This window comes from Oreochromis niloticus, linkage group LG2, assembly GCF_001858045.2.
Source record: "Oreochromis niloticus isolate F11D_XX linkage group LG2, O_niloticus_UMD_NMBU, whole genome shotgun sequence".
Classification (NCBI taxonomy): domain Eukaryota; kingdom Metazoa; phylum Chordata; class Actinopteri; order Cichliformes; family Cichlidae; genus Oreochromis; species Oreochromis niloticus.
In genome coordinates, this window is record NC_031966.2 from 15,570,581 (window position 1) to 15,640,099 (window position 69,519).

Genomic DNA, 69,519 nt, shown 5'->3' on the forward strand with positions numbered 1-69,519 from the left:
CTCTGTTGTCCTACTGTGAGAAAGCTGAAGGCTCTGCCTCCCATACTACTTTTAAATATCTTAGGAACCACAAGTACACCAGCAGTCTAAGAGCGAATTGCTGTATTGGGGTGATATGGTACTATAAGGTCATTAAGATAAGATTAGGGCCTGATTATTCTAGACCTTGTGTGTGAGGAGAGGGATTTTTAAATTCAGTTCTGGATTTAATAGGGAGCCAATGAAGAGAAGCCAGCATAGGAGAAATATGCTTTCTCTTTCTAGTCCCTGTTAGTACTCGCTTTTCACAGAGTTTTTAGAGCATCCTGATAAAAATGAATTGCAATAGTCCAGCCTTGAAGTAACAAATGCATTAACTAGTATTTCAGCATCACTCTAAGACAGAATGTGCACTTGATGTGTCCTACATATTTGTTTATTATGCACATTGAAGGACATATCCAGGTCAAAAGCTACCAATAACCTCAGCTTTATCTGAATTTAAAAGCAGAAAATTAGGCGTCATCAAGATCTTTATGTCTTGAAGACGTTCCTGCAGTACACTGCAGTTCAACTAATTGGTGTGTGTTATCTGGCTTCATGAATAGATGCATTTGGGTGCTATCTGTGTAGCAGTGAATATATATGCTGTCACGATATGGGTGATTGGCTGGAAATTCCCACCAGGTTCCTGAGTTTCCTTGGCAGGGCTGTAATCTCTTCAGCAGTTCCACTCACCTGAAGCTGATCTGAGGCAATCAGGCTAGAGAGATTTAAACTCTATGCTGACGTTCCATCACTGCCAGTTTGTCAACTACTCCAAGTTGGTAATCAGCTCTCCATGCTCCATGTTCTCGTTGTGATGTGCTTTACTTACCTTGTTTTCTTGTACCATAGCTCTCCTGGACTCTCCACGACTCTTACATTTGGCTTCAGGCACTCATGGCACTGTTACATTCTATGTCCCACTGTTTCCAGCTACTATCAAGTTCAACCAGTGCTAGATCAATAAACATTGTTAAACACTCTGCCGCCTCCGCTTTGGGTTTCTGCGTTTGGGTTCAGTTCTGGTAACAGCCTTTTCGGCCATTGTGATGTATGTTATGTCTTCAACTGATACTGAGTCTATTAGATAGATGTGATTCAAACCACTGCAGTGCAGAACCTTTAATATCTACAGCATGCTATAATTGCTGTAGTAAAATATTATCGTCAACAGGATGAGCACTGTGGCAGGCCATAAGAAGGCCATTTGTAACGTTCACAAATTCTGTTTCGTTACTGTGATGAGCTCAGAAACTTGACTGAAACTCTTCAAATAAACCATCCCTCGGCAGATGATCAGTTAGCTACCCTTTCAAGAATTTTTGAGATAAGAGGAAAGGTTTGGGATTGGCCTATAACTGGCTACGACCACAGTGTCAAGTAATGACATTTAAGTAAACTTTTAACTACTGCCATATTGAAGGCCTGTAGAACATAGCTGATAAATAGAGACTGACGCAATGATCAGTGGTATGACTTCCTTTTGCAGTCTGGGGATGTGGTCTAAAAGACTGATCGTTTGGAGGAAGTTAACTCAGAAATTCAGAAACTCAACTGGAGAAAAAGCAAATATCCTAAAGCCTGCTCTTTCAGTCCACTCACTCTCTCTCTCACTCTGGGTAGTTTCCACATTTTAATCATCATGTTTTATTTTTACATACATTCAAAATCCATGTATTACTTATACCTGACATTTTCACACCTCAGTACATGTTTAGTTAAATAAAATAGGAATTTGAATTCCGTTGTTGTCACTGTTTGGAGGAGGCAGACTGAGTGAAGAATGAGTGGAGGACCCAAGTACGGACACTGACGAGGAGACGGAATTAACTTTAAGGAAAAATGAGCCTTTATTGGGGGTTGATACTTGAGCATACAAAAATAAAGCACACAGGCTGAGACCAAACTAAGACAACTATGAATAAACTGTGACAAGACTAGAGAGACTATGAAAGCTATGAACACTGATAATACTATGAAACATGAAGGGACACTATGAAGTCTAAAACTAGACATGGGGGAGGGAACACAGACGACACCACACTGAACACAGGAAGATGGAGGGCTTAAATACACACACAAGGTGACCAGGGGAAGTGGAGACACATGAGGAAACAGCTGACTAGACTGAACATAATGACGCCACAGTGGAAGTGAAAACTAAGTACATAGAACATGGAAACAAGACTTCCAAAATAAACAGGAAACATTACGAGACGCAGACATGACAGAAATTTGACAACAAGCACCCCAGAGACATGAAACATGACAGGTAGACATGAAGCAGGGAGACTTAGAACAGGGGAGAAGACAAAAAGATCTACAAAGCAAAGAACTAACACAGCAACCTAGACATCGTAGCACTTAATAAGGTAAACTAAACTGAAACTAGAACACAAGTGGAAAACAAAATACAATAAAACTCAAATACTGGGTCACATGACCCAGTCCCGTGACAGTTGTGTGTTAACTCTTCTTTGTCTGCTGCCAGACTGAGCCAAACTATTTACACTTGTATATAACTACAGGGTTTTTATCCTGTATTAATCAAAAACCCCAAACTTTTTAATGTCCCTTTTTTATTCTTATGAAACAAGTTATGTATATTAAAAGGAGATGCCACATCCTCATATTCATCGTGTTTTTTATGTTTTGTTGCTTTGCTGGTCTAAGACAGTCAGCAGGCATATTTTTTATTGTATAATTTTGTTTTGTTCCATACAGTAATAAATAAATAAAGTGTCATAGTTTCATTATTTATGTAACCTGTAGTGTCTCATGTCTCATTTCCTGAGATTAGAGGACTACCATTCTGCTCTGAAGTGGTAAGGCCCACCAACCAGCATGCTTACAGTGAACTTTAATCATCAAAGCATGAGTTTAGCTAATTGATCTCCTTTTGCTCCAAAGAAGAACTTTAATATCACACGCCACGTTTATTTCTCACTCTTTATTTCAGTTTCATTCAAAGTTTCATCTTGTATGTATTTCGGCCATAAAGCAATTGATTTGCACTATGGAAATATTTTTAGTCAATATGTGGTGCAGGTTTTGAATTATCCCAAAAGTTTATAAATTAAAATCAAACTAACATCCACACATAGCTTGAAAGGGTAAAAAGGAACAAACTTTATTCATTTCATATACAAAAGCTAAGTTACAAGAGTTAAAACAGGATTCTTGAAAATACTGAAATTATACCAAAAACCACCCAAAACAAAACAAAAACCAAAGACAAACACCACACCGAAAAGTTTTTTTTCAGTATTTTACTTCATTACATATTTGTTTTTGAGTGGGAGTCCAGTAGCGTCAGTAACCTCAGTAGATAACTGCACTGACAACAAAGTCTCAAAGCACTCAGTATTATACAAAATTTAATCCAGTGATTCATGTTCTTGGACAAGAGTTGGCAGTTAAACTCAGTCATGTAAACGATGAATTTTACACCTTCATTTATACTGCTTTAATATTAAGCTTTGCTTTATTTGAGTGGATTTAGAAAAAAATAAAACAAAAGCTGCTTAGAGAAAGATCATAACATGTTATGTATGTGAAGTTATTTCTTGAGACCGAAGTTAATGGTTAGCTTACTGAATGTATGAAAAAATTACAGTTACATGGATTGCCATGAGACAACGCCAGCATAGAGGGAAATAAAATGTAGGTTTGCGATAATGTTATACTTTCTTTGCACAATTGATAGCAAGATTATTAATTAATTCACATATAAGGGACAAAAAAAGTTGGGCTGGGCTGTGTGACTGAGACAGAGAGCTGCAGGAAGCAAACAGCCGCACTGTAGATAAAAGTTGAGAAAAGTGCCAATAAGGTTTGCTTACACGCATTCTGATCCCCGCAAAAACAAAAGTAAAGCATTATAGATCTATTGTACTGCTTTGCTCAATGAGAGGAGTGCTGATTTTTTTTATACAGATAGACAACTCAGGCTTTGCTGTTGTTTCAGATGCTCAAACAAAACATATAAAAAATGACTAAAACAAAGTTAATCTTTTTGGGGAACAAACCTTCTAATAGGGTATTTACATCTTACATGTGTGCAGTATTGTAGCTACATCCGAAAGCAACTGTCCAGTTGAGTTTGTCAGTCATAGCGAATGCAAAGAGGATCTGCTGTTGGGCAATGACCAACCTAACTTTGTTTGATTGATCATTATTTATTTAGTTGTGGCTCTCTGCTTTTTTTAAGTCTGGATACGAAATTTAAATCCAAAATCTGTAATGTGGGTATAAGGATGGTTTTGCTTGCATGGTTGGTATGTAAATATGGAAAGTGTAAGGTCAACTTTAGGGTGTGAGATGAGGTATAAGACGAAGGGGGAAAAAAAACTGTCAGTTGTTGTTCATTGGTGTTTGAGGGTGTGAGGATAATCATAGTCTCCTAAATCTTTGTTTAAATGATTGGTAAAACTATCTGCTCAAACTTTTTTGTGGTTATCCTATGTGGATTGTACATCATAAAGAAACTAAAACACAATTTTGTTTTGAATACAACTGCTTCCATGTATATATAATTCAGGTTTTCAAATACAGATTATGTTACTGTTCCTGGAGAATTATCTTTGAAAACAAACAGTACAGCCTAGATTCACTGTAAAGGGCTTGTAAAATATTACAGGAAGTGCATTTTCTGTGTTTCAGCCAATGACTGCGATTTCCACTTTCTAAACCTTGATCATCTTTGTCTAAATCTTCTTTTGAGTGGGAAGACATCAGTTGTGCAAGAGAAGGTTGTGGTACCACAATGATCGGAAGACTGGTTCCTTTGATTCTTCTAAGTACATTGTGTGAGTTGACTTTTTCTGTACTGTGGGATGTAGCATTGTAAATCATATAAGACAAATTGTATAAGGCTCTGTAATATTTTAAACTGTATGATGATTATACATATTTTTAAGTATTTTGCCCTGTCATGTTCTAACTGCTACTGTTGGTTTCTTTTCTTCAGCTTTGATTGAAATGAGTGAGATTCCTCAGCAGATGTCTTTACATGTGGCTAAACTTGGAGATAATGTGAATCTGACATGTATGGTGTATAAAGATGATGCAGAGATATCTTACTGGTATAAGTTGAATTTTGGATACATGCTTGAAACAGTTGCTATAGGAACTTATGGAAAAATATCCCTCAGTGGACAATTTAACAACTCAAGATTCAGTGCCACAAAAGTAGGTCATGTGCATTCTCTTATCATAAGAAATGTATGCAAAGAAGATGAAGCAACTTACCTCTGTCATGCAGGATCGGTATATGAAATGGAATTTATAAATGGCACAATTCTGGCAGTGACTGGTAAAGTATATTCATTTTAGTGTTTTCTTTTTATATCTGTGTCAAAATCAAAACAAACATAGACATGTATTTTTGTGAATCACACAGATCCTAAAACTCAATATAAATCTGTTACTGTGAAACAAACTCCAGACATGGAGTCAGTCAACCTGGGTGATACAATGACTCTGCAGTGTTCACTCCTCTCCAAGAACAAGAATGACACAGATCAGTGTCCAGGGGAAGACAAAGTGCACTGGTTCAAAGGTGGATCAGAATCCCACCCAGACGTCATTTACCACGGCAATGTCAGAAATAAAGAGGATGGGAGATGTGACTACAGTCTGTCCAAAACTATAACAAACTCATCTGATGCTGGGACCTACTACTGTGCTGTTGTCACATGCAGCGAGATCCTGTTTGGTGAAGGAACAAAAGTGGTGACAAGTATGTTTTTAAAGTCTTATTTAAAATATTATTATTCATAGTGATCATTGTTGCCTGTATTTCTGTGAATATATACTAGAAGTCTTCACATGCTAGCTTCAGGCCTCTAAAAAGTGACTCTACCTAGATCAGCTTGAAATACATTATATAAACATACAATGTTCTTAAAGCTTACAGCCCGCAGTGGTTGGAGACCGGTGACCATTTTACAGCCTATTTGTATTTGTCATATTGCAGGTGCCATTTGGCTGCCTTTGTTGCCTTTGCTGTCTTTGTTCTTTTTTTGTTCTTTCATGTGTTTTCTACTCATTTCCTGCAGTGTTCTCTGTCACGTAAAGGCCTCTGCATTTTAGCTGTCCATATTGTTATATGCATTTAGTTTAGATGGTTTTGTTGTAACTATGTCAAGCTAGAGATCACAAACACTTAGAATGCAATACAATCTCAAAATACAATGCTTCATAAGAAAATGCCACATAAAGAATACAGACAAATTAGTAATAGTTTTTTTTTTTTTTAACCCTATCAAAGATCTGCGAAACCATACTTGGAATAAAAAATAATGTGTTGATGTTCAGTAGAGGATTGCACTATGAAGCAAGCTGAACATAGCCAGGCCTCCTTTGTGATAGCTGGATTTGAGAAAACCTAAAATCTAGTCAGAGATAACAAGTATCATGTTCAGCTTTTTCTGTTAACCTAGATTTAACGTCTGCACAATTACACAAAGGGGACACAATTAAATAAAAAAAAAAAAGATGAAGTGAGCACTACCTACTCCAATCAGAACATTATTAGAGGAATGGGGGAAAAAGGAATGTAGTACTTAACAAATGTAACTGATAATTTTCTTTTACCTGAGCTCTATTAGCTCTAATTGCAGCTATGTAAAAACACTTAGAATCATTAAGACAAAACATAAAAAAAATAAGTCATATATGTCACACATGCAGTACGACTTTAACTTTACAGTTTCATATGGTGGTGTTATTATGATACGGCCTAACAAGTGACATGTGTATAAAATCTTTTCCTTCAGTCGATAATCCTTATTGCTCGTAAAGCTTACTTTAACTAAAAATAATTAGCTAAAATATTGGACTTTCAGCTTTCAAAATGAAACTAATATAACCTGCTACAGACAAGATTGTGTGTTCATCGCATGTTACCGTGGTGATAAAGTCAAGTCCAAAGACACCTCTCTTTCTGATGCTGAAAAGTCTTACTTTCAGCTCAACATAATTCATTATCCATGAATCTTGGATTGCAATACACTCTGTTGTGAAGTTAAAAAAAGTGCAGCTGAGGTTGATGAGAAAAAACATTTGTCTGCAGGCTTCTCCATAAAAGTACAAGGAGAGAATGATTTTATTTATTCATTGTTATTAACATGGTAATGAGTAAAATATTAGTAATTAATATAAATCAATAAAAGCCATCTGCATGAAATTTAATTGGGACTAACAGTGAGTCATGTAGATGTGCGCTATTACACAATTACATAAACGGGATGTAAAGTGTCTGCTGGGATGTTTTCTCGTTCCAGATGAGTTCCCGCTCAGTGCTGTGCTTGTGACACTGCTGATCTTCTCTGTGCTTGTAAATTTTGGTCTGATTCTCTCCAGAAAACAGAAGCCAACTTGTGAACAGTCCAAAGGTACAGTGATGCATGACATTTGCATTGCACCACGTGTGTGTATATACATTAATAGTATAACATTAGTATACAGTAATAGTTACCTTGCTAGTAGTGGCTGCCTTTAGAACTGCCTTAATGTTTCACATCAGAAATTCAACACAGTTTTGGACTCAACAAGGCTTTGCTACTGAACTGTAACCTAAGTTTCCTGATCTTAGCTGATAGGAGAAATTTACTAACAAATCACATGATAAAGCATTAAGAAATAATAATAAAACCAGGACATAGCTATGTATTAAACAAAATATCTTAAAATAGAGTTGGTTCTTTGTAGGAAAGCTGTAACTTGGAACAAAATCTAACAGACTATAATGCCACCATGTTGAATTGCAGTCCTGTACTCTGCACCCAGTAATGCATGGCGTGATACATTTCCGTCAGAATTAGAATTATTATCAACTGCATGGATTGATCAGACCTGCTGTGTGAGTCCTTACATACCTGTGTCACCAAACTTTAAGTGGCGACTTTCTGGATGAGTCAAAAAAGTAGATGACTCAAAAGTTAAGCACAAGTGCTTTCAAACTGCTTTCATTAGCATGACAATGACTCCACTAGACTTAAGCAGTCATTTCAGCAGACAGATTTTAATCTAATAGTCTATTTCAGAAGTGGTAAAGCAAGAGTTTAACAGTATGAATCTTCAGGTCAATAAGGAATTGAAAATGATTTATTGATATCTAGAATTCAGTTAAACTATTTGGCGATTAGACTCTGATGCCCCATTGCAGCAGAATGAAACGCTGGTGGTGGAGATGAAAATGGAAACTTGGATGGAACCTGAGTAACATGAGAGGGCAGAGATAGGGAGGAGGTGGGTTGCACAAAGGTGTTTGAAAGGGAGAATGACAGATTAACAGTGAGATTTAATGTACGCGGAGTGGAGGCTGAATGGCCTGAAGAAGGCGGGCAGAAAGATGATTGGACCAGACCAGTGATGTCAGCATTGGAACAATGGTAGTGTGGGAAAGTGGAAGCGATGTAAAGCATAAATTAACCAGCAAATACCCAGGAAGCAAACATACGTGTGACTACATAGCTTTCTTATAAGTTTCATTTAGGAAAGACTAAACTCTCAAATGAATGTTTCCATGAATGAAGTTGTTTTTAGAGCAAATGGATGCCCTATCCAGTATTACTATAGTCTTGATAATTAGGTTCTTGGATCTGACCTAAAAGGATTTAAAAAAATAAATCACTCTTAATGTCTTCTTTTTATGAACAGGAGGAGAAACCGTATCCACTCAGCCTCCAATCAATGAACAGGATAGATCAACTGCAGATCAACTGAGTAATGTGGTACATATTGTAAATATTGCAAAAAGCATGACTAATCGATGATCATAATGTTAGCATCCTACACTGGACAGATGCCATGGGTGACAAAGGCTACGTTCACACTGCAGGTCTTAATGCTCATTTCCGATTTTTTGATCAAAAAAATCAGAATTGAGCATTTTTTTGTCTGGTTGTTCACACTACAAATAAAATGTGACAGCAAACGCGCTCCAGTGTGAACCGTTCACAGCCCTCAAAGCGGCCACAAAAGAAGACGTCACACACAACGCACTCTGTTGAGACCCAGACCAAACAGTATTGTTTGACTGATGGCCCTTAATATAAAGACTTGTTTCGTTTCCCAATTTTGCTTTAAGTTATTTTGTTATTTTATTATTTACATATGGCCTAATGATTATCCTTATTGCTGTGTGCTTCAAAGGATAGTTGCAGATTTCTATCAGAATCTGCAGATTATACAGTACAAATAAAATGTTCACGTTTCTCCAACGTTGTCTTCCCAACAGTTTCACTGACATCTACACGGGATGGCCAGGAAGCATTCATGATGACTTCTCCGGCGCTGATAATTGGCGTCTGTCTTGTGTCAGTGACGTAAAAGACGGGTTTAATGCGACATGACCATTCAAACAGCAGTCACTTTCTAAAACATCAGATATGTATCAGATTCAGTACCACATACGAAAGTGACCTAGATGAGATTTGAAAATATTGGATTTGTGCCGTTCAAACTGTCATACCATCATCGGATATGGGTCGCATAAGGTCAAAAAAGTCGGATTTGATGCGCTTTTGCCTGCAGTGTGAACGTAGCCAAAGTCAATGCAGATTCTTAGGGCTGAAACACACAGATCAGTAAGCAAGTATTTTCTATGAGAAACATACTGAGATACAGGCAAAACTACAGGGTAGTAATCAATTTTACCTGACATTCCTTCAAAAAGTTGTTAAAAGTAAACTGTGGGAGATTTAGTAAAGTTTAGACATGAAAAGAGTTTGATTGGGCCTCAGTATCACACTTCACTTTCAACTTCAAACTATGACTATGTTCTGTGTGTTTAATATAAATTGTAAAACTGTTTTAAAATGGTTATTAAATTCCAATTCTGTTTTCTATCTTCTAATTTCTGTTAATAATCTGCAGGAGGGTGAAGAAGTAGGAGTAAACTATGCGGCGCTGGACTTCTCCTCAAGAAAAGTTAAAAAATGGAAGAATAAGCGGGAGCTACCACATAACAGCATATATTCTGGCATGATAGACTACCAGTAGAAGGCTCTCCTCAACAAGAATGAATATTTAACAGTTTTCTTGCTAATATATTATTGTTAGTAGCACTGCAAAATGGATTAGGCTAGAGATGGGACATGTGTTTTGTAATGCTGGCTATTTAAATCAAAAATATATATGTTAAGATTATGTGGATCTTTATATTATGTACTATCAGATTTGAGTTGAGTAACATATCAAACTGAAATAAATATCAATCATAATTTAGTGTCATTAAAGACTGAATATTATATCTCCTTTATGTTTTATGAGACTCTTTAAAATATACATAAAATTCACAAGAACATGACATTCCACAAGAAGATATGCTTTAGATTAAAACCAAGACTTGGCTAGATGGTGTGACTACTTTTAGGGTGTTACTTACGGGAATTCTGCAGAATGATGGTGGCAAATGCTAAACGTTCTCTTTTCAAATATATTTCCCCTGTTATTTCCCCTGTTATCCGTAACATCAATCGCATCTGCCCTTTCCTCACTCCTCATGCCGCTGCCATTCTCGTCCATAATCTTGTCATCTCTCGGATTGATTACTGTAATTCATTATTATTTGGTCTCACACAAAAATCTATTAACAAGCTCCAACGTGTCCAGAACTCTGCTGCCCGTATTATTACTAGGACTTCTTCTACCCACCACATCTCCCCAATCCTGAAGCAGCTACACTGGCTCCCGGTTAAATTTCGCATCCATTTTAAAATAATCCTTTATACATTTAAGGCTATTCATTCTCTCTCTCTCCACCATACCTTTCTGATTTAGTACAGATGAACCTCCCATCCCAGTGCCTCAGATCTTCATCTTCTCTTTCTCTCTCTGTTCCTTCCGCTCGTCTGATTACAATGGGGAGCAGGGCTTTTAGTTGCTCTGCCCCTCGACTTTGGAATTCCTTACCCCCTGACCTCAGAAATATTAGTTCATTCCCTCTTTTTAAGTCCACTCTCAAAACTCATCTGTTTAAAATTGCTTATGTCTAAACCTCTGTAACTTTTATCTGTTATTCTTATTTCTGTGTATATTTCCAGTTTTTGTTTTTATTCATTGTACAGTGTCCTTGGGTGCTTTGAAAGGCGCTATTTTTAAATAAAATGTATTATTATTATTATTATTATTACACTGTACCTTGACACTGATTATGAAGTGATACTAAATTTAATTTTGACGTATCCTTAATAGGGATTGTAGCTTCAATGTAAGATGTAAAACATGACAGCTTATTAAGATAATGTAAAGTTTGTTGTTTCAAAACATAAACAGCAATCAGATTTTGCAGACTGATGATTGCTTGGTCTTTATTTAATATTTTGGCAGGTATCTCATTTTCAGACTCTGTACTGAAAGCTATCTGTACTGAACAGATAGCTTTGTTAGCACTATCTAGTGCATGTTGGTTGCAAGGCAAGCAAGCAGATAGCATTGCCCAATATGTGCATTTTATCAAACTGTTGATGGCGTTGTAACCTTTTTAAATCTGCCCTCTGAAATAGCTTACAACACATTTATAAAATGATAAAATAAACAATAACTGAAATGAAGTAACATGTGAATCCCATACACTCGAACTGGCTGAACATTGGAAACCATCATGATATCATGAGTCCAAGGTTTAGGCTCAATGCTAAGAGAAAGAGGCCACTCAGTTTGTAATTGCAACTGAATATTTCTTGTGTGTTGTTGCTTTCTTCATGGAAATAAATTCATGAGGTTGAATTTTATTCTGACTGCATCAGTTGACTGAAGTTTTCTAATAGTGGTTTTTAGTGCTGTCAATAGATTAAAAAAACATTAACTAATTAATCTCACAATTTTCTGTAATTAATCACGATTAATCGCAATTACTTGATCAATAGCCTGGCTGCAAATACATTTTTTCAACTTTATATTTAAGGTTGTAACAGACATTTATGCAATATAATGAAGTAAATGGAGAATAAACACAAAGAATGTATGCTTAAATTCAAAGAGAATTTGAATAGTTTTCTTCAGTCTTTTAGCACAGGTTCTCTCCTGCGAAATGCAACTTTTAAAAAAAACTATATGCTAATAGGTAAGTATACACTAATATATAATAAATATTAGTGCTCTTAAACAATTACAATTTTTAATCAGATTCATCACAGGGTTACTGTGGATTAATTTTGATTAATCACGATTAAATATCATTCATTTTTAATCTATATTAATCGCATTTCGTTTTGCATGAGCAAACAGACTCGGAAAAAAAGGGGAAAATATACACACGTAACACGTTTATTGAACATCTTGAACATTCATGTTAACAAAAACTAAACATTTATCCACTCTCTCTCTGTCACTCTTGGGGAGGCACTATGTAAAGGGCGTGTTCTCAATGATAATAATAGGTCTGCAGTTTGTTGCACTCCACTTGGCATTGTGTCAGTCAATATGTCCGAGGTAGACTTACTGAGCCTCTGATGCTCCGTGAGTGGTTTGTCGCAAGCTGGGTGACGCATTAGCCAAAGTGCTAGCAGCATCCCTGGCTAACGTATGCTTTCCGTCAATGTGATATTTCAAGCTGGAAGTGCTTCGGTGAAAAGAAAATTCCTTCTTGCACAATGTGCATAATACTTTATGTCGGTCGACTGTTCCGTCTTGTTTTTTTTTTAATACTCAAATTTCCAATCAAAAGGGCCAATGTGCGTTTATCATCTTCCAAATTGAGTTGATTGGTACAGCTGCCCGTCACTACCAGATCTACTGCGCATTTGCGCATGTGCAAAGGTAACTCTACTTGGACAAACTACCCGAAATGCATTGACAGAAACATTTCAGGGATTGTGAGTCATTCTGCATTCCAGATGCGTTAAATTAATCGTGATGATGGCTTAATCGGCGTTAACGTGTTAATTTTGACAGCACTAGTGGTTTTCATTGTTTTTTTTCAGTCTGTTTCCCCAGGCATGTCTCTATCTGTTTGGTACCTCTGTGCCTTGCCTCTGTAGTCAGTTATGTCTCTGTTTATTGTCTGTTTGCTTTTGTCAAGTCTGTATGTCTCACGCTGTGTTAGTTTCCTGTTTTAGTTTGAAAGTCTCTTGTCCTGCATGTGCTACGTTTAGTTTTGCTTCCCCTGTCATTAGCCTGACTTCGTTTAACCGTGATTGGTTTTTCCCAGCTAAGTTCCATCTCTGTAATTGCCTCATGTGTGTATTTAAGTACTCAGTTTCTCCCTGTTTTTTGTCATGTCATTCAATCAAGGGATGCTGTGTGTCAGGTAGAGAGTGGACCCAAATGCAGAAATTTGCAAACAAACATGAACTCAAAAGGTAGCACTAGCAAACATGACAAAACATAAAGCACAGTTAATTGAAGTAGGCTGACTGAAATGCTAACATTGACTGATAGAGCGCATGCAACATGAAGGATATGACGACGACATGACAAAGATCTGAGGAAACTCAGGATAAACTTAACTTAACAGCTGAGTGAAGATCCAGGACAGTGACAGAAGGTGAAATAAACGCTTAGATGTGTACTTATTCTGAAAGAACACTTGTGCAAAGTAATTAAACATCCCAACACCAGCCCTTAAAATAGCCCAGCCACCCACCCACACACACACACACACACACACACACACACACAAATACAACCTGATGCCTGTAGTATGAACTAAAGTGTCACAGGCACTAAATGTAATCTTTTTCTAACTGTGAAAACCAAGGCAACCATCTTTCACAGATAAAAAACTACCTATGTCACAAGTACAACAAATACTGACAGCACAAACTGTATTAGTGATGAAGCTAATTTTTGACAAAGACTGAAACTAACAATACCAAAAAGTTACAAACATAGATTCTGTAACAGGATGTCAGGTTTATTTTTAAGGACATACTCAATATTGTCATCAACATCAACATTTAGGAGTAGACACTAGTCTCAGTAAACTCCCTCTTCCTTCTTCCTCTGGTTTTTCGTTCAGAGAAATTCAGTGCAGCGTAGTTTATATCAGCTTCAGTCTGTGTTATAATAAGAATACACAAACATAGTTTAGATTGTGATGAGGAACTCTTTAGACATATTTGAACTAAACAGCAGTAATTTCTGTTACTTACTGATTGGAACAAATTGTCGGTTTGGACTTCTGTTATAGCGCTTTCGTATCCTTAAAATATACATTGTAACAATAAATTATAATAGTGAAATGAACTAAATGTGACATTACCTTCTGAATTTGTTGTCACAAAAATCTCACTCATAGACATACATGATTCATATTAAACAAATTCATGTACACAAAGAAAAGGCAGTCACTGTGGAGAGGAAGTGTCGTAAAGATTCAATAACAATTAGTTAACAAATAATTACTTTATAGTTTTATAGGAAAACTCATTTAAGGATTTTGTTTATAAAATGCATGACTCTTTAACTTCAGATAACACTTACCTTTACTTTTCTTACATACGCTTCGTCTGCAGATGAGAAAAACGTTTCCAATGACTGAAATGGCCAAACAGGTTATTAATATTGCCATTTGAATAAATACGAGTTGTGTTGTTCGCTCTACAACAAAAGAACACAAAAATTACATTCTTAAAAAGTCTTGTAACTTATCTTGATATTAATGTGGTTTATTATAAATTGTAGCAAATAAAACAAAATCATACTAAGTTCAACTGTAGTTCCGTTTCCCAATAATATCTCCCCACATGTGGCCACAGCACAGTAGTAAGTCCCAGCATCAGAGGAGCTGACATTCTTAGAGAAATGATAAACACATCTTTTCTGATAGTCAGATCTTTTCTCACATTGATCAGTTCTATTTTCATGAGTGTAGAGGATGTTTGGATGAGATTTATTAGATCCAGCTCTGAACCAGAAAACATTATGATCTCCTGGACAAGACTTGTTCTCTGAATCAGAGAGAACTGAACACTGTAGATTTGCTGTGTCTCCTGGACGCACTGGATTTGATTCTATCGGCTGCTGTACAACAATATAGTTTGATGTCCTTTCAGTGTTTCCTGCATAATATAAAATGTATTACAAAGACATTCTTCAAAAAAAATACTCTGAAACATTAAAAAGTTTGTAAAAGTTGGTCTGTTTATTACCTTTTACTAACAAATATGTCCCACTCCATTCAAGATTATGCCATGCTGTCATTCCACAATGATAAATTCCCTCATCCTCTTGGACCGTCTCCAAAATAGTCAGTTTGCTAAAATTGTTTGCATTGTTTGCAGAAAATCTTGATTTCAAAGATGCAGAATCATACACAGGTTCTCTATCTCGATATAGTGTCACAATTAATTTAAGAGTTTCCCCGACACTCTGCCTGTACCAGTATACTTTACTGCTGATGTCTTTGGATATATCACATTTTAAGGTTGCTGGTTCACCAAGCTGAACCATTTTCATTGGAACCAGAGAATCTGAGTTACAACAAAATGAAGAAAAACAAAATTTTGTTTTAGATGAATATCTTAAAAATATTATTAACATAATTATTGATAAATCCTGACAAATCTATTCAACATAAATGATCAGGTTTAAGATTTATGGACAGAAGAAATTAGCACTTACTTCCATGATGAAGAAGAAGTAATATCATCCATAACACCATCATCTTGACACTGCTCCTTCTCGGGGTTTTTCAGTAAGTTAAGTTGGTGAAAGGAGCATGTTGGGTTGGGCCATAAAAGAAATCTGATTGGTTAACACGGAAGAGACTCAAAAGTAAACTTCCTGTCACTCTGGTCTCATTTTGAGCTTTTTAAAAACACATCTTCTCTTTTCATCTTCTGTTGCAAGGTTTCACGTTGTTCACTTTTAATGTTTGACTGTCTCTGTTTGATTTTAATTTTAAATCTTAAGCACAGAAACAGCAAATGGCAATTCTGCTCTTGGTTGCGATATGCACTGCAAGAAATACCTCAAATACATCAAACTCTGCACTTCAGAGGAAATTTGAAAGCAGAATGTTTCATTGCTAAGAGGTCATAACATCTTGTTTTTCAGAAGACGTGAACAGCAACCTGAAACAATGCTGCATGGTTTTACTTCTTCAGAAAACAGAACAAATGAGTATTTTACTATTTATTCATATAGGAAACTACCTAGAAGCAGATATTTCACCAAAAGTCACCCACATTAACCACATGTCCAGAATAAGAGTAACATTTTAGTTGTGACTGTCAGTGGACTGAAAGTAGCTATTACTCTAACAGAGCAATCAAAGTGCTTTTTTACTGCAAGCCAATCCAAGCCATCCAATCATACACACATTCATACAAGTTCTTTTCTCAACACCTCAGCAGCATGACGGACATTTATGGACACATTCACATTGGGACAAACCAGGGGGGCAGTATCTTCATGAAAAATACTTCAACATGCAAAATAGATTAGCTGGGGAATGAATTACTAAGCTTTTGATTGGTAGAAGAATCACTTTTTTCCTGAGCCGCAGCCACCCCAATCTGAGGATTGTCTCATTCAAAATAAGCAGACTTTATTATTTCAGGAGAGGGTAGTAATAAGGAAATGTTGCAGAAATATATAAAGCATAAGTCCCAGCATATATCATGGCTGAGCACTGGGGGTCGGTGTGCATCTGCGAGGAGACTCACAAGAGACTGAGATGCTTATAAAGCTGACTCTGACTTTCCTCCCACCACTGTGAAATTACTTATGCTATAGGATCATTATTATATGCATGCATTTATTATGTGGAAACACAGGCAGCAGAAGCAAGTATAGGAACAAATTATCCTGCAGTTGATCATCTCAGCACATAGGTTTTCTTCACCTTAGGCAGTGTAGAAGATTCAGACTTTAATGTCAAGAAACTTTTATGAAACAATTATGAAAAGGATTCAGATCATTAGAAGGGGACAGTCAACTCCTACGCTGTCGAGTTTGAAAATAAAACAAAATCAATGTCATCAGTGTCTTGGGACAACATTTTCACATTAGTAGATATGAGAAATCACTTGGTTGACCAGATGTTTTAAGTTGAACCAGTTATTTTGTAAAATACACCCACTTGATATGAAACTGTATATTTTAATCTGGTCCAATCGTTTTTTTAAATGTATTAAAAAGTGATTGAGCATCTTTGCCTCTTTGCACTTGGCTACAAACAGCCCCAGTGTGAGCTGGAGGTCACTGCTTGATGAAGACATAAGAAGCCACATCATCTGCAAAAACAAAAACCTTCAGAAATTATGTCCTTAAAATAATGAAAACAGAGGGCGAGCTGTAAATGATCTGGCCTGAAAACTGTCTTGATATCACACATTCTCAATGCACCCAACCCAGGCCAAGTACTATGAAGTCATGTTTAATGAAAGAGTACAGATGGCAGTCAGAACCCACACCCACACCCAAAGGTTATAGCAGTTAACACAGCCGATCACATGGCAGGTTATCTCAGCTGTATTGAAATTCAGACAAAGTATCATGAAAATGATTTAAATTGCTTTGAATATGGGATGGTTATTGATGCCACATGTGCTGGTTTGTGTTTTGAAGAAACTGCTGATCTACTAGAATTTTTCCTGCACAACCATGCCTAATATGTAGTGAGAAGCAGTTCTGTGGGAAACAATGCCTTCCTGATGCCACATTGAAATAGATGGGGTACAGCAACAGAATACCACGGTAGGTGCCATTCCTGTCAGGTAAGAACAAGAAAGAGTTTCACAGAATCATCAAAATCTGATGATAACAGATTCGAAAACATTGCCCAGTCAGAGTAATCTCAATTTCCACTTCAACATTCAGCTGGCAGTCTTAATTTGCTGTAAATAACACAAGAGTATTGCTCTATTCTGCCTTGTTTCAACAATCCAGCCTGTTGGTAGTATGTTGATGTGGGTTGGATTGGATTACTTATATTATATATTATCATGCATTTTAAAACTACATGAATGTACTATTGCTGTGTGATTTATTACTATTACTGAAAGTTACTCACCATACCAATACCTACTAGATTTTTAAATCTTAATATAAAATGAGTAACAGCACTTTTTGCAGCGATCTCATATAGAAAACTATTCCGCGCGTATATAAAACAAGTCCGTGGCTCCGAACCGTAGTAAAGGGACCTCTGGCTAATACGTCGGGTTCCGTGTCGGGCTCGTAGCTGAAAACTATAGTTTTTTACTTTGCTGTCAGTGTCCACAGAGACAGAGAGAGGCGTTGAAAGGCTGCTCCAAATTAGTGTTTCGGAGGACAAAACGAACACAGTGTACAGTCGAGTCTTAATAGCTTACTTACAACTGGGCTCGTCAGGAACTCTTTTTGGCTGCAGTGGTTATTATTGTATTTACATACTTCTCCCATTCCTGGTCAGTGACAACTCTTACTTTATGACTCTTCTTTTTCTCCCTCCCTCACGCTCACAGACACATAATGGGTATGGCAGTCCATTCTTCCTGCAGCACAGACTACACTGGCTACATTCTTTAGGGCTATGCCTGTAACACTCTGCCTATTGCCTTCATATTAAATCATTTTTTCAATAATAATTTAAAAAAAATATTTCTTCACGTCATTATGCGGGCCGCAAGTAGAGGTGACATGGGCCGCGAGATTGAGACCCAGGCATTAGAGCCTCTTATTGCCTGTTTTGTTTGGGTTTCCAGAGGGCATAGCCTAACATATAAAACAGGAAAAGACCGCCATGTAATCCATTTATTTCAACAAAGTAACTGTATTCTGAATACCACTTTTTTAAATGGTAACTGTAACGGAATACAGTCCCCAACACTGGCTATGTCATAATGAATTATTGCATTTGACCCACTACTGGTTAGGTGTATGTAATAAAGTATTTGTTGAGTGTATGCAAATATTTTCTTATGTTTTTATATTTTGTCAAATGTTTCTCAAACACAGTCTCAGAATTTTAAATTTGCACATAAAAGAGCTTTAACCTGTTTTTCCTTCTCTTGTTTGAAGTCACAAAATAGCAGAAACAACTAGATACCATTGACCAAACATATAAAGCATTGGAGGAATTAAAGTAACATTTATTAATTCAAAATTTCAAAAAGACAAGGGCTACATATAGTTTCAAATTTTGCCCTCAGATATGCAATAAATCTAAGTTACAAGCTTTGAGAGCCCAAATGGTGGAGCAAACAAATTGCCAACAGTTAAGATGTAATGGAAACAAAACTAAACAAAATGCTAAAGTCTCAAATATAAGGTCAGTAACAGAATATGACGTTCCTTTTAAAATTCAGGAAATGCTCAACATTGTCATGAAGTTCAACATTTAACTTGAGAGTAGACGCTGTCCTCAGCAAACTCTCTCTTCTGTCTTCCTCTTGTTTTTCTTTCAGAGAAATTCATTGAGGCGTAGTTTAGTTCTTCATCAGCTTCACCCTGCTTTATAATTAAAACCATGAGCAAAAACTGCAATAAAGAACTAGTAAAACAATATTTTAATTAACAATATTTCTTATTACTTACAGCTTGGTGCAATTTCTCATTTTGTGCTCCTGATATAGCACTTTCTGTTCCTGTAAATATGACAGTATGTCAAAAATGCATTTATGTGGGATTCGTTTCTGAATTTGTCTGACATGTAAATATAGAATATATATTTATTTTCCATTTTCCAAATGCAATGAGATCATTTTTGCCTTTAGGAAAGACTTTAGCTTCTATAACACTTACCTTTATATGGTTTCCATAATCTTTGGTAGAAGATGAGGAAAACATTTCCAATGACAGAAATGGACAAGAACACTAATAAGGTCATTTGGATAGATATTGATTGTGTTGTTTGTTCTGGAAAATAAAAACAAATAAATCTTCTTAAAAAGTCTTATGCCTCATTTTGGAATAACATGTTATTGCGTATTAATTCCAGTACTTAATTCATAATCATACCAAGTTCCACTGAAGTTCCATTTCCAAATAATATCTCCCCACATGTGGCCACAGCGCAGTAGTAAGTCCCAGCATCTAAAGCACTGATATTTTCAGAGAAGTGATAAACACAGTTTTTCTGAGTCTCTGATCTTTTCTCACATTCATTTTTTCTGTTTCCATCAGAGTAGATGATGTTTGGGTGAGATTTTTGTGATCCTGCTCTGAACCAAAAGACATTATAATCTCCTGGACATGCCTCAGTCTGAGACTCAGAGAGGACTGAACACTCAAGAGTCACTGTGTCTCCTATACGGACCGGTTTTGATTCTGTCGGCTGCTGGACAACAGAGTAGTTTGATGTCCTCTGAATGTTTCCTTTATAATAAAAACACAAACATTCTTCAAAGCATGCTCAGAAAATATTTGATAAATTAGGGTGCAAAATTACCTTTTACTAACAGGTATGTCCCACTCCATTCAGCATTAATCCACTCTGTGATTCCACAGTGATAGATTCCCTCATCCTCTTGGATTGTCTTCAGAATGATCAAGTTGCTAAAATTGTTATCATTATTTAAGTTAAATCTTGAATTTGAAAATTCAGGACCATATTCCGGTGGTGTATTTTTATACAGTGCCAATATCAATTTAAGAGTTTCTCCAACGTTCTGCTTGTACCAGTAGATTGCTTTACTGCTCAGCTCTTTCGGTAAAGCACATGTTAAGGTTGCCGGTTCACCAAGTTGAACTATGTTCACTGGCACCAGAGAGTCTGAGTTAAAACAAAACACAGAAAAACAAAATTTTGCTTTAAGATGTTTAAATTGTTATCATTTCAAAAATATTATTGTTATTATCTATAAATCTACACATATATACTTTACAATAAAAACATATATCAGATTTATGAACAGAAAAAAGTAGCCCTTACATCCTTGATGAAGAAATAGCCATGTCATCCATAACCCCACCATCTTGATACTACTGCTTTTTAGGAACCTCATTGCTATTTCTGTGAGTGAAGGAAGTGAGATGAGTGACTGGGTAAGACCATCTATGCATATGATAGCTCTGATTGGTTAAAACATAATAGATTCAAAAGTACACTTCCTGTCACATTGATGTCAACCAGAGGTTTTTCTTTTTCATCTTCTATTGCAGTTGTTCAGATTGTTCAGTTTTCATATTTATATTCAAGTTTGTGATTGTAAGTCATGTTCTCAAACAATAAGCATGAATACATGGATAATAATTCTTGGTACGTACGACAAGATATACCTCAGATATGTAACACTTCGTAACACTTTGTATTTTTTAGTAAATTTGCAATGTTTCTTTGGTGGGAAGGTCATGAAATTTCTACCTTGGAAGAATTGAAGAGCAGACTGAACTAACAGAATAATAAGTGCAAGATTTTATTTGTGATTTTTTTTTTGATAATCAAAATATGCAGGCTCTTTTTCTATTAGTTAACTCTAGGTACACCCTTATTCAGAGATCATGGGTATCATGATGGTAGTTATGAAATCCAATTTTTTGTCAAAAGGTTTTCTTTTTCATCCCCGGCTCAAACTACCATCAGGTTCCTTACCTCCAATTTTTTCTGGGGGAGTACTGAGGTGTATCTTTAAGACTGACTAAGGCTCACCACAGTCCATTTGTTTGTCTTCTCCATTATTTCTCCACTTCCAAACAAGAGTTGCTCCACCTGAGACAGCAACTCTTCAGAACTTCAGAAGGAGGAAGTCTGTGCTACAGCCCATCAGCATCAACGGGGAGTGCGTGGAAAGGGTGTCCAGTCTCAAGTTTCTGGGTGTGCACATAGACATAGACCTCCAATGGAGCTCAAATACCTTGGGGATTGTAAAGAACACCCAACAGCTTCTCCACTTTCTGAGAATCCTGAGAAAAATGGACCTGAAGTGGGGGCTGCTGATTGTCTTCTACTGTTGCTCCATTGAAAGTGTGCTGACATACTGCATCTGTGTATGGTTCTCCAGCTGCACCATGGCACACAAACTTCAGAGGGTCATTAATATGGCCCAAAATATCATCGGACATCCTCTTCCCTCCCTCAAGGACCTGTACAGCACTCACTGTCTCAAGAGGGCACGCAGCATCCTGCAGGATTGCACACACCCAGGACACCGGGTGTTAAGCTGCTGCTGTCTGGCATGAGATTCAGTTTGCTGAGGTCGTGGACAAACAGACTCAAGGACAGCTTTTACAGGGCAATAGCCCTAATCAATGCTAATAGACACCAAAGCACTCCTCAAAGACAAGAGGAGGGCCTTCCGAGCAGGCAATAGAGAGGAGGTGAGAATGTTTCTATGGTGTTATTAAAGGGAAAGATCAGAGAGGCTAAAGAAAATTACAAGAGAAAGCTGGAGCAAAAACTCCCACAGAAGAGCATGAGAGTGGTGTGGAGTACGTAGTTGGGTGCCTTGACACCCCTCCCCCACCGATTACTTTTACTCACGACCAGATGCAAAGACAAATGATAAGACTCCACTCAGGCAAGTCTGCTGAACCGGACAGGATGAGTCCCCTGTCCTCAAGGCCTGTACAGCCCAGCCGTATGGAGTCTTTAATAAACTGTTCATGTTGAGCCTGAGTCTGCAGAGGGTCCCATTGCGGTGGACGACATCATGCCTCGTTCCTGTACCAAAGATGCCATGTCCCAGTGGCTCCAGGGTGTCAAGCCTGTGTCACTGACTTTCCACTTCATGAAGACCCTGGAAAGAGTCATCCTTGACCAGCTTCCAACCTATTGTCAGGCCACATCAGGATCCCCTTCAGTTCGATTACCAGCTTACTAGAGCTGAGGACGCCATCGTCTGCCTGCTCAGTCGTGTCTATGCCCATCTGGACCAGCCAGCGAGCACAGTGAGGGTCATGTTTTCAATAACATTAGGCCGGGTGATAAGCCCACAGCAATGCAGGTGGATGCCTCTCTGATGTCCTGGGTTGTTGATTACCTCACAGGAAGACCACAACATGTGCGTCTTCAACATTGTGTGTCTGACAAGGTTATCAGCAACACAGGCGCACCACAAGGGACTGTCCTCTCCCCTTTTCCTCTTCAACCTCTACACCACAGACTTCAGCCACTGCACAGAGACCTGCCATCCTCAGAAGTTTTCTGATGGCTCTGTGGTGGTTGGATGCACCAGTGAGGGTGATAAGATGGAGTACCTGGCTGCGGTTGAGGCTGCGGTTGAGGCCAAGCAAAATCATCCGCAGCTCAACGTGACAAAGACCAAAGAATTGGACTTTAAGAGGACCAAACCTGTGACCCCTGTTTCAATCCAGGGAGTCGATGTGGACACTGTGGTGGACTACAAATACCTCGGAATCAGGGGTGGATCTAGAGAAATTTTCTTAGGGTGGCATGAGGGTGGCAAAGAAATCAAATGGGGTGGCAAAATCAAAGCCTTTTTTTCCCCCAAACACATGCGGGTGGTTACATATGGTTAAAATGATTCAAATGCAGTAAGTATACACGTTTTTCATATAAATATAGTCTATAACTTAATTATTGTCTGTAGCCCACATAATTACACACTTTAGTTACATAAAACATGTGAGTTTTGATTTTGTGTACTGTATAGCCTGTATGATCAATAAATATGTAGCCCAATAAGTATAAAATCCAGAAAGCTACACAACATGGGGCGGTTCATTTACAAACACAAGTCTAACTTCAGTTTCACACTGTTTTTTGTTAGAAAACAATCACATTGTTTGATGCTTAAATTACACAAAATGTCAGAAATCTGCACTGTCATGAACAAAAATGTAAACCCTAATTTTTCATGATTTGTTGGATTAACCCACTGAGGTCTGAAATACAACCGGCCATTTTTGACTCCTTTTGAGTTTACGTTTGTATTTCACCCTCAAATTGTTTCATTTGATTTTTTTCCCCCTTGCCTTGTTTGGTATCATTATTTTCAGCTCAACTGAATTTAGTTGGTTTTTTCACTGACATACTGCATTAGTATTACTGATCTGAAATCACACAAAGAACTTAAAATCCTAGTTGTATTTTTTACTGTAAAAAAACCCCACAGACATGTTGAGTAAATTTTTATAACTTGAAATGCAAATATAAATTGTACTTTTGTAAACATATACAACTATTTATCTAAAAATGCAGCCAATACACCTGCCGTTTTTTTCATTTTGTACAACCATTTAAAAATATTACTAAAACTAAAATGAGAGAACAGTCAGGTTTCGCAATAAGATGCCCCACAAATGATGTGTGCCAGTAAAAAAAAAAAACGTTTGTCCACCAAAAGACAGAGGAGAACAGCACAGGGATAAACCTGCAGGCCTGACAACAGCAGGTGTATCACTCCGCTGGCTTTCTACTTAGTGACAGTGTTTACGTTACAAATGTGCCTTTGTGACATTCATTAGTGCCCTCACTGACACACAAAACAAAACGACTACACAACAGAACAACTACACAAGACAACACAACACACTAAGTATACACTCCACACTAAACGTCACAAATCTCCCACATCTAAAAACTTTCTCTCTCTCTCTCTCTCCCACTCACTCGCTCTGTCTCGCTGCCGTTACCGTCACTCCCAAAACTCTCCCCTCTTCCTAAACAACCAAATCCCACGTGTTGACTTTTTTTTTTAACTGGTCGACATGGTACATTTTTCCACCGATAGGAAAGAGGTGGCTTTTTTTCTTTCTTTACTGTTTTCGCGCTGTCCTTAGAAAACGCTTGAAACATACACACACACAAAAATGTGACGACAGTATTTAGAAAAAAGCGTGGCTTATATATATTATCATAACTCTGGATTTACTGGCCTGTAATTAAAATTTAAAAACTTTGAAGTCAGAACTTTCAATGTGGGCTGAAATAGAGACTCAGCGTGGCTGCAGCTTGTTGCTGTGTCAGCTTAAAATAGTCATGTGATTTGGAGGTGCAACGTGTCCGTGGACCACAGAGGGTTAATAACACTCACCTTCCTTCCATTTCCAGAGTGTAACATCCAACCAAATGTGTAAAATCCGAAATTCCCATGGTGTTGTTCAAAATGTGCTCTGGCACAATCATAAGCATCGCTTGCTACTGAAAACAAGAAAAAAGCCGGTCCTGCTATGGGCTGAACCATTTGTTAATGGTGGAGGGGGGGAACACTATGCAATATAAGTTTTAGCATTTATATTCACTGTTGACTGTAACTACGCTCAAACTGTTAATGCTATCTTATTTTAATAAACAACACTGTCATATGCAAAACTGGGGTGGCACTTGGGGTGGCAAGGGATCATTTTAGGGTGGCACTTGCCACCCCATGCCACCCTTCTAGATCCGCCCCTGCTCGGAATACACATGACAATGCCCAATGTTTTTTTATGAGTCTGTTGTGACTAGTCCCATCCTCTATGCTGTTGCATGCTGGGGTAGCAGGTTGAGGGTCGCAGATGCCAACAGACTCAATAAACTGATCTCTAAGGCCAGTAATGTTGTGGGGACGGAGTTGGACTCCCCTAAAGAGGTGGATGTAGTCAGAAAAAAGAACAATGCTGGACAATACCTCCCACCCACTCCATTATGTGCTGGCAGGTCACAGGAGCACGTTCAGTGAGAGACTGAGATTAACCAAATGCACCACTAATCTCCCTGTACAACTCCTCCATCTAATGCACAGTACACAGTGCAATAGTTACACATTTTTGCACATGCTCTGTAGTAAAATCAACAAAGTTTTACAGTTGTCAACCATATATATTTCACCTCTGTAATATTCTGGATATTTATGATTGAACTTTTTGTATATATTAGAGTTATTTCTTATATTCCTTAACTTTGTAATATATTGTGTTTTATAATTTGATCTAATCCAGTCTGTTAGAGCTATTGTCTTGGAGCAACTGTAACCACTTAATTTCCTTTGGGATTAATAAAGTATTCTGATTCTGATGATGATATACATTGTGAATAAACATGCTCTCAGTGGGGACACTGAAGAGAGATTAGGCTGGTAGTCAAGCTGCCTCTGGCTCTGCTTTCACTCCCCTTATATCAATTATGATATTGTTAAATTGTTATAGACATGTCCAGATGTCTGTATAAACAGAGGCAGTGAAAGAGAGGACCAAATTACCCTAATTTGTCCTCTCAGCAGGTAAGTTTTCCCTCACTAATCAGCTTAGCTAACATGTAGAGGAGTGCAGTGTAAATAAACTTTTAATAACTTTTTTAGGACATTTCTAGTACATTAACAATGAACGCCTTAATGAAGAAAGGGACACATTTTGAAACTGGACAAAGATAACCAGAGTAAATACAAAATTTTTAATCATGATTTTATTTATTAAAGAAAAAAATCTATCCAAACCTACCAGGCCCAAAGTAACTGCCCCCTACACCTATTAAATGGTATGTTTAGGTCAGCTTAAAAGCAAGATTTAAAATCAAACATTTGCAATAATTGGAAATTACTTTTACGTTTTGTGTCATGGTCCTCCAGTCCTCCTGTGCTGGCTTTGGGGGAATGAGCTGACTTGGGGACTTGGGTTCAGTGCATAATTTTTACATTTATGATTTTCTAGTTTCTCTGTTGCTCCTCTCCTCTGTGCATGTCTGTCTGTGTGTGCTTGTATTAATTACACAATCTGCTGCAGAGGCAGGTCCTCCTCTGGTTGCCACTCTGCAGTTCAGCACACAATGTTTTAATTAACTCACGTGTTGACAGTCATGTGATCAGCCTGTCTGTTAATTAAACATTTTTTTTTAGTAACGCAATAATTACTTTTCGTAGTAATTAATTAATTTACAATTACTTTTTTGAAGGAGTAACTAGTAACTATAACTGATTACTTTTTCAAAGTAATTTGCCCAATCATTATGAACAGTAGGTAGGCTGACTAAGATGAGAATTGTTGCAAAAAACTGTGAACTTGGTACATGCAAACTATATAAATAATGCATGTAGTCATCTATAATTGGTTTGTGGTGCTTTAAAATCTCAGCCTTAGCATTTTGGCCTCTGCCATAGTAGTCTTCTCGAGCTAAAAGCAATCATATTTGGACATGAAGCTTGCAAGCTTAGTTAGTAAGGATTTTATGAGTTCATAGCACACAATGCTTGTGTCAGTGTTGGGATTGTTATGCAAAAAAAAGTGAATGTATTACACATTACTTACTACTTTTCTTAAAAGTAATATAGTATGTTACTTACTTAGTCACTGAAGAAAGCAATTCATTACATCTAAATAGTCTCCATTTTTGCATAGCATCACAACCTTTGACCTGTATACAACTTTTTCTTTGATTTTTTGTTCTCCCTGCTTGATTAAACCCACAAATGACCTGAACCCAGATTAATGGTGAGTCACTGCATTATACCTTTTATAACTAGATATCAATAAATAAACATAAAAAGCATCAGGAGAATTAAATGTAATTTTGATTTATTGCAGAAAGGATGACAAGTTCATACAGTTCAATCAGGGATGACAAAAAATGCAACAAAACTATGTTACAGGCTTTGAGAGTCCAAATATAATAAGTAAAAAACAGACCTTTAAGTTAAAAAGCGTAAAATCAAAGAGTTTCAAACACAGGTTCTGTAACAGGATGTCAGGCTCACTTGAAATTTCAGTTCTATCATTTAACTTGAGAGTAGACGCTCTCCTCAGCGGGCTCTCGCTTCTTTCTTCCTCGAGTTTTTCTTTCAGAGAAATTTAGTGCAGCATAGTTTAGTTCTTCGTCAGCTTCGGTCTGCATTGTAAGTACAACGGACAAAACAAATGTTCAATAATCTGGTTTAGATGGTTATACTAACTTTTCAGACATTTTAACTAAACACCAATATTTTTTATTACTTACCAGTTGGTGTAAGGCATCATTTTGTGCTTCAGTTATTGCACTTTCTGCTATAAACATGAGATTATAGTAACAAATATATATTACTACACTTAATATGCAATTTACTTCTGAATATGTCATAACCATAAAATGCACTGATAGAAGTATATTATTCAAATAATTAACATAGGAAAAATAACCACCATGGAGTGTTAATAATATTTGCAGTGTATACAATGACTGTCTCCCCCATGGATTTATTTTACATAAATGATTAGTCTTTAAATTATTTAAGTGTAATGGGATAATTTTGTTCTCATAATTTTGGAAACCTGTAGCTCTTACCTTTAATTGGTGTACATATTCTTCGTTTGCAAATGAGGAAAATATTCCCAATGACAGAAATGGCCAAAAAGACTATTAAGGCCATTTGAAGTAACTCCAATTTTTTGGCTTGCTCTATGAAAAACAAACAAATAAAAAAAAATTCTCATCACTCATATTTTAACATATTTGAAGCATAACAACCAGTACTGAATATTACCAAGTTTCAGTGTAGTTCCATTTCCAAATAATATCTCCCCACATGTGGCCACAGCACAGTAGTAAGTCCCAGCATCCGAGGAGCTGACGTTCTTAGAGAAGCGATAAACACATCTCTCCTGAGTATCAGATCTTTTCTCACATTCATTATGTGTATTTATATTACCGTAGATGACTGGATGAGATTTTTGTGACTCTCTGACCCAGAGAACCCTGAGACCTCCTGGACACGTCTTGTTGACAGAGTCAAAGAATGAACACTGGAGAGTCAGTGTCTCTCCTGGATGGAGTGGATTTGATCCTATCAGCTGTTGAACAACTACTGATGTTTTCTGATTGTTTCCTGTGAAATAAAAATGCAAAGACATTACGCTGTCATAGTAGCTCAAAAAAATTGTAAATGAGGATGTACACTTACCTTTTACAAACAAATATGTGCCACTCCAGTTAGTCCTAATCCACTCTGTGAGCCCACAGTGATAGATTCCCTCGTCCTCTTGGACGGTCTTCAAAATGGTCACATTGCTGAAATTGTTATCTTTATCTACCTTAAATCTTGATTTAGAAAATGCAGGACCATACTCTGGTGGTGTAGATTTAAACGATGTCATAATTAACTTTAGGGTATCCCCGTGATTCTGCTTGTACCAGTGGACTTCTCCACTCTGGAGCCCTTCGGGTAAAGCACATGTTAAGGTCACTGGTTCACCAAGTTGAACTGTTTTCACTGAAACCAGAGAATCTGAAAGAAGAAAAAAAATAAAAATGGAAAAAGCTTTTTTTCATGTAACAATCAAGAAACAAAAATTTTTCCATATAACAAAAAAACCCTTACATCCTTGACCAAGAACAAACAATGTCATCCATAAGACGATCATCTTGACACTGCTCCTCGTTCAGGACTTCACTGGTGTTTTAGTGAGTGAAAGAGGCGGCATGATTGTATTAGGTCAGACGGTAAAATGTATCTGATTGGTTAACACTGAAAGGACTCAAAAATACACTTCCTGTCACATTGGTCTCATCCTGGGCTTTGTAAAGCATATCACCTATCACATATCACGCTTTCAACTGTTCAGATGTTCAGAAATGCATTACATTTTACATTTCAGATTATATTTTGCCTACAAAAGGACACAAAGAACTAGCAGAGCCAATGTCCTTTTTCCAACTAAAGTGAAATTTTGTAGCAAAATGTAGCCAAATTTCATGGCACACGATTCATCAGTTGCATTAAATATCACCCAGATTTACCCCATGGTGGAGCTAGAGGTAAAGACAGTATAATGGCAACTGCAAGATTTTAGCTGTGATTATCCTTCCTCAATTAAAGTAGAAAGACTTCTTTCACATCAGCTGGATCCAGAAAACCTAAACGCCAGTGCCACTGTGGTATCATGTATCATGATAGTAGTCATGAAATCAAATCATTATTTGTCAAGACAGTTTTTCTTAATAAGGCACTGACCAAACCCTCTTTCAAAAGTGCACCATATGGACTTCCTCTGAACTGAAATACGGGGGTAGAAGTCATACAGAGAAATGGGAAATAGAAAAAAAAAACACAAACAGAAAGGATTTCTGAATCTTTCAATCATTAGCTTTTAAATGTATTCAATACACTCTAAATGGCCATAATTTATTTGTAACTTGCAAACTGCTTTGAGATCTCAAATTGTAAGGTTTCTTAAATTCCTACATCTATTTTCTACTGTTTATAAACTGTGTCAGGAATCGATCTTATATACAATGTTCCCAAAACACCTCACCGAAAAGGTGTCAAAGGTGCATCAGTGTCAGATACCCGCAACTTCAGCTGTTTCCTTTGATTCTGAACTTCTTAAAAATTGACAGATGAGCAATAAATCAATTTCACATGATTTATTGAGAAATTAATGAATGTATTTTTGCTGATTACACTCTGATGACTCATCATAGCAGAATGAAATTCCAGCAGCAATAACATTTAGTACAGGAGCCACTGATTCTAGATGCTAGTGGTGGTGTAGTTAAAGATGGAGGGTCGGATGGAACTCATGCCACAAATGAGAGTCTTAAAGGGAGAATGACCACAATTTAAAGGATGCAAAGTGGCTGATTGGCTCAAAGAAGGCCAACAAGAAGATGATTGGACTTGTGTAATGATGTCATTATTGATTTTGACACTGTGGGAAAGTAGAGATGTAAGGAACAGACTACCAACTGAATACTGAGGAAAGCAGGCAAATGAGTGATTACAGATTGTCCTTATTAAACTAAGAACAAACTTAATCAATAGACTAACAAATTTTCTAATTCCATTATCTGAAGAACCAGCATTCTCCCCAATGCTGTTGAATATTGCCTGCCTCTGCGAAATTCTTGTTATACCTGGTAGAGATAAAAATGTACCTCGCCCTCTGATTTTAAGTGCTTAATCTTGACAGTTTATAGCACAATTGACAATAAAATCAGAAATGGACTTTCTCTTTCAACACTCATGATTCTGTTAAAGATGACATTTTATAGCGGGATGATCTGGATCCATCCTATTCCAACATTTCATTAAGCACAACTATTTCAGTGTGAAAACAATCATTAGCTAGAAATGTACATCTTCCACCTGCCTGGTTGTTGACATTAGAATTCCCTACAAAGGTGAGAGGTGCAGCCTCTCCTTTCAGCTTGCTAAAATGCAGCTGCATACCAAGGCTGCTTTGACATTCTGCAGTTATGAAGGGCATCTCTGGAGAAATTACATGTATGTTTTTTGGCTTTGCTAGTAATAATGCGCCTATGACTAGCTTACAGAGAGAAGCAACCACACCTGTGTAAAAAGATTAACCATAACTGTTATTCACAAGTTATGATTTGTTGCCCATGATGGTGTAAAACAGATTACAGACCTAGGTATTGATCAACTTTGACTCCAAAAATTCCCTGATGATCTCAGTAAATTTAACATCGTTGCCTTATTCTCTGTTCAGAGAATTGTGTATGTGGATAAAATAAAGCAATGCACTGCAGATGGCCCTTTGCAGAAAAACAGATAAGTCCATCATTAAAGCAGATTGTTGTCTGCTTTAATGAGTCTGACATGGAAAAATCTATTGTGACAAAATATTTCTCATTTTTTTTTTAGCATTTTGTGTTGTTATAGTTTGGGATTTGTCATGGAAATTTAAAATAAACTGCAAACACCCAATGAGCATGTTAGAAGTGGTCTAATCACATGTTGCAACATGGAGAGAGCGCTCTGGTCAAATGCCAAAGTCATCTCTGAAGATGGGCCGCCGGCCTAGAGTCTTATATATGAACTGACAAAAGCACAGAGACAAAGACATTCCACAGCACATCACGTAGGTCTATACCTCCCAGTTCAGCTCATCCTTGAAACCTTCCTAAATTCTTAGGAATGCTGGGATTATTACTGTTATTATTATTGATATTATGTTTAAATTCTGAACTTGTTTATTTAAAGTTCATAATAAAGATGTAGTTGTGGTTGTATATATATTTGAGTCTCTATGTAGATTTTTAACTTGTGTGTATTAGAAAAAAATCAAAAATAAATGAAAATGTGTGCACCCAACTCTAGATTTTTTATTGTAATGTAGAATGGAAGATATACATTCATGTTTTCTATGGCTAAGTTCTTTCTAGTTTATATTTAAACATATTAACACTCCGATAAATGCATTAGGGCTCACCGTTTTGCCCCAAAATACACTGGTAGCCAGGGGATTGAACTAAGAATCTTTCAGTTATGATGACCTCTACCTTGTGAGCTACTTTTTAATGTGTGTTAATTTACAGTAAGATAGTTTGGGTTAATGTTAGAAATCCATTTCCCTGTGTAAATGTTTTCTGTTTTCTAAAAATTGGTGCTCACCTTGAGCGATCGTGGCTCAAGAGTTGGGAGTTCGCCTTGTAATCGGATGGTTGCCGGTTCGAGCCCCGGCTTGGACAGTCTCGGTCGTTGTGTCCTTGGGCAAGACACTTCACCTGTTGCCTACTGGTGGTGGTCAGAGGGCCCGGTGGCGCCAGTGTCCGGCAGCCTCGCCTCTGTCAGTGCGCCCCAGGGTGGCTGTGGCTACAATGTAGCTTGCCATCACCAGTGTGTGAATATGTGTGTGAATGGGTGGATGACTGGATGTGTAAAGCGCTTTGGGGTCCTTAGGGACTAGTAAAGCTATACAAATACAGGCCATTTTACCATTTTGTGGGAGAGCTGGTGCTCTATTAAAACTTCAGTGGGACATGCCGACACACAATTAGGAAATAAAATATTTATTAATACAATTTATTACAAGACTGCAGCAAAATGGTGAAAATTCCTACATGATTACATATAATGTAATAAAAGTATTATTTACAGTTCACTGTTGCAGAGTTCTTTATTCTAGTACAAATATTGACACACTCCACTGGTATACATATGAACATATTTAAATTCCCATTTGGTAGACATCCTGACTTCTTATGTGATTTTCAATCCAGTACATAGTTTTGATGTGCTTGTGCAATAATCTAAATGAGACAAAAGACAGAGTAAAACAACAGCCATTCATGACCAAACTGCTGCTGTATTAAACACTGATAATAACATGAACAGAAGAACATACCAAGGAGTGATAAGTAGACCTAATTCAGCCCAAAAGCCTTGGCAGCCATGTAGATATGCTGCCTCTTTTCTGCTTTTGTGTTGTTTTTTGTACATCTGTCAGCTTTCATCACGGTAAAGACAACACCAGAAAACATCCACGTATTCATATTCTAGGAAAATAGAGTAAATAAAAATATAAATATCAAAACACGTAAAATCGATAACAGAAAATTCTAAATTATGATCAAATTTATAGCATTAAGAACTTTACCTGTTGTATTTTTTGATAGCTGAAGTTGTTCTGCAGGACAGCAGCTTGAATAAAGAATACAGATAGTCATTACAACAAAACAAGCTTAATTCATGTTTGTTTCATTGAGGAATATGAATAACTATAATTACCTTTGCAATGATTGCTGTTATTTTTCCAGATCATGTAAATGAGAACCATAATAACAATCAGAAGCAAGACAAGGCACAGTAGAAAAATAATTGTATTTGCCAGCTCTAGCCAGGTTGCTTTCTGAAACAATATTAAAAGTGGAAAGAAAAGATGTGTAAGATGTGGCTTAAAATAAGAGATGTTTGAGGGTACAGTGAATGTGAAATAATAACAATGATAATAATAATAATAATAATGATAAAAACTAGTGGTGCATATACCTTGCACATCTTGTGTAGTTCCATTTCCAAATAATATCTCCCCACATGTGGCCACAGCACAATAGTAAGTCCCTTCATCAGAGGAGTTAATGTTCTTAGAGAAGCGATAAACACATCTATTCTGAAGGTCAGATGGTTTTTCACATTCATTACTTCTCTTTCTGCCAGTGTAGATGATGCTTGGATGAGATTTGTCTGAACCAGCTCTGAACCAGAACACATCATGATCCCCTGCACATGTGTTGTTGTCAGAGTCAGAGAAGACTGAACACTGGAGAGCTGTTGTGTCTGCTGGATTGACTGGATCTGATACAGCTGGCCACTGAACAACAGTATAGTTTGATGCCCTCTGAGTGTTTCCTGTTTAATAAAAAAATATAAAGACAATCGTCAAAACATGCTCCAACACACTAACACAATTTTTTGAAAGTATGCCAGTTTATTACTTTTCACTAACAAATATGTCCCACTCCATTCAGGATTATGCCATTCAATGATTCCACAGTGATAGATTCCTTCATCCTCTTGGACTGTCTTCCAAATGGTCAGATTGCTAAAAGTTTTTGTATTACATGCGTCATATCGTGATTTAAATATTTCTTGACCATACTGAGGTGGTGTAGTTCCATACAGTGTTGAAATCAATTTAAGCTCATCCCCGATACTCTGCTTGTACCAGTGGACTTCCAAAGTGCTGAGCTCTTTATTGCTGGGCAAAGCACATGTTAACGTTACTGGTTCACCAAGCTGAACGATTTTCATTGGAACCAGAGAATCTGAATTAAGAGAAAACAAAAAAATAATGATGTGAAAATGTTCAAATACAAAATAATTTATTTTATTTTCAACATATCTATTTCACATATAATTTCTCTACATAGAACATTTTTGGAGGAAACTAAAGGGCACTTACATCCCTGGTGAAGAAAAAGCAACGTAATCCATAGCACCATCATTATGACACTGCTCGTTGTTGAGAACTTTGCAGGCATTTTAGTGTGTGAAGGAGGCAAGATGATCATGTTAAGTAAGACTGTAAAATGATTCTGATTGGTTAACACAGAACAGAGTCAAAAGTCTGCCTCCTCCTGAACTAGCTTCATCTTGGGGACAATAAAAGATTTCACCTTTCTTTTTGTTGTAGAGTCCAGGTTATTCACTTTTTACCTTTGTCTTTTTATTATTTTCAGTCTCTACTTCATAATTTACCCTGTCCTTGGATTTCAAGCACATAAACAGCAAGTGTCAGTCTCTACTGTTCGTGGTATGTACTGCAAGAAATATCCAAAATACATAATGTTGCATTCCAGATAAAAATTTTACATTTTGTTAAAAAAAAACCCAAGTTGAACCCATGGCCAGAGGAGATGGTTCAGCTTTTTCAACAATCAGAAGTAATGTGCAATTTTTGTAGTAAATTTCATGTCAAACCAATCAGCAGTTGTACTAAATGTCACCTGAATTGACCCGATGGTGGAGCTAGAGGCAAAGGCAGAAAAATGCCATCAGAAGTTAGTTGTCATTTTCTTCCTGCAGCCGAGGTGGTGCAAGATCTTACAATGATGCATCTTTGACACCTCATACTGTAGATAACCTCAAGACCCCTCGAGTTTTGGGCATATCAGTGCATCTGGAAAGTATTTACAGTGCTTTTCATGTTACAGCCCTATTGTAATTCTAAACAACTATTCTGGACTGAGATCTCAGATGTTGTTCCTGTCATTTAGTATACCTACATCTATCACTACAGCCATCACCTCCTTCCTTCCTTCTTCTCCTGTTGAGATTCGTTACTGTGGTCTGCTCTTAGATCCACTAGCCACTGAGTATTGCCTTTGTGGGTTGTATCCTTCTAGTATCGCTCTGGAAGGACACAGCCTTGGTGGTGCTGTTCATATATTGTTCCCCTGCCACTGAGAGTACACCTTTGATGATTCCATGAAGTAAAGCTGCTATATCGCTTTGAGATGCTGGTCAATGCTGTGAGTCTTTGCTTGGAAGTTTCCAAGGCCTCAGCTACAATGTAGATTGACAGTAAATTGACAAACTTTACTTTAATAGTTTGCTTGGTCTCTGACTGCTGGCTTACTTACCTAAAAGTAGAATGGGAATCAGCCTTTAGCTTTCATGCCCCTTTTTTTGTTAAACAAGCCTCCTGATTCAGGAGACAGACATGCACTCTTCTTTTAAGATATAACTAAAAGTATATAGTTAGGACTGGATCATGTAACCCTGAGTCCTCCCTTACTTACATTGCAATGGGCTTAGGCTGCTGGGGCCTCCCATGACGCAAAGAGTATTTCTTCTTCACTTACCCTATTTACTCACTATGTAAGTATTTAAACGACATTTTGCATTTAATCATTAGTTATTATTAAACTATTGCTCTCTTCCACAGTATCTCCTTTATTCTGTCTTTAGATGAAAGAATATCTGGTTCTGCTGAAGGTTTCGTCTGTAAAAAGGGAGTTTTCCCTTCCCTCTGTCACCAAGTGCTTACTCAAAAAGGGTAGGTTGATTGTTGGGGTTATCTCTCTATTATTGTAGGGTCTTCACGTTACAAAACAAATTGCTTTGAGGTGACTGTTATTGTAATTTGGTGCTAAATAAATAAATAAATTGAATTGATTTGTCAGCTATCTCTTAAACACAACAGACCAGTAGAGTGTTGCATCACTGTAAGTGCTGCACCAATACAGCCATCTCAGACTGAAGCACTAGATCCCAATTAACAACAAACCTTCCCAGCACGAATCAGTGGGCACTTGTTGAAGCCAGAAAGACCACATAAAATATAAATTAAAAAGAAAAACATTCCCATGATCTCTGAACTGGAAACCTTTGACAATTTGACTGTGCCTAAAAATTATATCCTTAAAAGTTATGGATATAATTATAAACAGAACAATTAACAAAAGGCACAACCTGTGTAGCCCAAGACCTACCAGCAACTAGTATATAACATGTTCATAATACAATTTAGAAAGTCTATGTGATTAACAAGGTATTTAGTTGTACATTTGTACATGTAAGATATGAGTTCATTGTTTGAGAGTGTGGTAGTTGAGATTTTATCAGTTTTATACTAACTCTATATTTTATGTTTATTTAGATTATTATTTGTTATTTATTATTATTATTTAGATTAGTTTAATTAGTGACTTAATCGAAAGTAAGGACTATTTTTGCTTCATAAAGCATTTAAAAAAGAAACTAAAATGTAATGAAATGACACAGACAAGGCACAAAGACATATACAACATAAAAATATTTATCCCTAGATGCAAACATAAACTGGACCCAAACGCAGACAATGGAGATGAAGGTGGATCTTTAACAAAAACGAGCCTTTATTCTTGGCTGCACAAAAAGCTACAAAACAAAAGGCAACGGAGGAACTGAGAAAAACAAACAAAAATCTACACTGGGAAAAGCTAAACTAAAGAACATGAGGAACATAGAAAACATTACCAACGATTGCACACACTATATATCACACACAGGGAAACAAGGAAATGGCCGACAGGCAGGGAACGTAGTTCACAATAATCAGACAAGATGAGACCAGGTGGAAGCAAAACAGAATACACTGATGCACAGGACGCGAGACTCTCCAAAGTAAAACGGGAAACAGGAACACAGAACCAAGAAGACTAGACACAACACAAGGAACACAAGGGAGACACAGAGAACACCTAAACACTGGAAATAATAACAAATAACTAGAAAACTAACAAAATCAATGAATATTCATAAACATAAAGTGGGAGTCACTAGACTCCGGACCCTCAAAGCAAGTCATATTCATCATAATACATGTCATTATTATTGTTATTATTATTGCTGTTGTTGTTGTTATGATTATTATCACAGATGATGCATTGCAAGGCAGCCCGTGCAGCTATGCATGATATAACACTAACATGTAAACTAACATGGGACTAGGTAACCTAGCATAAAAACAAACAAAGCTATAATTCACATTGAAATTTCCATTCAATTATTTAAGGTAGAAACAAACTACATTATCTAACCTTAAAAAAAATTAAAAGCAGGAAATATATTGTAAAGTCAAGCTCACCTAACAGGAAAGGCAAACAGGCAACGCAATGCTACTGCAATAACAAACAACATGGCTGCAAGGCTCGGTTCAGCTAAACTCACCAACACAGTTGATCCTGACTCTCACATTCCTGAATTTATACTGTCAGTCTGCACAAGTGTTTTCTCACACTACAGTTATCTCCAACCAACACAATTTGTTTTTACAAAAAAGCTTCTAATTCAGCAGCACTCAACTTAATTTCTCTTACAAAGGTCAGAAAGCTACCTATGGAGTGAGCAGGACTAAAGTTTCCTCTCCGAAAGGAGTGTGAATTCACTGATTAAGTAAATCGCATAGTGGGTTGAGGATTTTTTTTGTTTTTTCTTTTGCAAAATTTAAAGTTGATGTGTTGATTTTTCTTTTCTTTTCTTTGATATTTTTTCCGTATTTTCTTTTATTTTCTGTTTTTTTTCCCAAGAAATACAGAACAAAACACACAAAACTCAACTTTGGTATTGAAATCAGGATTTAACTTGAGAGTAGACACTGTCCTCAGCAAAGTCTTTCTTCCTTGTGCTTCTCGATTTCCTTTCACTGAAGTTCAGTGCAACATAGCTTACATGGCCATCAGTTTCGGCCTGTGTAATAAAGATATAATAACAATAATAACAGGCAATTGAAATAATAATAATGAGCTTTTCAGTCATATTTTAATTGAATAACAAGCATTTTCATTACTTACTGGTTGGTGTGAGGTGTCAATGTGATCTTCTGATATAGCATTTTCTATTTATAAAGATGAATTAAATTATTAAGACAAATACAAAATAGTAAAATGCATTTGATGTGGCAACTATTTCAAAATGTATTGCCTAACATATAAATATATAACACAAAACATTTTTATATATATTCATATTCATATTTAAACAATGGATACACTACTTGAATAACAGAACAATCTTAGCTTTGGAAATCATCATACAACACTTACCTTTATTTTGTACTCTTCGGTTGCAGATGAGGAAAACATTTCCAGTGACAGAAATGACCAAACCCACTATTATTAAGGCCAGTTGAATAAATGCCGACTGTGTTTTTTGCACTACAAAACAAACAACCAGAAAGATTCAATCAAATTTTCCAAAAAAAGTCACTCATATGCTGCCAACATACCTTGAGTATAACTTCCAGTAGTAAACAAAAAATCATACCAGGTTCGGTTCCATTTCCAAATAATATCTCCCCACATGTGGCCACAGCACAATAGTAAGTCCCTTCATCAGAGGAGCTGATGTTCTTAGAGAAGCGATAAACACATCTATTCTGAAGGTCAGATGGTTTTTCACATTCATTACTTCTCTTTCTGCCAGTGTAGATGATGCTAGGATGAGATTTGTCTGAACCAGCTCTGAACCAGAACACATCATGATCCCCTGCATATGTGTTGTTGTCAGAGTCAGAGAAAACTGAACACTGGAGAGCTGTTGTGTCTGCTGGATTGACTGGATCTGATACAGCTGGCCACTGAACAACAGTATAGTTTGATGCCCTCTGAGTGTTTCCTGTTTAATAAAAAAATATAAAGACAATCGTCAAAACATGCTCCAACACACTAACACAATTTTTTGAAAGTATGCCAGTTTATCACCTTTTACTAACAAATATGTCCCACTCCATTCAGGATTATGCCATTCAATGATTCCACAGTGATAGATTCCTTCATCCTCTTGGACTGTCTTCAAAATGGTCAGATTGCTAAAAGTTTTTGTATTACATGCGTTATATCTTGATCTAAATATTTCTTGACCATACTGAGGTAGTCTAGTTCCATACAGTGTTGAAATCAATTTGAGCCCATCCCCGATACTCTGCTTGTACCAGTGGACTTCCAAAGTGCTGAGCTCTTTATTGCTGGGTAAAGCACATGTTAACGTTACTGGTTCACCAAGCTGAACGATTTTCATTGGAACCAGAGAATCTGAATTAGGAGAATACAGAAAAATAATGATGTGAAAATGTTCAAATGCAAAATAATTCATTTTATTTTCAACACATATTTTCTATTTGACATGTAATTTCTCTCACTCACTATGTGCTAATAGACCTCTCTGCATCGAATCATATCTGTTATTAATCTCTGTCTCTCTTCCACAGCATGTCTTTCATCCTGTTTTCCTTCTTTCACCCCAACCGGTCGCAGCAGATGGCCGCCCCTCCCTGAGCCTGGTTCTGCCGGAGGTTTCTTCCTGTTAAAAGGGAGTTTTTCCTTCCCACTGTCGCCAAAGTGCTTGCTCATAGGGGGTCATATGATTGTTGGGTTTTTCTCTGTATTTATTATTGTGCTATCTACTGTACAATATAAAGCGCCTTGAGGCGACTTTTGTTGTGATTTGGCGCTATATAAATAAAATTGAATTGAATTGAATTGAATTGAATTGAAATTCATAGAATAGTTGTGGAGAAAATTAAAGAGCACTTACATCCTTGATGAAGAAAGAGCAAAGTAATCCATAGCACCATCATCATGACACTGCTCGTTGTTGAGAACATGGTCTTTCAGTGAGTGAAGGAGGCAAGATGATCATGCTAGGCAAGGCTGTAAAATGATTCTGATTGGTTAACACATATAGATTCAAAAGTACCCTTCATGTTACACTGGTCCCCTCCTGGGCTCTGTAAATCATTTCACCCCTCTTTGATATTCTGTTGCAATTAACCATTTGGGAAATTTTTACTTCTCTCTTGGTGGTTATTAGTTATTGTATTCCTTCCTTTTCTTTTCAGCTGAAGGACATAAACAGTGGAACAGTCACCACTGCTGTTTGTGGTATGTAGTGCAAGAAATAACCCCAAAACATAACATGTTGAATTTCTGATGAAATTTGACATCTTGACTTGGAGAAAAGCTGGCGCACAGGATGAAGCGAAGGCTTTTGCCCAACTAATGTGCAACTTTATTTATTTATATGTTTTTGCTTTTTTCATAACAAACCAATCAGCACTTGCATTAAATGTCACCCATGTTAACCCCATGGTGGAGCTAGAGGTAAAGACAGAATAATGTTACCTCCAAGACCTTAGCTGGTATACACTGTTTAACTTTCTCAATCAAAATGGCATGTCTTCTTTAGATCAGCTGGCTGTATAAAGAATATCAAAACCTCTATACAAAGATATGGTATATGATGACCTAAGTCATGAAATCAAATCATTATGTTCTAAGACAGTTTTTCTTTATTAGCCTGAGCAAACTCCGCACAGCATGGACTGATTTCATGTCCCCTATTTCAGATTGCAAGATAATCCTCAACAATTGTACACTGCTCACAAACGTCAGAGAGGCACTTTGAAAACATATCAGACCTCAATCAGATCAGGATCAGGGCATCACTGAGCTCCTGAGCAGTCTGAGGTGCAACCTGCTGGTGTCAGATGGACTGAAATATAATGTCCCAGAGTTGTTCTAATGAGTGTAGATGACTTGAGCATGGGGCCCATTAAGTTCCTTTATCCTCCAGGACTTGCCTGCATACTCTTGCAACATGAGGCCATGTACTCTCATACAGCAGGAGGAACCCACCACCCACTGCACCAGAATAGAGTCTGTCAGTGGATCCAAGGACATCTAATTGCAGTAAGGGTACTGTTGCCTATCACTTTGAGGTCTGTGAATTTTTCCACGGATTTCCTTCCTCAGACCACCAGTGAACCAACAACAAACTGGTCATGCTAAATGATATTACAGGAATGTTTTCCATGGCTTCTCCAGACCCTTTTGCATCTCTTACATGTGCTCAGGGTGAACCTGCTCCCACATGTAAAAAGCACAGGTCACCAGTGGTGGATCCTGTTTGTCCTTGCACAAAAGAGTAGATACCAGTCCTGCTGATGGATAAGGACCTTCTATAACCCTGCCCAGCTCTCCTAGATTAACTGCCTGTCTCCTAGAATCAATTTAATTCAATTCGGTTCAATTCAGTTTTATTTATACAGTGCCAAATCACAACAGTCGCCCCAAGGCATGTTGTAAGGTAAAGACCCTACAATAATACATACAGAGAAAAACCCAACAATCATATGACCCCCTATGAGCAAGCACTTTGGCGACAGTGGGAAGGAAAAACTCCCTTTTTAACAGGAAGAAACCTCCTGCAGATCCAGGCTCAGGGAGGGGCGGCCATCTGCTGCAACCGGTTAGGTTGAGAGAGGAAGACAAGATAAAAGACATGCTGTGGAAGAGAGCCAGAGATTAATAACAGAGAGCCGGAGATTAATAACAAGCCAGCATCAATATTCTTCAGGTCGAGTCTACGGTAGTGCAAAGTCTACGGTGACCGTAGACAGTTACGTCTTTTCATTGGCCCGAAGTCTACAGTGACCGTAGACACTGTAGACTCTGGCCCAATAGGAGCGCTGAATCCCACTGTAGACTACCAATCGTCAGTCATGTACCTCCGGGCTCCGGTACATGCTCCAAAAGCCCAAAGGCAAGATAAGGATGACCCCTCACAATATTTTTTGTTTGCTACATGGATAATTTAAGTTCAGTTTTTTAATTCATTTGAAAGACGCCTTCAACTCAGCGTGTTTCTCTTATATTATTATTTTTTTTATTTATTTTTTATTATTTTTAAGAGTTCAAAATGTTCAAAATGTGTTCATTACATAAATAAAATGTAATTTTCTCTTTAGCACTTCATGGATTTCATAAGCAACACACTTTAATTGATTAAACAAAGCATAAAGGTAAAAAAAAACAATATTTACAGTGTTATCTTCATTTTATATATCAAAAAGTATTTGCGGCTCCCAGTGTTTTCTTTTACATGGAAACCGGGTCCAAATGGCTCTTTGGGTGTTAAAGGTTGCCGACCCCTGAGCTAGCCATTCTGGGTGTGTCTCATTGACTAGCAGCTGGTTCATTTGTGCTGCCAGACGCTCATGGAGTGCAGTCAGCTTCTTCAGCCAGTAGGTGTGAATCATGTCAGGGCCTGGTACTGTCCAGCTCTTTATACTGGAAACGCTTCCTTCTTAAATGTCTGGTACTGTGATGCTTACTGGACCCTGTTGAGATTCGTTGCTGTGGTCTGCTCTTAGATCCACTAGCCACTGAGCATTGCCTTTGTGGGTTGTGTCCTTCCAGTATCGCTCTGGAAGGACACAGCTTTGTGGTGCTGTTCATATATTCTTCCCCTGCCACTGAGAGTACACCTTTGATGATTCCATGAAGTAAAGCTGCTATATCCCTTTGAGATGCTGGTCAATGCTGTGAGTCTTTGCTTGGAAGTTTCCAAGGCCTCAGCTACAATGTAGATTGACAGTAAATTGACAAACTTTACTTTTATGGTTTGCTTGGTTTCTGACTGCTGGCTTACTTACTTACCTAAAAGTAGAATGGGAATCAGCCTTTAGCTTTCATGCCCCTTTTTTTGTTAAACAAGCCTCCTGATTCAGGAGACAGACATGCACTCTTCTTTTAAGATATAACTAGAAGTATATAGTTAGGTCTGGATCATGTAACCCTCAGTCCTACCTTACTTACATTACAATGGGCTTAGGCTGCTGGGGCCTCAATATCAACAAATTAAATCCATAGTAAAAAAGAGATTTAAACCGGGTCAAGTTGAACTACAAACACCACCAAGTGTGGTTCAATTTCTTACTCTTAAAACCCCCAAATTACTATCCAAAATATACAGAATGCTTTCTAAAACAGATGAATCAATATCACTTCCTATTGCAAAATGGGAAGCGGATTTATCAGTTAACTTTGACCAAAACTTCTGGTCTCAGATTTGCTTAAAAACTTTTCATCTAATTAGAAATCCTAGTCTTCAATTAATTCAATACAAAATACTACATAGAGTGCACTATACAGGTCATCGGATGTTCAAGATGGGCTTTACGTCTACCAACAACTGCTCACACTGCCAAACCAATTCACCGGACAATTATATCCACGCACTTTGGTTCTTTCCACCAGTTCAGAAGTTTTGGCGTGAGATATGTGAAGACTTATCAAAGTGTCTGAAATGTAACATTCCAACTTCCCCTTTAGTATGTTTGTTGGGCAGCTTAGATAATGTCACTCCGGAAAAGAATATAGCCCATATGGTTTTCACTGCCCTATGCATAGCCAAGAAAACAGTCCTCATGAACTGGAAAAATAAAAATAATCTTAATTCTAACCAATATAGAAATTATCTATTAGATCACATTAGTCTTGATACAGCCTCTGCCACCACATCAGATCAATCGCTCTGGGCTCCTTTGATCAGCTCCATCACCTAGTGGGGGTGGGGGGTCTTAGTTTGGTCCCACCTTCACTGTTGTGATTGGTGTGGGGGTAGGGACAGGCTTAGGGCATCGGGGGGCTCAACCCGGGAGCATCTTCCTTGGGGGGCTCAACCCGGGGTAGCGGTCATGGCCAATTAGGGCCTCTGTTGGCTCTTAGGTGACGGTTTCCTCGTGGCTGCGTGCAGCAGGGCTAGGGGAGGGTCTGTGCTGACGGACGTGGGTTACTGACCTGGTAGCCTGGCTGCCCCTGGGTGGGTCCGGGATGGGCGTGAGGTTCTGGGGGCACTCCGTCTCTGGGCTGGGGCCCTGGCCAAGCCTCAGGGGCTTGGGTCCTGGTTAGTGTGTTGCCGGGGTTGTGGGCGGGTGGGTGTATGGGGGCCCAGTCCTGGCGCAGGGTGCCGCCTGTGCATCGAACCACCTGGGGGGCTCTTCAACTGGTGGGGGAGGTTGTCACATCCTGCAGGAGCCTTCCTCTCTTCAGGAACTCTCTCTGCAGGAGGGGGAGATACAGGAGAGGTGGAGGAAGATCTCAGCCTGGGCGTCTATTGTCTTGTGTAGTCTGGAAGATGAGTGGATGATGGGGTGGGTGCAGTTTTCTCTGTGGTGGGGTCAGGTGGACTGTCCCGGGCTCTGTGGGGCCGGGAGGCGCTGCTCCACTGGGCCCCGGTCTGGATGGGCCTGGGCCCCCCTTTCCCCGGCGGGTTGCAGAGTATGGGGGTGCCTACTGGGGTCAGCGGGGGAGCTGACCCCAGGGAGGGGTCACTTGCCCCTCCCTTCCTTCCCTCCCCATCTCCAGCTGCCTCCCTCTTCCCGCTCCACCACAATCACCCACACATGCAGGGCCTTGGGGTAGGGGTGTGTCACCAGGGTGCAGAGGAGACATCCCCCCCTCTGTCCCCTTCTGGCTGCCTCTGCCTCAATTTTATCCCACAACTTAGACATTCACATTACTCACACTCTCATTACACATACATATAGGATCTTGGGGGTGGGCACGCTACACGGATTCCAATCACCATCAGGGTGTACACCTCACCCCTGGCGTCGCTGCCCACCTCTCAATTTTAAATACACGTAGACATTGAGGGCTAGCAGGAGGGGCTATACGCTTACCTGCTGCTCTGGCAGGTAGCTCCATGCCCTCCTGGGTTTTAAATGCACCTTAGAACACACATACATCATCACTACATATGAGCGGGTGGAGGGAGGTTTGGAGTCTTCCTACACCCCCGTTCTCTGCGGCCTGCTGGAGCGGGGGGGGCTAGGAGGAGGAGTTGGCCGTCCGACTGGGGTCTGGAATGTGGGGCCTCCCTGCTGCTGCGGAGTCGGGGCGGTCTGCTTCTCCCCACTGCAGGGAAAAGGGTAACACCACCTGGGTCTGGGCGCAGTTTCCCCCTCCAGGGGCAAGGGTACCTAGACCCGGGGCTTAGAGTACGCTTGGGGAGTGTGATTGTGTGTACAGTGTCTCTCTATGTCTGTCTCCACGTTGGGTGAGTGTTGAGAGCATGAGGGTGGGAATAGATGTTTGTATCTGTGCCTGTTTGTCTGTGTCTATATGTCAGGTTGGGTATCAGACGCCACCTCTCTGGGGACATCTCAGGCCCTCCAAGGTTTGGAGGCCCATCTCCCCCCACCACTTCCCCTGCCGGTGGCAGATGCCCTCAGACATCGGTGCGTTGGTGGTTCTTTGTGTCCGGGGGTGGGCGCCCAGGTACCCACCGGCTCACTCCTTGGCGGCTGCTTATCGGGGCATGGAGCCTGGGGCTCGCTCGGGCCACTTCGGGGATGGGGTGCCCTCGGCCTCTCGGCCCGGGGCTCGGTCACTCAGGCACAGCTGGCTGCCGGCGGAGCTCACGGGCACGTCACTGCAACCCCCCCTGGCTTCTGCTCCGCGGCTGGTGAGTGACCCCTCATCTGGGACTCTCCTCAGCTCTTTCTGGGATAGTGGCGCGGCTGCCCCTCTGTTGGTCTTCCTTGGTCTCTTGTGTTCTGGGGGCCTCTGGATTTCTGGAGTTTTGATCTCCTCCATACCTGCTTCATGCCCTGGAGGTTGGGGCTGTGGCCCCCCACACCCTCTAGCAGATCATTACATGAAGGAACCTTTTAAAAACAAGCGCGTTCATGCTCACAGGTGTACACACGGGGCCTCACACACACTAACTACACCCTTTTTGGCTCCTACCTCAAAGCACACTGTGCGCTGTCGATCTTACGTGCTGCACCATAATGTTTAATATTTAGTATTTACTGTCATATTCCCATATATCATTGTGATCTTATTACTCTTGTCTTCTTCTGCTTGCTTTCTTTTTTCTTTCTCAACAGGTGATCCAGGTGATCGATATGTATTTTTTTTTTCTGCTTATTCTGTTGGTTTTTGTTTTTTGCCCTTTTTCCCCGTCCCTCTTCTCAGGTTTTTTTTTTCTTTTTTTCTTTCCCACTTTCTTTCTCCCCTTTCTTTCCACCAGTCAAGTCTGTCCCGTATTCAGCAAGTGAAAATAAAATAAACAATAAAAGGTGAATCAGATGGACCATTACGGCAAGGCTGGGATGGTCCATTTGGTAAAGTAAATCCGTTGGGCATCTTTCTTCGCCTTTAGACAATAATTCTGATGGCAAAAGAACCAAACGGGACAGGTTAAAAAAAAAAAAAAAAAAAAGGCTGCTGGGGCCTCCCATGATGCAAAGAGTATTTCTTCTTCACTTACCCTATTTACTCACTATGTAAGTATTTAACCAACATTTTGCATTTAATCATTAGTTATTATTAAACTATTGCTCTCTTCCACAGTATCTTCTTTATTCTGTCTTTAGATGAAAGAATATCTGGTTCTGCTGAAGGTTTCTTCTGTAAAAAGGGAGTTTTCCCTTCCCTCTGTCACCAAGTGCTTTCTCAAAAAGGGTAGGTTGATTGTTGGGTTTATCTCTCTATTATTGTAGGGTCTTCATGTTACAATACATATTGCCTTGAGGTGACTGTTATTGTAATTTGATGCTAAATAAATACAAATAAATTGAATTGATTTGTCAGCTATCTTTTAAACACAACAGACCGGTAGAGTGTTGCATCACTGTAAGTGCTGCACCAATACAGCCATCTCAAACTTGGAAGCACTAGATCCCAATTAACAACAAACCTTCCCAGCACGAATCAGTGGGCACTTGTTGAAGCCAGAAAGACCACATAAAATATAAATTAAAAAGAAAAACATTCCCATGATCTCTGAACTGGAAACCTTTGACAATTTGACTGTGCCTAAAAATTATATCCTTAAAAGTTATGGATATAATTATAAACAGAACAATTAACAAAAGGCACAACCTGTGTAGCCCAAGACCTACCAGCAACTAGTATATAACATGTTCATAGTACCATTTAGAAAGTCTATGTGATTAACAAGGTATTTAGTTGTACATTTGTACATGTAAGATATGAGTTCATTGTTTGAGAGTGTGGTAGTTGAGATTTAATCGGTTTATTATTTATTATTATAGAGATTATTATTTATTATTTATTATGATTATTTAGATTAGTTTAATTAGTGACTTAATCGAAAGTAAGGACTATCTTTGCTTCATAAAGCATTTAAAAAATAAACTAAAATGTAATGAAATGGCACAGACAAGGCACAAAGACATATACAACATACAAATATTTATCCCTAGATGCAAATATAAACTGGACCCAAACGCAGACAATGGAGATGAAGGTGGATCTTTATCAAAAACGAGCCTTTATTCTTGGCTGCACAAAAAGCTACAAAACAAAAGGTGATGGAGGAACTGAGAAAAACAAACAAAAAGTCTACACTGGGAAAAGCTAAACTAAAGAACATGAGGAACATAGAAAACATTACCAACGATTGCACACACTATATATCACACACAGGGAAATGAGGAAATGGCCGACAGGCAGGGAACACAGCTCAAACACAGCTCACAATAATCAGACAAGATGAGACCAGGTGGAAGCAAAACAGAATACACTGATGCACAGGACGCGAGACTCTCCAAAGTAAAACAGGAAACGGGAACATAGAACCAAGAAGACTAGACACAACACAAGAAACACAAGGGAGGCACAGAGAACACCTAAACACTGGAAATAATAACAAATAACTAGAAAACTAACAAAATCAATGAATATTCATAAACATAAAGTGGGAGTCACTAGACTCCGGACCCTCAAAGCAAGTCATATTCATCATAATACATGTCATTATTATTGTTATTATTATTGCTGTTGTTGTTATGATTATTAGCACAGATGATGCATTGCAAGGCAGCCCGTGCAGCTGTGCATGATATAACACTAACATGTAAACTAACATGGGACTAGGTAACCTAGCATAAAAAACAAACAAAGCTATAGTTCACATTGAAATTTCCATTCAATTATTTAAGGTAGAAACAAACAACATTATCTAACCTTAAAAAAAATTAAAAGCAGGAAATATATTGTAAAGTCAAGCTCACCTAACTGGAAAGGCAAACAGACAACGCAATGCTACTGCAATAACAAACAACATGGCTGCAAGGCTCGGTTCAGCTAAACTCACCAACACAGTTGATCCTGACTCTCACATTCCTGAATTTATACTGTCAGTCTGCACAAGTGTTTTCTCACACTACAGTTATCTCCAACCAACACAATTTGTTTTTACAAAAAAGCTTCTAATTCAGCAGCACTCAACTTAATTTCTCTTAATTTCTCTCGCCTCTGTCAGTGCGCCCCAGGGTGGCTGTGGCTACAACGTAGCTTACCATCACCAGTGTGTGAATGTGTGTGTGAATGGGTGAATGACTGGATATGTAAAGCACTTTGGGGTCCTTAGGGACCAGAAAAGCGCTATATAAATACAGGCCATTTACCATTTTACAAAGGTCAGAAAGCTACCTATGGAGTGAGCGGGACTAAAGTTTCCTCTCCAAAAGGAGTGTCAATTCACTGATTAAGTAAATCGCATAGTGGGTTGAGGATTTTTGTTTGTTTGTTTTCTTTTGCAAAATTTAAAGTTGATGTGTTGATTTTTCTTTTCTTTTCTTTGATATTTTTTCCGTATTTTCAAGAAATACAGAACAAAACACACAAAACTCAACTTTGGTATTGAAATCAGGATTTAACTTGAGAGTAGACACTGTCCTCAGCAAAGTCTCTCTTCCTTGTGCTTCTCGTTTTTCTTTCACTGAAGTTCAGTGCAACATAGCTTACATGGCCATCAGTTTCAGCCTGTGTAATAAAGATATGCAATAATAACAACCAGTTGAAATAATACTAATGAGCTTTTCAGTCATATTTTCATTGAATAAAAAGCATTTTCATTACTTACTGGTTGGTGTGAGGTGTCAATTTGGTCTTCCGATATAGCATTTTCTATTCATAAAGATGAATTAAATTATTATGACAAATACAAAATAGTAAAATGCATTTGATGTGGCAACTATTTCAAAATGTATTGCCTAACATATAAATATATAACACAAACATTTTTATATATATTCATATTCATATTTAAACAATGGATACACTACTTGAATAACAGGACAATCTTAGCTTTGGAAATCATCATACAACACTTACCTTTATTTTGTACTCTTCGGTTGCAGATGAGGAAAACATTTCCAGTGACAGAAATGACCAAACCCACTATTATTAAGGCCAGTTGAATAAATGCCGACTGTGTTTTTTGCACTACAAAACAAACAACCAGAAAGATTCAATCAAATTTTCCAAAAAAAGTCACTCATATGCTGCCAACATACCTTGAGTATAACTTCCAGTAGTAAACAAAAAATCATACCAGGTTTCAGATCCGTTCCATTTCCAAATAATATCTCCCCACATGTGGCCACAGCACAATAGTAAGTCCCTTCATCAGAGGAGTTAATGTTCTTAGAGAAGCGATAAACACATCTATTCTGAAGGTCAGATGGTTTTTCACATTCATTACTTCTCTTTCTGCCAGTGTAGATGATGCTAGGATGAGATTTGTCTGAACCAGCTCTGAACCAGAACACATCATGATCCCCTGCATATGTGTTGTTGTCAGAGTCAGAGAAAACTGAACACTGGAGAGCTGTTGTGTCTGCTGGATTGACTGGATCTGATACAGCTGGCCACTGAACAACAGTATAGTTTGATGCCCTCTGAGTGTTTCCTGTTTAATAAAAAATATAAAGACAATCGTCAAAACATGCTCCAACACACTAACAGAATTTTTTGAAAGCATGCCAGTTTATTACCTTTTACTAACAAATATGTCCCACTCCATTCAGGATTAAGCCATTCAATGATTCCACAGTGATAGATTCCTTCATCCTCTTGGACTGTCTTCAAAATGGTCAGATTGCTAAAAGTCTTTTTATTACATGCGTTATATCGTGATCTAATTATTTTTGGACCATACTGAGGTGGTGTAGTTCCATACAGTGTTGAAATCAATTTAAGCTCATCCCCGATACGCTGCTTGTACCAGTGGACTTCCAAAGTGCTGAGCTCTTTATTGCTGGGTAAAGCACATGTTAACGTTACTGGTTCACCAAGCTGAACGATTTTCATTGGAACCAGAGAATCTGAATTAGGAGAATACAGAAAAATAATGATGTGAAAATGTTCAAATGCAAAATAATTCATTTTATTTTCAACACATATTTTCTATTTGACATGTAATTTCTCTTCATAGAATAGTTGTGGAGAAAATTAAAGAGCACTTACATCCTTGATGAAGAAAGAGCAAAGTAATCCATAGCACCATCATCATGACACTGCTCGTTGTTGAGAACATGGTCTTTCAGTGAGTGAAGGAGGCAAGATGATCATGCTAGGCAAGGCTGTAAAATGATTCTGATTGGTTAACACATATAGATTCAAAAGTACCCTTCATGTTACACTGGTCCCCTCCTGGGCTCTGTAAATCATTTCACCCCTCTTTGATATTCTGTTGCAATTAACCATTTGGGAAATTTTTACTTCTCTCTTGGTGGTTATTAGTTATTGTATTCCTTCCTTTTCTTTTCAGCTGAAGGACATAAACAGTGGAACAGTCACCACTGCTGTTTGTGGTATGTAGTGCAAGAAATAACCCCAAAACATAACATGTTGAATTTCTGATGAAATTTGACATCTTGACTTGGAGAAAAGCTGGCGCACAGGATGAAGCGAAGGCTTTTGCCCAACTAATGTGCAACTTTATTTATTTATATGTTTTTGCTTTTTTCATAACAAACCAATCAGCACTTGCATTAAATGTCACCCATGTTAACCCCATGGTGGAGCTAGAGGTAAAGACAGAATAATGTTACCTCCAAGACCTTAGCTGGTATACACTGTTTAACCCTTTAAGACCTACCATAGAACCAAGTCCGCCAGAGCTTATATTATATTTTTACATGCTGTAGTGCCAATTTTGGGAGCATTTCAAGTTGATATACATCAATACAACCATTATAGCCCAAATTTTAATAATATGTATGCATTAAGTGCATAGTAATTACATAAATTGCAAAAAAGTGCAATAAACTACAAAAAATTGAAAATAGTTTTTGTTTTTTTAACATATATTACTAGTTAGAGAAATTTAAGAGGCTTATCCCTCAAAACTGTAAATACAAAAAAGTTGCACAAAATAGTTTCCCACCACAGGAAATTTATTTTGAGTGTCTTCATAGTTTTATTTTTGAAATACACCAATTTTTATATACTGCAGGAAAAACGAAAATAAATATTATAGTGCAAATTTCCAAAAAAGCAGCATATGCATCAAAATAAACTATTTCCAGCAGTGCAATTTGAGTTCTAAGCATCCCAGAAACGACACAGAAAGTCATAAAGTCAAAGATAACTTTTAAAACACCAGTATAGGCTCCGAGGCCCTGATAGTAAAAAAACCTACATTTCCGCGAAAATGACGTCACTTCCGGTTTCGGGCAGGTAATGGCGGACATGCGAAAGTTCGCGCTGACGTCTATTCCAACGTAGGAAGTGTTATGAACAGCTGATCGGATCGGCAAAACGTGTTTCTGGAATATTATGTTTTTGTTGCTGCAAGCGCTTTTTATGCAGTTTTTGCAAAGCTATATGTGGAAGAAAACCATGACCTAGGACAAGCTAATGGCATAAGATGTAAGTACAACTCCTCCGGTTTCATATGCAAAAAAAATTATTGCTCTAGCTTACGTGGTTGCAGAGCTACCAGGATTTAAAAATAGTTATGCAAAACGGAGCGTGCCCTCTCCGACCGGTTTTAAAGGGTTAACTTTCTCAATCAAAATGGCATGTCTTCTTTAGATCAGCTGGCTGTATAAAGAATATCAAAACCTCTATACAAAGATATGGTATATGATGACCTAAGTCATGAAATCAAATCATTATGTTCTAAGACAGTTTTCCTTTATTAGTCTGAGCAAACTCTGCACAGCATGGACTGATTTCATGTCCCCTTTGATATTGCAGATTTCAAGATAATCATCAACAATTGTACACTGCTCAAAAACTTCAGAGAGGCACTTTGAAAACATATCAGACCTCAATGGGAAAAAAGTCCTGAGGCATCTCCTCCCAGATCAGGATCAGGGCATCACTGAGCTCCTGAGCAGTCTGAGGTGCAACCTGCTGGTGTCAGATGGACTGAAACATAATGTCCCAGAGTTGTTCTAATGAATATAGATGACTTGAACATGGGGCCCATTCAATTCCTTTATCCTCCAGGACTTGCCTGCATACTCTTGCAACATGAGGCCATGTACTCTCATACACCAGGAGGAACCCACAACCCACTGCACCAGAATAAAGTCTGTCAGTGGATCCAAGGACATCTAATGGCAGTAAGGGTACTGTTGCCTATCACTTTGAGGTCTGTGAATTTTTCCACGGATTTCCTTCCTCAGACCACCAGTGACCCAACAACAAACTGGTCATGCTAAATGATATTACAGGAATGTTTTCCATGGCTTCTCCAGACCCTTTTGCATCTCTTACATGTGCTCAGGGTGAACCTGCTCCCACATGTAAAAAGCACAGGTCACCAGTGGTGGATCCTGTTTGTCCTTGCACAAAAGAGTAGATACCAGTCCTGCTGATGGATAAGGACCTTCTATAACCCTGCCCAGCTCTCTAAGATTAACTGCCTGTCTCCTAGAATCAATTTAATTCAATTCGGTTCAATTCAGTTTTATTTATACAGTGCCAAATCACAACAGTCGCCCCAAGGCATGTTGTAAGGTAAAGACCCTACAATAATACATACAGAGAAAAACCCAACAATCATATGACCCCCTATGAGCAAGTACTTTGGCGACAGTGGGAAGGAAAAGCTCCCTTTTAACAGGAAGAAACCTCCTGCAGAACCGGGAGGGGCGGGGCCATCTGCTGCAACCGGTTAGGTTGAGAGAGGAAGACAAGATAAAAGACATGCTGTGGAAGAGAGCCAGAGATTAATAACAGAGAGCCGGAGACTTGATGCACTACAGCATCAAGTCTACGGTAGTGCAAAGTCTACGGTGACCGTAGACAGTTACGTCTTTTCATTGGCCCGAAGTCTACAGTGACCGTAGACACTGTAGACTCTGGCTCAATAGGAGCGCTGAATCCCACTGTAGACTACCAATCGTCAGTCGATGAAAGCTGCGACACCAAAACAACAACACACAGCGGGACAGTGAAGCGGTGGGCAACTGGGAAACTGGCATTTCTTTTGTTTTCGGTAAGTTATAGACTCTAAGACGATCCTGGATTTAGCTGAAATTACACAAGGCTGAATAGCTCATTTAACGCTTTTACTTTATGGTAACATCTAATGTATTACGCCAATTTCTAGTCTTTTCAGTGGCTACAACTGATGATGGCCACACCAGCAATTTGTGTTAGAAATCCAGATGCCCCTGCACATCGTCAGCAGGCCGGGTGAGAAGTATGGTCTTCACCAAACCTCCACAGGAGCTGCTCAGCCGAGTCGCTGCCACTCACACACAGACGGTTCTTTGAGCAGAGGGTATCCACGCGTCTTCATGTCAGCAGTGCCGGGTGGTGCTTTTCGTGGCTCGTTACAAATGATGTGAAAGAAAAACATGTTTGATATGTTTTTTATTAAGTTATACACAAATAGGATTCTCTACCAACAGGCTCAGAAGACGCAACTATGTAGAAACACATAACAGACCAGAACCAAAGAAGGAATGTGTACAAGCAGGTGGTAAACACAAGTTTGTGAAGTATTTGTACAACACCTGCTTCTGCAAAAGCTTGAGTGTTTCCTGGGATTGATTCGGAAACACTAACAGAGCTATTGTCTATCTGTTATGTCAATCAAATAGCGTTGTTAAATGTGACTCATAAAGTAAAGTTTCACTTCCTGAAATGCTCTTGGTTGTGATCTGGTGACTGTGAAAACCATGGTATATGATCACACCATTTTCATAATCAACTATTCAGTGACCCCTCTTCAAATACTTAGTCACAAGACAAAGATAATCTCTCATAGCAACTTTGCACTGATTTTATGACTCTTTTCCCTTTGACAAGTGGACCCTAACATGGCAAAAGTGCAACGATGTCTCTCCGTGTAGGGGGTCAAGAGTTCAGGGTATGCCTTTAATTTCTTGCCTGTATGTAAATGACATTGCAATGGTATGAATAATCCTTCACATTTTACCAGTTTAGAAGTAAAACTATTATCATTGTGGCAACCTAAAAGACTCCTCTCATGGCTAGTCTTTGCACATCATAATAACACATAAGAAAAGAAAGCAATTCATTCTCAATTTCTGTTAGTTTCAGGGGATTTTCCAACCTGTTTTGGTTCAAAAGAGCCAAAAGAAAATCTTCATCAATGCTGGATGCTTTTATTGTAATATACACTGATAACACTTACTGTTGTGTCATTATAAACCAGTAAAAATAAATAAATAACACATTGGGATCATGCTGAAGACCACAGACAGCAGTCCAGGCATCACGCGGGATAAAGGAGCTGGAAACATTACCTGATAAAGAAAAAAAAGACAACGGATCGAATGAAAAACAGAAGTCTCCTTCATTACACATTTTTGACCAATGAGAAGTCCCCTTCTTTCCCCTTCTTCCAATCTAGACTTTTGACCAATCACCGATCAGGACGAATTGCACTACCGTATGGTCCATCCCCCTTTCTGTATATTGATGTACTATTCTTGAGCACTTGGACTACCTGTGTAATACCTGTAGTGTCCAGTAGTAATTTAAAAATTGTGCTATCAATTATAATTGATTTGATGCCATACTCTGATTGAAAGGTGTTTCCTTTTGTTTATTTATTTGTTTGTTTGTTTGTTTTTTAGCAATGTATGTAGGTAAAAATTATTTGAATGTGGAGAAAACTGTTTTTGAATGGATAAAGCTTCTAGAAGGTCTTCGCAAAAGCCCATTCTTAAATCTACTGAAAATTTGTAGACAGTGAAAAGTCATGACAGTGCAAGGAAACCAGTCAATTTAAGTCAGCGGTACCAATTCTGCCAAAAGGAATGATCCTGTATCCATTAAGGGTACCCAAAAGCATCTGGGGGCATAAAACCAAATACCATTGGAGGTGTATGCATATATCTAAGCCCATTTATAAACGTTTGACTCTGTGTAGGTAGAAGAGAATGCAAAAAATACATTAAAACTTATAAACCCTATTATTCTAGGTATTTTTGTATTTATGCTATGCAATCATTCTACCTTGGTAAAAGAACAGTTAAAAGAAATCATTAAAAGCTCCAAATTGCCATGACATTCGTGCCTATGATGAGTGTAAATGCATCCAGAACGGTATATCACCTAAATAAACTGTTTCTATGCAGTTCTCATTATACAGTCCTTATCTAAAGTTTAAGACCACTGGAAAAATGGCAAAAAATTGCATTTTGCACGGTTAGATCTTAACAAGGTTCCAAGTAGAGCTTCAACATGCAACAAGAAGAAATGGTAGAGGGACAAAATATTTGTTTAGAGCATGCAATATATTGAGAACAATGCTCAAAATGAAACAGGCTGTTTTACAACTGACCTAAATATTATGACCAAATCTGTGCAAAAATGTGGATTCGTTGTCATTTTCTGTCAAGTAGTCGCACTGTCATGACGTTCTGATGGCAAAGGCCAAAAAATGTGTTCATGTTATTAAACTGCATAAGCAGGGTCTCTTGCAGCACGCAATCACTGCTGAGGTGGGATGTAGTAAGACAGTGCTGGTGAGATTTTTTGGGGTCGGAGGATCCCATTGGCTGTCATCAAGACACTGGACGATCCTGGACCCAAATTAAGGTTTTTACTGGTGCCAACTGCAGCCCCATAACCATCAGATGGCATCTGAGACTGAAGGGCTTCAAAAACAAAAAACATATTCAAAGGCCTTGTCTCCTTGAACAGCACAAAGCTGACCTTTTGGACGTTGCAAGAGAGCACCAAACATGGGACATTGAAAGGTCAAAGAAGGTTTTATTCTTTAACGAGAAAAAAACTTGATGTTTCTGATAGTTTCCAATGTTACTGGTATGACAAGCAGATCCCACCTGAGATGTTTTCTACAAACCACAGTGGAGGGGGCGCAATAATGGTCTGGGGTTCTTTTTCCTTCTGTGGAGCAATGGAGCTTCAGGAGGTGCAGGGACATCAAACAGCCGATGGCTATCTCCAGATGTTGCCGAGAGCATCCCTCATGACTAAGGGCCCTCTTCTGTGTGGTAACGACTGGGTTTTTCCACAGGACATGCTACATTACACAATGCCTGCAGGATAAGGAACTTCTTCCAGAAGAATAACATCACTATTTTGGCCAGTCCTGCATGTTGCCCTGATCCAATTGAAAACCTTTGGGGATGGATGGCAAGGAAAAACAAACAAACAAACAACAGTTCCAGACAGTAGATGCCCTTTGTGCAGCCATCTTCACCACTTGGAGAAATGTTCCCACTCACCATGGAAACGCTTGCATCAAGCATGCTGCAGCAAATATTTGAACTGATTTTAAGCTAGACTGGTTCAGAGGAGCCTTAATGTAAGGTTGAATCAAAGGTAAATAAAAAAAATAAATAAATCAACTGAAGTTCAAAATACAAATTTATGTCTTTTTAAAAAAAAAAAAATGCCTGTCCACATTTATCATTACACTAGTGTTCCATCAACTGTCAAATTTACACTCAAATTAGTGGGGGCAAAGCCTATTCTAGTCTATTAATGTGTTCTCTGAGATTAAAACCAACAGACTAATCATTCTTCTAATCTGTGTTTTTTTAGCTACAGTTCCATTTGTATAAAGTAAATGAAGCACAAACACACACACCGCTTCTCTAACATTAATAAGGTATAACTCAAAAAGGTTTGCATATATAGTATAAATTATTCACCGCAGTTTAAAACCAACCACTGAAAAAAAATGGCTGTGCCCAGATTGCTTACATATCAAACAGACATGGGATAATAAAATCATTTCTCTCCTTTAACATGAAAGAAGACACACTATTAGCAAAATCACCCAAAATCTAAAAAAAAAAAAACTGACTATTTCTTTTCCCTGTAGTATCTTGCCCTAAACATAAAAAAGAATCCGAAATACTGAAAGAAATAGTTTTTAATCAAAGAAAGCAAGGAAACAGGTTTATACAGATAAACAATTCAGGGATTTCAAAAATGTGACAAGACTTTGTTTTAGTTTGAGAGCCCAAACTTGTCAGCGATGAGGCAAATAAATTGCTCACAGTTACTATTTAATCAGGGCAGCAAAATAACGAGACCTGTCACAAATAATAAGATCTGCAATCAGGTTTCAGGTTCAATTTAATTTTTAATGGGCTCTTCACCACTGATATCAGCATCAGCATTTAACTTGAGAGTAGACACTGTCCTCAGTAATGTCTCTTTTCCTTCTTCCTCTTGTTTTCCTTTCAGAGAAATTCAGTGCAGCATAGTTTAGCTGGTCATCGGCTTCAATCTGTTAATTAAATATTAGAAGAAAAATATTGATGCTGAGCTTTCCAGGTAGATAATATTTTAACTAAATAACATTTATTTTCATCACTTACTGGTTGGTTCAACTTGTCAGTTTGTGATTCTGATATAGCACTTTCTTTTCCTAAAGATAAATAACATTATTATAACAAATATATAATAGTGAAGTGCACTTTTTTATTTTAGATTGTATGATCCTTAATAAAAATCCTGCTCATAGGAATGTATTATTCAAAAAAATAAGTTGGTACACTAAGCAGCGACAGCCACTATGGGGACCTCATTGTAAGCAGGTTTATTAACAACGGTGTAATTTTCTCCTTGTGATTTTACAGAATAACTTATTATATGATTTTGCACCTCAAATCTATGAATGATTGGTCTTTCCATTATTTAAGTCTAATGAGATCATTTATGACTTTTAAACAATTGTAATGTTTTATAACACTTACCTTTAAATGGTTTACATACTCTTGAGCTGAATATGAGGAACACATTTCCAATGAACGAAATAGCCAAACAAACTATTAATATTAGCATTTGAGGGAATACTGATTGTGCCGGTTGCACTACAAAAACACAAAGAAAAAGTTTTAGCACTCAAATCAGTATAAAAATATCTTGTGTCTTGTTTAAAACAGTTAATGAAAAATCATACCAAGTTTCAATGCAGTTCCATTTCCAAATAATATCTCCCCACATGTGTCCACAGCACAGTAGTAAGTCCCAGCATCAGAGGAGCTGACATTCTTAGAGAAGCGATAAACACATCTCTTCTGAGTCTCAGATCGATTATCACATTCATCACGTGTATTTCCATCAGTATAGATGACGTTTGGATGAGATTTATTTGATCCTGCTCTGAACCAAAAGACACTAAGATCTTCTGGACATGTTGTTTTGCCAAAGACAGAGATGATTGAACATTGTAGAGTCACTGATTCTCCTGGTTGGAGTGGGTCTAATACTGTAGGCCACTGAACAACAGTATAGTTTGATCTCATCTGTGTGTTTCCTGTGTATTACAAAAGATACAAAGATGCTTTAAAGCTTATAGTAGAAACTTTAAAGTTTGTAAAAATAGCTCAGTCTTACCTTTTACTGATAAATATGTCTCACTCCACTGAATGGGATACAACCACTCAGCTATTCCACAGTGATAGATTCCCTCATCCTTTTGGACTGTCTTCAGAACGGTCAGGTTGCAAAAATTATTAGCATTTTCCACATTAAATCGCTTTCTAGAAAATTCAGGACTATATTCAGGTGGTGCTGATTTTGACAGTGTCACAATTAATCTAAGACCATCTCCAGGACTCTGCTTGTACCAGTGGACTGTTATACTGCCGAATTCTTTAATGGGTAAAGCACATGTTAATGTTGCTGCTTCACCAAGCTGAACGGTTTTTACTGGGACCAGAGAATCTGAATTGAAAGAAAACACAGAAAAATAAAATGTTGTATGATGTGGAAAATTTTTAATGCAAAATTATATTTATTTGGTTTCGGTTCCTGCAGGTCACAATATAAATCATCATGACAAGTTTTTCACTAAGAATAATTTTGGACAAAAGAAGAAAAAAGTACTTACGTCCTTGATGAAGAAAGAACATTGTAATCCACATCACAATCATCTTTACACTGATCTATGTTTAGGACTTTGTTGGTATTTCAGTGAAAAGGAGGTGAGATGATTACATTAAGTCAGACTGAAATGTGCACCTGATTGGTTAACTCTGAAAAGATTCAAATCTACACTTCCTGTCACATTTACCTCCTCCTGGGCATAGTAAAAAACGGCCACCTCTCTTTTATCTACTGTTAAAGTAATCCTTTTTTAGCTATTGTTTTTTACAATTTCGTCTATCCCTGAATATTTATTATTTTTGTCAGTGATTCTTAAGCATGTGTGCCATATAGTCTTAGAAATATATTAGTTCATCATGGTTTGCATTTCAGAGGAAATTTCCTGGTTGGCTGTTTTGCTAATAATTACAGTTTACTCCTGAGAAGCACTGAAGAACTGACTAAACCAATATCCCCTCCTTAAAGAAGATGGTATAACCAATTCAAAAACAGAACTGCCATATTTGCAGCAAAATTCATTGCGAATCAACCACCATTACTGAAGTAGTTTAATAACGATCACACATGTTAACCCCATGGTGGAGCTAGAGGTAAATCCAGAATGATGCTAAACTTATACTGCAGCATTTTACTAACTAAATCAAAATAGAAAGCTTTTCTTTACATCAGCTGGATTGACAAAACCTACAGCCTCAGTCAGACACAATGGGCAACATGATAATAATTATGAAATCAAGCCTTTATTTGTAAATGCAGGCGCCTTCATCTGCCTCTTTGAAAACTCATTGTTTGATGCATCATTAAAAGTTTCTTCTGGACAATATGAATCAACTACATGCCCCCTATTTCAGTCAAGAACAGGTAATGCCTAATGCCTTCTCAATACCCGCTTTCCATTTTGCAATATACATTCATTTTTAGGATGTTTTTTACTCAAATTGCTTTAGAAGATGTCATTTTAATTATACATTTATATAGCATTTTATTCTATACACTTAAAGTACTTTATTTGCCTCATATTCACAGTCAATTTAGAATTACCAATTCAACTAACTTGGATGTCTTTTGATTGCAGGAGGAAGTTGGAGTACTTGGAGGAAACCCATGCAGGCAAAGAGAGATCATGGATACACCACACAGAAAGGCCTCAGCAAGGACTTGAGCTATAAGTCATCTTGTTGTAAGGAAACAGTGCTAACCAATCCATCAGTGGACCAACTATTTGCAACTTGTGTGCTCCAAAGAGCTCTTAAAGTATAAACCCTCTAACCATTTGCCAGTTTTCTTCCTTTTAATTGGATCTGAGTGTCAAGACAAACAGTCTACACAGGGATGTCAAATTGTAAGTGTCCATTCAATAGGATCTGCCTGAAACAGCTCTCTTAGAAGGTGACATCCTAAACAGATGCCCAAACCTTCTCTAGTCTATCTTTATCATCCCCCATTTCATTTAACTTAATCAATATCCCTGAGTCATACTAACAGAATCCTTAATGCAACATGCCAAGGAGGAGTGGCAACAATCTTCCACCCCACCAACCAACCAAAGACCCAGACAGAGTTTTAATTCATTTGATAATTCTTAGCCCTGTCCATGCTAAATGGAAAACTCAAAAAACACTTTTATTTGTTGTTATGTATCATCCCTCTGGCTCTTACTCAAAGCTTCTCTCTGATTTATCTGATATTTTTATCTAATTTAGTACTCCGTTCATAAAAGTAATTATTGTGGGTGATTTTAATATCCATATAGATACCAAAAATGGCAGCTTCAACATAGCATTTAATCTAATTTTGAGCTCAAATGGCTCCATTCAAAGTGTAAAAGAGCTTACCCACATTTTAATCTTACTCTGGATCTTGTTCACTTGCTTTTACAGTGAACAATTAATAGCGTTCCCTGAAACCCCTCTTATGTCTAATCATTTTAACAAATTTTGTAGACAATTTTATAATTTTAGATCTTTTTTGGTTTCTGAAAGTAATGTAAGTAAATTCAGAGTGTATGTGCTCTACTGTTACTTCCTTCAGTACCATGTGCCAACACAGTGTAAAGCAGCTGTCTAAACTCTACTTTCACAGAAGTCAGTTATCCCATTAATAATATCCCCGCTGCATACAACTCTGGAGACTTTGGCTTCTTTGGAAAAACAAAACAAAATGCATCAAATCAGAAGTACTTGACGCCGGTTTAGCTTGCTGGGATAATCGGGTGACCATGTGCCACGTGGCTGGGACTGGCCGGCCTGGGTTTGACTTGACCTGCAGCCCAATACCGCATGTCTCCCTCTGCTTTCCTGTCAGTTTTCACTTTCCCTGTCAAATAAAGCCATGAAAAGGCCAACAATATATTATATATTATATATATATAATGTTTTTCCTCTATCACCCCCCCCCCCCCACCTTTTTGCACAAGTCGAGGAGCGTGTCAGGTTACATTTCACTGTGTGTTATACTTGTATAACTATGCATGTGACAAATAAAGAACCTTGAACCTTGAACCTGAACAAAAATATATTACAAAAGAAGTACTTTACTCTTTCGTATAACTCATAATTTTGAGAGGAAATGGCATCTCACTAATTTGGAACATAGTTTGTTGCTTTATAAAAAAAACAACTGTCCATAATGCTTGAACATCTTACTATTTATCACCGACTGAAGAAAATAGAAGCAACCCTAGGTTTCTCTTCAGTACCCGTAGCCAGGCTGACAAAAAGAGCTCTGTTGAGCCAAGTATTTCTTTAACAGACATGCTAATGGTTTGGAGGAAGTTAATAAAGTTAGACTCCATTCCTAAAAGACTACTGAATAATAGTATCTTGTTTTTTACAGGCATACAATAAACAGTCACAACTGGTATGATGCCACATTTACGTGAAGCTTCGTACCAATCTATTTACGAACTGTTATCTGACCACAAGGTGCAGGAAAGAAACTCTCGTTGATAAGATCTCAACTCACAGCCACTGAACTATGGGAATACAGTGGTCCCTCGCTATAACTCGGTTCACCTTTCGCAGCCTCGCTTTTTCACAGATTTTTTTTGGTGCAATTTTGCATGCTTTTTTTTTTTTAACAGAGCATTGTGTTCTTCGTCCTGATTGACTGTAGACCATTGTCAATCAATCTCCTACCTGCTGTCTCCTGTACACTACAGAATGTGTTCAGCTTGTCAAATTTACATAAATCATTGATCGCTAGCAGTGTGACTCTGAAGTGCTGTACTGTATGTTTGTAAGTTTTCTCCACAACAAACACAACTGAGTCTGAGAAAAGTGTATAAAGTGTGTAGTGATGGTTTAACAACCTTAAAACATCTATAATAATTGTAAAAAATAAAGCTGGCTACTTCATGGATTTCACCTATCACGGGTTATTTTTAGAATGTAACTCCCGCAATAAACGAGGGACCAAAGTACAAGTATACATGCTTTTGCTTGATGCCTCTCACTTAGGGCAGCTGTGAATTGAAGTGAGCCCAATTATATCTGGCCAATGTCTTTCAACCTCATGCAAAATCTCAGGTCCTTTTCCCTGTCAGAGAAGCATTGTTTCAAGTTGCTAAAATGAGTTTTGGAAATCAGATATGACCTTCACTTGATTCACAAAGCATTGAATACTTACCACACCTGCAAGTGATAGGCAGTTGTGGACAGTCATTATTTGGTTCTGTTTTACCATAGCTTCTCAGGCCTGTCCCACTACCAGGGTGCTTGCCTATGAGCTGCTCCTGCAGACTCACTTTTGAATTCAGCCTCAAGTTGAGAGTAAAAACATTTTATTTCTTCACTTCGGCCACGGAGGTTGCAGCTTGTGCACAAAACCATATTCAGGTCTCACATACTGAAGTACACATTTAAATTAGTTTAGTTTTTTTAGTAGTTATCACATATTCTCTGGAATAAATATCAATAAATGAATAATTTTTCCAAGTTTGTGTTGTATTATCCCTGTTATGATTCTGGATCTTCGACCAATTAATTTGAGTTTGTACTGTCAAGTTCTGTTGTTTAGTATTTCCATTTATCGTTTACAGCACTTTAAGGTTTGTATTCTTATCCCTTAGCAGATATCTCCTGGTTCATGTTCTTATATTATATTCTCTGGTCTTCTTAGACTTAGTTTTGCTTCTAAAATCTGTTTCTGGTTGTAGTTTGCTTGTAATCCTAATTTTACTTTACACTGCCTCTCCTGTGTTCCCTGTGACTAGTTAAGTCTCTGTCATCCTGTTAGTGTTGATTCTGATACCCATGTGTCCTTTGCCTTGTTCTTAGTTTACTCCATGCCTTGTTTAGATTTACTTCACCTGTGTATAGTTACCATTGTGTCTCCACTCTGCCCTCACCTCCTCTTGTGTTTTTATTATCTCAGTTTGTTTCAGTTCCTTATCGTGTCATTCTGTTACCATTTCATGTTTACTGTTTATTTGCCCATGAGCTTCCCCCCTGTTTGGATCTATGGCAGGGGTGTCAAACCCCAGTCCTCGAGGGCCAGTCTCCTTACTCTCTTACATGTGTCTCTGCTGCAACACACCTGTATAAAATTAGTAGGTAATTAGCAAGATTCTATAGAACTTGACTGCATAACCGTACTCAAGTAAATTTAAATAAATGTAAGTGTTTGGAAAAATGTGTATTCTTCTAGTAAATAAACTCTTCAAACTTGTTTAGTGAAATCTGCCTTTTGAGTCCACTCACCTGGTGTCTGAAGAGACAAAACTGCATTGTAATATTGTTTCTCAAATCAATACCAACCATATTTCTATAAGCAAAGTTATTGCTTACATAATCACATTTTCTTTTGCATTAAAGGCTTTCTAAATTGTTATTCTAAAGATGTAGATGAGATATAACAATAAATATTGTATAGAATTTGTCCAAATACAGAAAATATAGGAAAATAAGCACTAAAATGTGTGTTTTGGATTGTTCCTTTTAGACATAAAATATCTTGGAAGCAAAACAACTCCAAATCTCAAAAATTACCACTTTATAAAATAATTTATTTTTTCTTGTAATGTCTTGCATTAAAAAGAGAAAAAATGCATCTGAGACCTCAAAAATATATTTTTAATTAGAAAAAGTAGAACAATCATTGAATACAGTTTAAAATCAGGGATTCAAGAAATGCGACAAAACTAAATTTCTGGCTTTGAGACCCAGTCAGTAATGAAGCAAATAAACTGTTAACAGTTAATATTTAATGAAGAGAAGAAAAAAAAATAACATGACTAAAGGGTCACAAATATAGAATCTATTTCAATATATCAGATATCAGTTTTAATTTAAATTTCAGGAGATTGTTGTGGAAATTTTAAATAAACCCGCAAACACCCTGGTGAGCATGATTTGAAGTGAGTTTAATAACATATTTCAATATGGAGAGACTGGTCAAACACCTAAGCAGTCTCCGGCGATGGCCGCCACCCTCACATCTTATATACAAACAGACAAAGACATTCCACAACTCCTACATATTGCCCCATCTCACAGGCCTATACCTTTCCTTCAAAGAGAGAGGGAGAGAGAGAGGTAAAGAATTACGACTCTGTTTTCTGCCTAGCTGTCACCCAGAGATTTACATCCCTGATAAGAAGGCGTCTCACTATCTGTTTAATGTCTCCCATGAACTTACAATGGCCCCACTGTGTGTATGTGTGATAGAGCATAAGGCCTACTTGTGGTGCACATGCATACAACTGGTGAAAATGTGATTCTACAATTAAGATAAGATAAGATAAGATAACCTTTATTAGTCCCACACGTGGGAAATTTGTTTTGTCACTAAATTACTAAAGTGATATGGTTAAAACATGTGATCAATATAAAAAAAAGAAATCTTCCACGACATTGTTACTGGCATCAGCGTTTAACTTGAGAGTAGACACTGTCTTCAGCACCCTCTCTCTTCCGTTTTCCTCTTGTTTTTCTTTCAGAGAAATTCAGTGCAGCGTAGTTTAGTTCATCATCAGCTTCTTCAGTCTGTGCCGTAGTTAAAAACAGTTATATAAAAATAAAATTATATAATTGAGATAGAGTTAGATAGATAGAAAAACAATTGTAACATCTTTTAACACCAATAATTATTATTACTTACAAGTTGGTGCGAGGTTTCAGTTTGTATATCTGATAAAGCACCTTCATTTCCTAAGAATAATAATAATAAATAAATAAATAGTGAAATCAACTTAACTGTGTCATTTGACTTAGAACCTAAAAATCCCACGCATAGAAATACATTGTTCTAATAAAATATATTAGATTGATTCATTATTAACCACTATAAAGAACTCAATTTTTGCAGTTTCTATTCACGGTTCTTCTGTAGAACTTATGATATTGTATATAAAATGAATAAATGTTTTACTTTTTACAATGCTTACCTCTATGCGATTTACATACTTGTTGGTTGAATATGAGGAACGCATTTCCAGTGACAGAAATAGCCAAACAAACTATTAATATCGTGCTCTGAATGAATACTGACTGGGTTGACTCTACAAAAACAAACGAAAAAAAAAGGTCTCAAAATTTTTATCACTCATGCTGATTTTGTGAGCAGAACTTCCAGTTTTTAAATAGAAAATCATACCAAGTTCCAGTGTAAATCCATTTCCAAATAATATTTCCCCACATGTGGCCACAGCACAGTAGTAGGTCCCAGCATCAGAGGAGCTGACATTCTTATTGAACCGAAAAACACATCTGTTTTGGGGGTCAGAGCTTTTTTCACATTCATTACTTCTATTTGTATCAGTGTAGATGATGTTGGGATGAGCTTGATTTGCTCCAGTTCTGACCCAGAGAACATTAAGACCTCCTGGACATGTCTTGTCAGAGTCAGAGAAGACTGAACACTGAAGAGTCATTGTGTCTCCTGAACGAACTGGGTTTGATTCTATCTGCAGCTGACTAACTGTATAGTTTGATGTCCTCTGAGTGTTTCCTGTGTAATACAAAATAATGTTGTTGTTTTTTTGAAAACATGTTTTAAAACAATTTCAAACTTTGTAAAAGTATGTCAGTTTATTACCTTTTACCAACAAATACGTCCCACTCCATTTAACTCCAATCCTTTCTGTGTTTGCACAGTGATAGATTCCCTCATCGTCTTGATCTGCTTTCAAAATGGTCAGGCTGGCAAAATCATCACCGATGTCAAATTTCAAACTAGTAAATTCAGGGCCAAAAGTAGGTTCTGTAGATTTGAATACTGTCACTATTAACTTCAGAGTTTCCCCAAAACTCTGCTTATACCAGTGGACTCCTCTACTGCTGAACTCTTTGGGTATAGCACATGTTATAGTCGCTGGTTCACCAAGCTGAACAGTTTTCACTGGAACTAAAGTATCTGAATTAAGAGAAAGCAGAAAAATAAAATCTTGTTTGATATATATGTGTAACTTGCACTACATGCAAGGTACATGTAGTGCAAGGTAACTTATAAGTGCAAAACTATTTTTACAGCAATTTATATGCATCTATTTGACAAGTAAATTCTTAAGAACATTTTTAGACAAATTTAAAAAAGCACTTACGTCCTTGGTGAATTAAAAACAATGTAATCCATAAGATGATCATCTTGACAGTGCTTCTGTTGGAGACCTCACTGGTATTTCAGTGAGTGGAGGAGGCAAGATGGTTGTTTTAGGTCAGACGGTATCTGATTGGTTAACACACAATAGATTCAAAAGTACATTTCCTGTCGCAATTGCCTCATCCTGGGCTTTGCAAAACCTATCACCTCTCTTTCATCTTCTGTTGCAGCTGTCCATTTTCCAAACAATAACACTGTTGCCTCTATATGATTTTTATTCTTGTCCTTAAACCTTGAGCACTCAAATAGGACTCAGTTAAGTCAGCACTGCTATTTGTGGCATGTAGTGCAAGGTACAGATATATATCATGTTTTGCATTTGAAAACAAAGTTTTAAGACTCATCATTCGCTGGGGAGAAACAATGCTACCTCAAAACTCAAGAAGAGCTGAAGAGCAAAGCTGAACCAATGCCTCTTACACGCATGAGATGATTTAGCCTCTTGACAAAAAGAGATAATGAGTAAGTCGTGGATCAAATTATATAGCAAACAACACAGCAGTTGTTGAGATACCCATGTTGCAGAAAACACATGATAAAAAATGAAATGATGAATAAAAAAAAAACTTCATAAAGCAGCAATTCTGCAGGAATTTGTTAGTAGTCAACTATCTATCTTCTCTGTCCAAAATGTGAACAATGGCATCCTCGAAAGAGTGACCTTTGTCCTTTAGATGCAGAGCATTGTCCTGTTGAGGTGGCTCTTGTCTCCCATCTATAATCCAGTGTTTGAGATCCCTTGGAGGAAGGAGGAAAAATAAAGCAAATTTTGTGGTCAGTGAGTGAAATCCAATTCAATTGTGCAGTTAGAAGACAGAAGGTGGCATCGCAGATAAAATAGCTATTATTACCTTGGAATTCCACAGTTAAACAAAAATGACTAAGAGACCACTATGAATGACTCAACTGTCAAATTCCTGCAGAGAGTAAGGTAAGTTCTGAAGATTCAGCTGAATGGGATGAACAAAATCCACCCAATCAATACCTAAGTCCTGCCAGTCATCAAAAACCTTGCTGAGACAATAAGCTGACCAAAGAAAGAAATATAAGCAACTGATCTCAAGACAAGGAAGCTCCATGCATGGAGGGTTTCACCCCAAATCCAGCACCCTAACGCTGAGGATTAATGACTGTCAGAAAGAAACACTATCTTAGATGATACAAGAAAGATCCATGAGTACATAAGAAAGTTGGTCACAACTGATTGTGTGCTAAGTGATACCTCAGGCTTCAGAAACCAACAAAAGAAGAGGCACATGAAAAAAGAACCGTTGTGGAAAGACAGAATCCTGCAAGACAACCAGCAAGTGGATGACAAAGAAGATCGTACCAATGGCTGGACAAAGAAACTAATCTCTGGATACAAATCACGGCAGCACAGGAACAAGTTCTAGGCAAAAGATCTAAGTACTTTAGGCACAAGATCAAGATCATTAGAGGCTCGGGTTTACCAGATGCAGGCTGTTCCCATGAGATAATCCAGCACATAACAACAGGGTGCAAGATACTTGCAGGCAGGCTATAGATGGAACACCATAACCAAGGGGCCAGCATAGTATAGAGGACCATTTGTGCAGAGCATGGCCAAGAAAATGAGGTACAACCCCAAAGGCGTTCAGAATGACCAAGCTGTGGGACTTCCAGAAACAGACAAACTTGTGAAAGCTAACCAGCGGGACATAATAGTGGTTGGCAAGCAGAGGAAAGGGCTATAGTGATCTATGTAGCAATATCAAATGATAGCAACATTAGAAAGGACCACATGAAGCTCAGGAAATACCAAGAGCTTCAACAATAGAGAAGTGTGGAAGTGAAAGCAACAGTGGTCTCCGTGTTAACTGGACTACTCGGTGCAGTGATGCTCAAACTGAGAGAGTGGCTCCAGCAGATTCCAGAAGCAACATCTGAGTTCTTTTTCCAGATGAGCACAGTCCTACGAACAGCTAAGATTCTGCATAGGGGCCTCAAGCTCCTAGGGTTCTGGTAGAGGACTCAAGCTTGAAGGACAAAGATCATCCAGAGGGTGAGGAATTAACTTTATACCACCATAATGATTATGAAAGTCTAAAATACTATCAATTTGATCATTTTAATATCACACAGATAAAGCAAAACAAGAACATACAAAGATAATAATATGTTAAGACCAGTGAACACTGAAGAGTCACTGAGTCTCCGAGAGTGACTGTCTTCTCCTGAACAGCAGCATAGTTTAATGTCCTGGATTTTTCCTGTGTTGCAGAAAACTATTAACAAATGGTGTATCTTGTATTGACTAAGAACATTTTGCTGAAATCAGCTTTGTGTAAACATTTGAAAAAAAAAAAAGAAACAGACAAAATCTACAGATCACAGATGTTTCTATCTGTACATCACCCATTAAGAGCGGCGCATATGTGTTTTTGACAGCTTTTCATTGAACTGTATAACCAGAATGTCAGTGATGTAATGATTCACAATCCATCACAATTCCCAATTTGTTATAA

At 37.9% G+C, this 69,519-nt stretch overlaps 8 protein-coding genes and 1 long non-coding RNA gene across 12 annotated transcripts; 1 reads left to right on the plus strand and 8 right to left on the minus strand.

Annotated features, from left to right (window-relative positions):
• The first annotated feature begins 5,434 nt into the window (after positions 1-5,434).
• Positions 5,435-10,262, plus strand: LOC100690517 (uncharacterized). Its single transcript, XM_019363177.1, has 4 exons — positions 5,435-5,764; positions 7,311-7,421; positions 8,689-8,762; positions 9,907-10,262. Exons 1-4 carry the CDS (start codon positions 5,473-5,475, stop codon positions 10,030-10,032), a joined length of 603 nt encoding a protein of 200 aa, XP_019218722.1. The 5' UTR covers positions 5,435-5,472; the 3' UTR covers positions 10,033-10,262.
• Positions 10,263-13,915: 3,653 nt separating this feature from the next.
• On the minus strand, positions 13,916-15,688 carry LOC102077697 (uncharacterized). Its single transcript, XM_019363160.2, has 6 exons — positions 15,598-15,688; positions 15,126-15,446; positions 14,679-15,035; positions 14,458-14,574; positions 14,127-14,176; positions 13,916-14,030 (listed from the first exon to the last, which is right to left on the minus strand). The coding sequence occupies exons 1-6, from the start codon at positions 15,638-15,640 to the stop codon at positions 13,932-13,934; spliced, it is 987 nt and encodes a 328-aa protein (XP_019218705.1). The 5' UTR covers positions 15,641-15,688; the 3' UTR covers positions 13,916-13,931.
• A 3,352-nt stretch (positions 15,689-19,040) lies between these two features.
• On the minus strand, positions 19,041-20,888 carry LOC106097354 (uncharacterized). 3 transcript variants are annotated; one of them, XM_019363156.2, is made up of 6 exons: positions 20,834-20,888; positions 20,351-20,674; positions 19,921-20,277; positions 19,705-19,818; positions 19,498-19,547; positions 19,041-19,413 (listed from the first exon to the last, which is right to left on the minus strand). In XM_019363156.2, the coding sequence occupies exons 1-6, from the start codon at positions 20,874-20,876 to the stop codon at positions 19,294-19,296; spliced, it is 1,008 nt and encodes a 335-aa protein (XP_019218701.1). In that variant the 5' UTR covers positions 20,877-20,888; the 3' UTR covers positions 19,041-19,293. The 3 variants fall into 3 exon arrangements, with proteins under 3 accessions (XP_019218701.1, XP_025766294.1, XP_025766293.1); XM_025910509.1 differs by having other exon boundaries at positions 19,257-19,410; positions 19,705-19,724; XM_025910508.1 differs by having other exon boundaries at positions 19,257-19,413; positions 19,705-19,724.
• Positions 20,889-27,354: 6,466 nt separating this feature from the next.
• Positions 27,355-29,199, minus strand: LOC100690791 (signal-regulatory protein beta-2). Of its 2 annotated transcripts, XM_013267432.3 has the most exons (6): positions 29,127-29,199; positions 28,710-29,033; positions 28,293-28,634; positions 28,094-28,207; positions 27,770-27,813; positions 27,355-27,661 (listed from the first exon to the last, which is right to left on the minus strand). In XM_013267432.3, the coding sequence occupies exons 1-6, from the start codon at positions 29,167-29,169 to the stop codon at positions 27,548-27,550; spliced, it is 981 nt and encodes a 326-aa protein (XP_013122886.2). In that variant the 5' UTR covers positions 29,170-29,199; the 3' UTR covers positions 27,355-27,547. The 2 variants fall into 2 exon arrangements, with proteins under 2 accessions (XP_013122886.2, XP_019218709.2); XM_019363164.2 differs by having other exon boundaries at positions 28,293-29,033.
• A 3,549-nt stretch (positions 29,200-32,748) lies between these two features.
• LOC109203580 (uncharacterized) lies at positions 32,749-33,349 on the minus strand. The gene is made up of 3 exons (XR_002063336.2): positions 33,279-33,349; positions 33,148-33,191; positions 32,749-33,046 (listed from the first exon to the last, which is right to left on the minus strand). It is a non-coding gene; the product is annotated as an uncharacterized LOC109203580 (long non-coding RNA).
• Positions 33,350-33,383: 34 nt separating this feature from the next.
• LOC112842367 (uncharacterized) lies at positions 33,384-34,546 on the minus strand. The gene is made up of 4 exons (XM_025898703.1): positions 34,453-34,546; positions 33,986-34,315; positions 33,545-33,899; positions 33,384-33,399 (listed from the first exon to the last, which is right to left on the minus strand). Exons 1-4 carry the CDS (start codon positions 34,529-34,531, stop codon positions 33,384-33,386), a joined length of 780 nt encoding a protein of 259 aa, XP_025754488.1. The 5' UTR covers positions 34,532-34,546.
• A 2,319-nt stretch (positions 34,547-36,865) lies between these two features.
• LOC106097358 (uncharacterized) lies at positions 36,866-40,164 on the minus strand. The gene is made up of 6 exons (XM_019363153.2): positions 40,068-40,164; positions 39,236-39,565; positions 38,799-39,149; positions 38,579-38,689; positions 38,327-38,370; positions 36,866-38,222 (listed from the first exon to the last, which is right to left on the minus strand). Exons 1-6 carry the CDS (start codon positions 40,135-40,137, stop codon positions 38,106-38,108), a joined length of 1,023 nt encoding a protein of 340 aa, XP_019218698.1. The 5' UTR covers positions 40,138-40,164; the 3' UTR covers positions 36,866-38,105.
• An 8,786-nt stretch (positions 40,165-48,950) lies between these two features.
• On the minus strand, positions 48,951-50,696 carry LOC109203582 (uncharacterized). Its single transcript, XM_019363186.2, has 6 exons — positions 50,600-50,696; positions 50,128-50,457; positions 49,686-50,042; positions 49,466-49,576; positions 49,215-49,258; positions 48,951-49,114 (listed from the first exon to the last, which is right to left on the minus strand). Exons 1-6 carry the CDS (start codon positions 50,667-50,669, stop codon positions 48,998-49,000), a joined length of 1,029 nt encoding a protein of 342 aa, XP_019218731.1. The 5' UTR covers positions 50,670-50,696; the 3' UTR covers positions 48,951-48,997.
• A 6,724-nt stretch (positions 50,697-57,420) lies between these two features.
• Positions 57,421-67,197, minus strand: LOC106097350 (uncharacterized). The gene is made up of 12 exons (XM_013267427.3): positions 66,975-67,197; positions 66,470-66,787; positions 66,029-66,382; positions 65,820-65,933; positions 65,534-65,583; positions 65,311-65,418; positions 59,439-59,493; positions 58,943-59,272; positions 58,506-58,862; positions 58,300-58,416; positions 57,922-57,971; positions 57,421-57,830 (listed from the first exon to the last, which is right to left on the minus strand). Exons 1-12 carry the CDS (start codon positions 67,015-67,017, stop codon positions 57,714-57,716), a joined length of 2,013 nt encoding a protein of 670 aa, XP_013122881.2. The 5' UTR covers positions 67,018-67,197; the 3' UTR covers positions 57,421-57,713.
• Positions 67,198-69,519: the final 2,322 nt, after the last annotated feature.

Bases quoted from the DNA above. Each gene is read 5' to 3' on its own strand.
- LOC100690517 (XM_019363177.1), top strand. From the start codon at position 5,473: ATGGAGTCAGTCAACCTGGGTGATACAATGACTCTGCAGTGTTCACTC. The intron at 5,765-7,310 runs GTATGTTTTTAA...TTCTCGTTCCAG, and splicing joins AGGAACAAAAGTGGTGACAA to ATGAGTTCCCGCTCAGTGCT. The intron at 8,763-9,906 runs GTACATATTGTA...AATAATCTGCAG, and splicing joins CAGATCAACTGAGTAATGTG to GAGGGTGAAGAAGTAGGAGT.
- LOC102077697 (XM_019363160.2), bottom strand. From the start codon at position 15,640: ATGATGGTGTTATGGATGATATTACTTCTTCTTCATCATGGAA. The intron at 15,447-15,597 runs GTAAGTGCTAAT...GTTGTAACTCAG, and splicing joins ACTTCTTCTTCATCATGGAA to ATTCTCTGGTTCCAATGAAA. The intron at 14,575-14,678 runs GTATGATTTTGT...CTTTTGTTGTAG, and splicing joins CGGAACTACAGTTGAACTTA to AGCGAACAACACAACTCGTA.
- LOC106097354 (XM_019363156.2), bottom strand. From the start codon at position 20,876: ATGGTGGGGTTATGGATGACATGGCTATTTCTTCATCAAGGAT. The intron at 20,278-20,350 runs GTAATTTTGCAC...TTTATTATAAAG, and splicing joins GACATACCTGTTAGTAAAAG to GAAACATTCAGAGGACATCA. The intron at 19,819-19,920 runs GTATGATTATGA...TTTATTTTCCAG, and splicing joins TGGAACTTCAGTGGAACTTG to AACAAACAACACAATCAATA.
- LOC100690791 (XM_019363164.2), bottom strand. From the start codon at position 29,169: ATGATCGTCTTATGGATGACATTGTTTGTTCTTGGTCAAGGAT. The intron at 29,034-29,126 runs GTAAGGGTTTTT...TTCTTCTTTCAG, and splicing joins GTTTGTTCTTGGTCAAGGAT to ATTCTCTGGTTTCAGTGAAA. The intron at 27,814-28,093 runs GTAAGAGCTACA...TGTTTATAGCAG, and splicing joins AATATGTACACCAATTAAAG to AAAGTGCAATAACTGAAGCA.
- LOC112842367 (XM_025898703.1), bottom strand. From the start codon at position 34,531: ATGCCTGCAAAGTTCTCAACAACGAGCAGTGTCATAATGATGGTGCTA. The intron at 34,316-34,452 runs GTAAGTGCCCTT...CTCTTAATTCAG, and splicing joins GCTTTTTCTTCACCAGGGAT to ATTCTCTGGTTCCAATGAAA. The intron at 33,900-33,985 runs GTAATAAACTGG...TTTATTAAACAG, and splicing joins GACATATTTGTTAGTGAAAA to GAAACACTCAGAGGGCATCA.
- LOC106097358 (XM_019363153.2), bottom strand. From the start codon at position 40,137: ATGTTCTCAACAACGAGCAGTGTCATGATGATGGTGCTATGGATTACT. The intron at 38,690-38,798 runs GTATGATTTTTT...TTTGTTTTGTAG, and splicing joins TGGAAATGGAACCGAACCTG to TGCAAAAAACACAGTCGGCA. The intron at 38,371-38,578 runs GTAAGTGTTGTA...CTTTATAAATAG, and splicing joins CCGAAGAGTACAAAATAAAG to AAAATGCTATATCAGAAGAT.
- LOC109203582 (XM_019363186.2), bottom strand. From the start codon at position 50,669: ATGTTCTCAACAACGAGCAGTGTCATGATGATGGTGCTATGGATTACT. The intron at 49,577-49,685 runs GTATGATTTTTT...TTTGTTTTGTAG, and splicing joins TGGAACGGATCTGAAACCTG to TGCAAAAAACACAGTCGGCA. The intron at 49,259-49,465 runs GTAAGTGTTGTA...CTTTATGAATAG, and splicing joins CCGAAGAGTACAAAATAAAG to AAAATGCTATATCGGAAGAC.
- LOC106097350 (XM_013267427.3), bottom strand. From the start codon at position 67,017: ATGATCATCTTATGGATTACATTGTTTTTAATTCACCAAGGAC. The intron at 58,863-58,942 runs GTAAGACTGAGC...TGTAATACACAG, and splicing joins GACATATTTATCAGTAAAAG to GAAACACACAGATGAGATCA. The intron at 58,417-58,505 runs GTATGATTTTTC...GTGTTTTTGTAG, and splicing joins TGGAACTGCATTGAAACTTG to TGCAACCGGCACAATCAGTA.